Source organism: Odocoileus virginianus, chromosome 13, assembly GCF_023699985.2.
Source record: "Odocoileus virginianus isolate 20LAN1187 ecotype Illinois chromosome 13, Ovbor_1.2, whole genome shotgun sequence".
NCBI classification, from domain to species: domain Eukaryota; kingdom Metazoa; phylum Chordata; class Mammalia; order Artiodactyla; family Cervidae; genus Odocoileus; species Odocoileus virginianus.
The window spans coordinates 16,495,954-16,568,042 of record NC_069686.1 but is presented as its reverse complement, the minus strand read 5'-3'; the positions used below and the strand labels follow the sequence as shown (position 1 = coordinate 16,568,042).

General features: G+C 36.9%; 1 protein-coding gene across 1 annotated transcript; it reads right to left on the bottom strand.

Moving 5' to 3' along the window:
- Nucleotides 1-13,057: 13,057 nt before the first annotated feature.
- Nucleotides 13,058-67,978, bottom strand: SP3 (Sp3 transcription factor). Its single transcript, XM_070476005.1, has 7 exons — nt 67,891-67,978; nt 67,124-67,263; nt 66,502-66,627; nt 57,953-59,312; nt 22,593-22,785; nt 17,172-17,368; nt 13,058-14,824 (listed from the first exon to the last, which is right to left on the bottom strand). Exons 1-7 carry the CDS (start codon nt 67,895-67,897, stop codon nt 14,508-14,510), a joined length of 2,340 nt encoding a protein of 779 aa, XP_070332106.1. The 5' UTR covers nt 67,898-67,978; the 3' UTR covers nt 13,058-14,507.
- Between the last annotated feature and the right edge of the window lie 4,111 nt (nt 67,979-72,089).

Below are 72,089 nucleotides of genomic sequence, written 5' to 3'. Positions count from 1 at the left end.
TTTCACAAAATAATTCAAAGGGAGGAAAGGAAATGCACTAATTAATAACTGTCAAAATATACTAAGAGGTATCATGGCAAAAGTAAAGTTATTAATCTACAGAAACTTTGATTTCTCTGGATTCACCCCTCCAACAATCTTCTGTTCAATATTTCTCTGTTGACAATATCTTATAATGCCTAAGAATTGCTTTAAGATTTTTGAAACAGGAAGATCCTTAGCATCTATTTGTATAAAAGGTGTACAGACACGAATACTGTAGTTATATATCATAATAAAAGATATAATTCAATGTCCTACAAGACAGCTTGCCTGAAAACATGGAGGAGATGATTTGGGCATGTGTTCAGGGACGGAGCAATTTGGTAGTTAGAAAATAATTTAGGTGCAAGCAATGTGGTCTACTTTTCCAAACCACAGAGCAAGTGTAATTAAAAGGGGGAATGGAAAATATTGTGGTTTTGACTTTTTAAAAGTGGGTATGGACTTTTCCTGACTATAATCTTCTCTTGTTACAAATGTCAGCATAAGGAAGTATGGATGCAAAGAAGATGAAACGATGGCAGACCTGTGCAAACTCTCCCTTTTAACCACCTGGTATGCAGACAAATAGTGAGAAAGACAGACATAACTCTAAATGGTAAGGCTGGCAAATTCAGATACTTCATCCCCTTGATAAAAACCCTCTACCAGCCTCCTTTCAGTCTTTTAACTGAACTAACACGTAAGAGAAGAAAGAAGTCAAGAGAAGGAAAATAACAAAACTTGAGGTTAACAGAAAAAGAAAAGACGTGTTTCGATAAAACATGTCTATCCCCTCCCTCTTCTGCTGTCAACAAATTGCTGCAAAACTGCCAGAAGAGATATATGATACAGTGCTAGGGAAAGCACCATGATCTCTATTATATGTTATTCTACTTGGAATTTCTTTCTTCATAAAGTTCCAATTTTACTTGAGATTTTCCAATAAGCACAAGGTCTTGAAAAAATATTTAGGGCAGCATATCGTGGTTGTATTTTACTGTCTAACACCACCAGTGCCATCCTCAGGACTAGAGAGATTGGCCATGTTTCTCTTGTTGAGATCAGGTTCCTCAAGGTGTGATAGTGAAATAGGGCGAGAGCATGAGACCCAAGAGGAGCCTAGTGCCAGCGGCTGGGGGGATAGGGGATAGGCACCGGCTGAGGGAGCCGGATGGCAAGCTGATGATACAGATATGCAGAGATGCTCTTTGTTTTGAGCTCAGACTGACCATTGCCATCAATTCATATTTCTCCCCGGGATGGAAGCTGAGAATAAATCCACTCTCTGTCCTACTCAGCGGGCCCCATCTGCTCTACAAGGCATAGGAGATCTTCTCAATGACATTTCACAAGCTGGGGCTGCTCCCCTCCTGTTGCACTGAAGATGCAGTAGAAGCATCTCAGACAGAAGGGATAGAATACAGCATCCACTTAAGGCCAGGCACAGTAGGCGCAGTGCCTAGGCTCACAATATGTTTAGGGGTCCATGAAAATGTTTTCAATTTCTTTTAAAATCAGGAGAATAACAAATCTAGCAATTATGGCATATACCCACCCCCCAAATTGAAATGAGCATTCAAATAAATACTTGTGCACAAAAGTTCATAGTAACACTATTCACAGTAGTAGAAAGGTTAACAACTCAAATGCCCATCAGTGGATGAAAGGATAAATAAAATCTGGTAAATTGTGGTGAAGGATCCACGTGCCAATGCAGTAGACATAAGAGACCCAGGGTTCCATCCTGGGGTTGGGACGATCCCCTGGAGAAGGAAATTACAACCCATTCCAGTATTCTTGCCTGGGAAATCTCATGGACAGAGGAGTCTAGCAGGCTACAGTCCATGGGGTTGCAAAAGAGTCAGACACAACTTAGCAACTGAATAACAACAATAAAATCCACACAGTGGAATATTATTCAGCTGTGAAAAAGAATCAAGTTCTGATACGTACTACAATATAGTTGAACCTCCCAGACAATATCCATGGAAAAGAAAGCAGACACAAAAGGCCACATATGTATGATTCCACTTACATGAAACATCCACAATAGGTACATCCATGGAGACAGAAAGCTGAAGAGTGGTTCTCAGAGACTAGGAGGAAAGTAACTGCTTAATGGGTACAGGGTTTCTCTTTGTGGCAATGTTTGGAACTAGACAGAGGGAGTGGCTGAACAACACTGTGACTATATAAAATGCCACTGAATTGGACATTTTTAAATAGTTGTGTTAGGTGATTTTCTTCTCGATAGAAAGCAGAAAAAGAAAAAAAATCCAACCCGGATTATATTCATCTTGGTATCAATGTCGTCATCAAATACATGTTTTTTGGTTTTTTGGTTTTTTTACTATTTGTGAAGGAGCCTAAAAAGGCAAAAGTGCCTAGAACCTGCAAATGTCATAATGCATCCCTGACAGAAGGCATGAGCCCAGAGGCAAGCTGGAAGGAACATAAGGTGTCTAAGGAAGTGAGAGAACGGTTGTGGCTGGAACACCCAGCAAGAGAGGGACAGAAGCATCTGAGGAGGCCCAACCAGGCCAATGCAAAGATTCAGGTTGCTATCTGAAGTGCCAATAAACAGTTTTAAGGAGATATATATATATATATATATATATATATATATTTATATATATATATATATATATATATATAAAATCATTCTGGGATGCTATGTGGAGAGTAGATTAGTAAGGGTTCAAGAAGAGTAGTTAGAGGGAACCCAAATTAGAGGATATTGCCATAATCCAGGCAAGAATGATGGCCACTTGCCAGGATGCTGGCAGAGGAGATGTAGAGAGATCCATGCCTTTGAGACACCTGGACTATCAACAGAACTGATACAGGGGATGAGGAGGGGGCTGTCCAGGTTAACTTGCACTTTTCTGGCTGGCATAAACATCTAGATACATATGGTGATGCTGTTCATTCAGATAAATCCTAAAGGTCCAGGTGTAGGGGCAGCCATTCACAAATTGAGTTTTGAACACATAAATTTTGATTCCTGTGAGATTTCCAACAGAGGAACCTAACAGGTAGTTCAATATCTTAGCTACAGCTCAAGTGAGGAGGAGTAGAGACAGAATACTCGGGAGCTGGCCACGTCTGGAGTCAGAAGAAATCCCCAGAATATATGAGGTCATCCAGCAGAAGAGCGTAAAGTTAAAAGAGAGATTGGCTTAGGATCAAGATGTTGAGAAAACCCAACAGTTAAGTGTCAGGTACAAAAAGAAGAAAAGCCAGCAAAGAAGAGGTGACATAGAAGCTGAAGGAAACCCAGGAGGGCCACAGATGTCAAGGAAAGCAACTGTGTCAAGAAGTGGAGAACAGCGAACAGACATGAACACTCTTGGGGTCAAGTAGGATGTGAATGTTTGGTCTCAGGATTCAGCGACATGGAGGTCATTAGTGACCTCTTCAAGGGCATTTTCAGTGGAGTGATGGGGCAGAAACCAGCTGCAAGGGAACAGAGAAGAGTGAGAGGAGGGGAGGTCAAGAGGGGAGGGGAGGTCTTTCAAGAAGCTGACTTCAAAAAAAAAAAAAAGAAGAAGAAGCTGACTTCACTCATCCTCACTGCTTGCCCAACCAGCAAGAGAGAAATTAAGGCAGAAGAAACTTGGCCAAAACCAAAGGAGCTAGCAAACTGGTGCTGCCAATTCTTAGAGATCCAGGATAAGCCTGTCCAAAGCCCTTCTGCAGTTAAGAGGCCTGACTGTCTAGGAGCTTGAGAGAAGCCACCCAGGGATCCTACTAGTTTTATGACTGTTTGCAAAGGGACAGTTTTCTCTGTCCTCATAAAGCCAAACCAAAGAGGAATAAAAGTTTGCAGCTTATTCCCCATCAGCTCTCTCCAGTTGTGGGGGAAAGCCTCAGGAACAAAGCCTTGGTCTTCCCCCCCATGGCTCAGTGGTGGAGAGTCCACCTGTCAATGCAATCCCTGATCCAGGAGGATCCCACATGCCACCGAACAAATAAGCCCCTGGGCCACAATAGTGAGCCTGTGCGCAGAGCCCAGGAGCCACAACTCGTGAAGCTCACGTGCCCTGGGGCCTGTGCGCCACCACGAGAGAAGCTGTCACAATGAGAAGCCTGCGCGTGGCAGCTAGAGAGCAGCCCTCGTTCGCCACAACTAGAGAAAAGCGTGCACAGCAATGCAGATCCAGCACAGCCAAAAATAAACAAATAAACATATAAAAATTAAACAACAACAAAGACTCCAGGGGAGAGTCCCAAAAGCCACCTTCAAGTGCTGATAAAACTCCATACCAGCGCAAGGAAGCTGACTCCTGTGAAAATTCAGTTTCTTTCTGTACAGATGGTTCAGAGCACGCCTAGCACCAAGGCTGAAGGCCAAGTCCCGTCCTATGATTCTCCTGCACAAACCTCCACGCCAGTGACTCTTAACTGCTCACTTCCTTCCTCCAAGCCTCTCCTTCGTCCCAATCTTAAATTCTAGGACACAAACAATATCTCAAAGCTGTCCCCTTATCTCTTGGCAGTTGAGGAAGAAAGCAGGCCGGCCAAGAGGAGCCAGACATTACAAGCCCCCCGGCTTTGGGTGGCATTGACACCTACTGCCCCTTCCACATTGTGTCACCAAGCAATGATTTTACTGAGCAGGATTGTTAATTTTTCCTTTCATCCACTGTGAAGAGAAAGTTGGTTGAGTGCATTTACTGTTGTCTTGTAGTCTCTAATTTCCACTTCAGGGGTGACTCACTGTCTCCAGTAGTGGAATAAATTTGAAAAGACTCTGGCCAGAAAGACCCCCATAAGCAACTCTTTGCTTTTTCCCGACCCTGAATTTGGCCTATCAAGTAAGCCTTTAGCTTAACAGTAGAGCCTGAGTAAGTCAGCTGTTATGCTCTTTCTTTGAATGTCATAAAAGCTTTCTTAGGTGCCCTCATGTATATAACCCTGTGCCAAGCAGACAGAGGGCCCACATCAGGCTCTGGCATGCTTGGTGTGTGATGTTCCAGATGTCACATCTGTGGACAGTTAGCAGGGTTACGCTGTAGCTCTTAGAGGATCATGTGTTTAAAAAAAAACAAAAAGCCAATCTTCCCCTAACTTTGAAATAAAGGGACTACGTTGCTATACTGGAAAAAGTACATGAAACTAGAGAAACCAGATAGAATTTTTTTTTAAGTCAGAAAGGTAATTGTAGTCAGAATGTCATCAGCCTAACTACATCCTTCAGGACAGGAACTATGAATTGATCATTTTTTTTTTATCCTGAGTACCGGGTAGATAGCAGCAGCAGCAATACGGTTACGTGTGGGAAAGACAAGTATTAGAACAGAAATGCCTCTTACCACCAATTCTAGCTAGTATTAAGCTCCTAATGCAACAAGACACTTAAAAAAAGAAAAAAAAGAGAAAGAGAGGTATCAGAATTGGAATTGAAGAGACAAATCTTTCATTATTTGAGGTCAATGTGACTGTCTCCATAAAAAACATCTTAGGGCATCTGTAGGTAAACTATTAGAACTAGCAAAGGAATTATGTGGAATAGCCAGACAAAATCAATTTATAAAGATCATAGCATTTGTACAGATCAACACTGATCAATTTAAACAATAACTCTGAAAAAGTCTATTCCCCAGGGGAAAAAAAATTACATAGGAATAAATCTAAGAAAAGATGTGTTAAGATCTTTCAAAGAGAAAACCGTCACTTATAAAAAGGACATTAAAGTAGACTTGGATAACTGGAGATAAAGAATGTCCATGGATAGGAACAGTCAGAACAACTCTGAAGACACATTAACGGGTGGGCAGAGACAAGCCCTCTAAGACATCAAGATGTGAAGGCCATGGTATCGATGGTACGGTCTCAGCACAGGACAGGCAGAAAGAAATCAAGGAATAGACCCATACACAAATGAAAACTTGACAAATGAGAGATAACATTACAATTGTGCTGGGCAAAGCAAGCACAGCACAGCCATTACGATTAGTGGGGAAATGCTGGGTCATTCAATAACCTGTGCTAAGACAACTGGTAACCCACATGGACAATATTAGGAATTTCATACCAGAAACAAAAACAATTTCAAAGTGGACTAATGAGCCAAACCGAAAGGCAAAATAATGAAATTTTTAGAGAAAAATATTTTTATGACAACAGACAGAGAATTTACTGGGAAAGACAGAAAAGCTACAACTAGAGATTCAATCAAACTTTGGTAGAACACTACCACACATAAAAGACACCATAAACAAAGTTAGAAGATGCAGACTGGGAAAAGATATTATTTTCCCATATATATCTAAACTAATATGTATCTGGAATATTACTATCGTTAAGAATGCTCAAAAATCAATGCAAAATAAAAATCACCAAAAAAGCAAATTGGGAAAAATTCAGATAGATAATTTTCTTAAGAGGAAACATGGGTTAATAATAAAAATATGCTTGTTTAACCTCACCAGAATAGAGAGAAATCAGAATCAAAGTCATGATTTACTTGTCATTCATATAGGGATGGAGACATACATATGCATATATAATACATTTAAGTGGCAACACTAGGGTCTCTCCAAAAAAGGATTACCCCAGTGTGAAGCGGGCTTCTGTAGCTGGTAGGCTGATCTGACTAGTTTAATTTGAACAGGAGTAGAAAAGGAGGAGAAAGAATTGGAGAAAACAGGGCAAAGAGGCCACAGTGCAGCAGACTATACTCCCAGCCTCCCTCTGGGTGAAGCAAACACCCAGCTGGGCCTGAGCCTTCTTTTCAATATTCAATCCAAGAGGGTTGTGTACCGTGCGAAGAGATGCCTACAGTGAGAGGCCGTGGGGAGTGCCATAGCAAGGCAGGGGTTGAATGAGAGCTAGAAGCTGGAACCAGTGAGAAAAACGTGCATTATTTCTGCTATAGTTAACAGTATGTTTCGTGATGCCTATTAGTACTCGTATCTTTATAAACACATGACTGTTTTTCTGATTCCCTTTTAACTTCTTACACCTACTTGTTTTACCCCCAGATGGATTTTAAAGCACTCTGTCAGACTGCAAAATAAAATTGCGTTGTTTTTTTCAACTGGAAAGAAATATCTGCCGAGGCCAAGGATCTGGGAAGAGTGTGGGGAAATGTGAACTCCTAACCACTGCTACGAGGAATGGAATTTGGCACATACAGTGGAGATCAATTTGGCAGTATCTGGCAAATTTGAAGATAATAATATCTTACTGGCCAGTGACTGAACTTGTAGATACATATCTAAGAGAAACACTCACACACATGCACAAGGAAACATATCAAGTATTTCATTGCAGCATTGTTTATAATAGACAAATATTGGAAACAACTGAAATGTGCATCAACAAGAAAATGGATAAACTATGATATACAGCATTTAAAATGAGTAATTTAGAGAAACATGTAACACAAGTACATCTCAAAAACATGAGTGGGAAAAAACAAGTCCCTGAAGATTACGTACAGTAAAATACCATTTCATATAAAGTTTCAAAAACATAAAAATCACCCTATATATGCACACATACAGTAAGCATTTAAAATCATTCATGGTATCATTCTGGCAAACATCAAATTCAGAGCAGCAGTTACCCTTGGGGGTGAAGAGAGAGACGGAATGATATAGGACTACATAGATTTCAACTATAGCTATAATTGTTTCTCTCTAAAAGAAACAAGCAACTATGTGTAAAATGATTAAAACTGTGAAAGCTGGATACTGGATACACAGGTTATTTGTTATATGGTTTTCCGTATTTTTTCTATATACTTGAAATGTTTCACCAAAAAGGCACAATATAAATACTAGCAATTTTGTTAATGTTTGCTGACAACTAAGTGGATCTAAGTGAATGAACAAATTAATATACAAGATGGGGATAATTGTTTCCAAGTGTAGGAAGATTATTGATTTCTCTGAAGCTAACATTTACTAATACTTAACTATGTGCCAGGCACTGTGGGAAGTAGTTTTCATGCATTAACTTATTTAATGTCCTCCATTATCCTTATGAAGATGATACTATTACCCACACTTTACATTCTAAAAAACGGAGGCTAAAGGTGGAAAGGTAGAGTCCCTGGTCACACAGCTAGTAAGCAGCAGAGCCAGGACATAAAGCCACGTGTGCCCAAGTCCAAAATCTCTGCACTCTATTATACTGTGCAAGTTTTCACCTTCACTAAATGATTCAAGATGAAAAAGCTACACAAATTTATCAACAGTAAAAATGGGAAAGATGCAAATAACTAAGAATTTTTAGAGGATCTGCATGTGAGGAAGCTGAGTAAACACAATTAAAAGTGAATCAAACTGCACCTGAGTCCAAAGACATAATGAAAATATAGACCATGTGGTGAGAGATTCTACCAGAAAGTTAATATTGGCAAAAAATCAGTGACACTTATGACCAAAAACAGACACAACAAAGATACAGCCCTTTGATAAGAGTCCTCAGATTGCAGATGGACTTCTAGGTCTTTTCATCCGTTGTCCTGGGCACATCTTAGCTCTTCAAGACTCACCCTTTCTGACTCATTCAGGCTCTACACTGAGTTCTTCTTTGTCTAAATCTGACTGGTCTGGCACTAACCATGACTTTTTATTGGTATTTTCTACAGCACCGAGTCATCAACTATTTCAAGCAGTGTATTTTATTTAAGTAGAAATTGTATCTCAAGATGTTTTAGTTGGCACTATTTGTAAACCTCTTGAGTTTAAGAAATACCTAAGGTAAAAGTGAGGTCTCTGGAAGGTTTTGAGATTATCTCATGAGAACCCAGGAGCAGGAAATGAACAGGCATAAAAAATAGGAATAAAAGCACAAAGTATCATGAATCAAAGCAGCTGTTCTCTTCATCTTTTTCTTCTGGCATTGTACAGTCTCTCATCTTTTATTCCTTCTGCTTCACATGTAGGTTCCAAATGCAACTTCCCAAGACATTCGTTTTCCAATTCAAACTCTTGGGAGAAAACATCTAGTTGGCTCAAATTTGACCAGATATCCACTCCTTGTCCAATCATCTTAACAGCTCGCCCCTGAAGGTGGCAAAAAGTAGTATTCAGAAAATGGGACCTAAGTTGGGCAGATATCCTAAGAGCTATACCCTACTTTTGGAGAAATAATTTGTGCTTCATTCTTATTCCTTTCTGATGACGCAGTCACTTCAGACACATTGTTCACTATCAATTTCGATCCTATAGCGCTCTTCAGATCTTGGCACTGAAAACTTCCCCTCATTCTCAAGATGAGAATCAGTGCATGAGCCATGTTTAAACGACGGACACCCCTTCGCTACAGAAAAGTGAAATCCTCAGAGTTAAAGAACAGACGTCTGGGGGATGCAGGGAGGAGACGCCATTTATTCTCTGCTTACACTTTAACCCTCCCAACAATCCTACTGATACTACTGTTATCCCCTTTTTATGGGTGATGAAAATTAGGTGTTAAAGGCAAGAAACCTACCCAATATCACATCTAATATGCAGCTTAATATGGACTTAGGAGAGGCAATGTTGTTAAACAGCTCGGGGGTGGGGAGACGAAAGCCAAAAGAAATGGAGACTTCTTTTTCAGTTTATCATGTATCTTAAATTTATAATAAAATGGTATAAATGTCACATATCAGCAAATTATGCAGTTTTTTTCTAAATTTCAACTCCAATTTTGATATGCATTTTTCAAGGCAAATAAGTTACCTCTGAGTAACTCAGAGGCTAAATTCCTTTATACTCTTTATTTTCTTAATATTTATCAGGAACTTTTTCAACTATTTTGTTAATCCTGACTGAGCTGTACATCTGCCCATCTTTCTTCTTTTCACCACTAAACTTACAAATAGCCTATGCTGCTTGTCTCCATAGCCTCTTTTCCTGTGTCATCTTTGACCCAAATTACTCTAACCAAGATCAGTTGGCAACTCATTGCCAGGCCAAATCTTTTCTCTCTTCATCTGACTGAACCTCTCGACTGCCTCTGTCGTCCCCATCTTGACACTCAGTTTCTATGTCAGCCTCCTTGACAGCTCTTCTTCCTCCACCAATTCCCTAAGTGTGGCCATTTTCCAAGGTTCAGGGCCCAGTTCAAACAGATCACCAACGTAGAGTTTATATTGTTTAAACATTAGCCTACTATGAATTAAATGCAGATTTTCTAAGAAAGCCTGTGATCCCATAAACATTAGGAATCACTGGTAAAGATTAAACTCTGAACTCCTTCTCAATGTGACAGCCCCTCCTCCAATATATCCCCATGCTCTCTCTCACAATTCCCCGTCAGCCAAAGCAAATTGAATTGAGCCATTTCCTCTGCCTGAATTTTTCAGACTCCTCCATGCAGAATTCTCCCTCATTTATAGAGCACTTTGTATCTGCCACTAGCACATATTCACAATATATATGATTATATACAAATCTGTCTGAACAAGGGGGCAAATCAGTATTATCTGTCTCCCAACACAAAATAAAAAAGATGATTTTACTAAATATGTTCCCTGGTGGCTCAGGCGGTAAAGAATCTGTCTACAATGCGGGAGACCTGGGTTTGATCCCTGTGTCGGGAAGATTCCCTGGAGAAGGAAATGGCAACCCACTCCAGTACTCTTGCCTAGAAAATCCCATGGACAGAGGAGCCTGGTGTCCACGGGGTCGCAAAGAGTTGGACATGACTGAGCGAATTCACTAAATATCAAATTTTGTTTCCAAGGTATCAACCAATTTTGTTTTGTACTGATTATCAGACTATAAAAGACTTACTTCTTACTCACTCATGGCAAAAAGTTTTAAAAATACTATGTAGTGAAACAAATTGTTCTTACATTGAAAACAATTATCTACTTAATTAAAACTGAAAACCAAACTGCTTACTAGTAGGGTAGCATGACCAACACATATATTTTAAAACCAAATGTTAGTAATAATCTCACATTTTAAACAATACTGAGTGAAATTTTTAATAAGACAGATTATCTTCAAGTAATAGGATCCTAACTACAATTAAGATACAAGGGGACACTTGTTCTACTTAAGATTCTAACTCAGGAGTGTTTATTAGAGCTACTTGATGAGTTGTTAAAAATATAGTTGACCCTTGAACACGGGGGTTAATCCACGTTACTTACAACTGGCCCTCTCTCTGACTGATTTGTAACGTGTGGACTCGACCAACCAGACTGTAATATTTACAACTGAGAAATAGCCATTTATAAACAGACCCCTGCAGTTCAAACCCACCGCCATTCAATGGTCATGTGTATGTACTCTCCATCTCCAGATATGTAGATTTAGGTCAGGGATGAAGTTAGGCCTGTGGATTGTTAAATACTCCCAGCATTTTCTGATGAATACTATTTTCTATGAAATATGTTTGACATGCCTTCACCTTAAATGTATTTTTACTACTTAGAATGTCTTTTCACTATTCTGAAATAATTTAAGCATCTTCAATATTTTGCCTAAAGTTACTTACAGGGCACCTGACATTTTGCAATTGAGGTACTTTTCTAAAGCTTTATGTTAAGTGAATTACTTCTCAGTCATTAAGTATCAATCTACAGAAAATAAAATTTTCTCAAGTGATATTTTCTTTAAATTGAGGTATTGTGTATAGACACCTAGTCCACTAAATGAGTATGTTCTGATAAATAGGGATTATTTGCTATGTAAATATGAGTATGTACTAACTCTAGCCTTGACAAAAACAAAGCAATTGCTGAAAACACCTATTGAAGAACAAACTTACACTAAAACATTACACCCATACATAATACTAATAGATTTTATTTAACTAGAAAAAAAATTAGAGTAATTCTTCAAATATTAAGTTTCCAGAGTGTATTAAACATTTTTTCTATTAAAAAAAACAGAAATATTTAAAGCCACCCTGGCTGAGGTTGAATACTAACTTTCATTTCTTTGTTAGGCAAACACCCAAAACTTACTGGTATATTCCAGGCAGGTTCTCAAAAATAATCTAAAAATTTATTTAAATAATTTTTAAGACTACTTACATTGCATTCATGCTCTAAGAAGTGATAAATTTTGCTTGGAAACTCAGATTGAAAACTCTCTATAAACTTACTGTAAATTTTAAGTGTTAAAAACAGCCCCAGAAACACAACATTGTAAATTACCCTCCAATTAAAAAAAAAACAAAATCAACAACAGCTCTACCATCACCCTAAAAGTTTTTTAATCTCCTGATTTAATGGGTGTTTTTCACAAGTCAGCAACCTTCTCACATAATCCTCTTCACACTCAACATAATTTTTTAAATTCTAAAAATTATTAAAGGAGTTTAAAGATTCAAATTCTAACCATGTAACTTCAAAATAAATGTACATTAATTACCACTATTCCAAGTAATACTTCTTATACACATCACAAGCTTAAGTCTCACATTTAGAAAAACTTTTGTTGTTATGTGTGTCTAGTGTTGTCCTAAGCACTCAAAAATATTAGTATTACTGACAATATCAGATTGGGCCTGGAAAACAAACAATGGAGATCTTTAACCCTACTCTATACATGTAGAAAGTAACTGGATATTTTATTTTAAAATATCTAAAATATTCACATTAATATCCTGTTTTTCCTTCCCTCTTACCCTGCCTTTATGATTAAATATATATAAATTAAAAAACCTTTTCAAATAACTCTTGTCATGGTTACCAAAGCTGTTTTATGTTATCATTTTTAAGAATCTTCAAGTAAACTCAAATTTTTGATAAATCAAAACATTCTGCATTGCTTTAACAGGGGAAACAAAAAACAAGGTTTGCAAAATGGATTGATAAAATTCCTATGAATCAATGTGGGCTAAGAGTTAAAAGATTTTTCTCAGAAGTTCTATTTAAAAGCTTATTCTTGGATGAAAAAAGAAGTGATCTCCAGGAGCCTCTACTCTTCCCGTTTTAAGTAAATATATGTCTATAATAACTTCAGTGTGTCTGAAATCAAGAATCTGCAAATAAAATGCTAAGAAAAATAAACCACACCAATTTTCTCACCCCATACCACTGCAATTATTTTAAATGCACAGGAATACAACAAACTCAAAAGAAAAAAAAAATAGTGTTTTATTAACTACCACACTGTTATAATACACTTTAAACGTACAATAAGGTAGCCTTTAAATTTGAGGTGGTCTTAAGAATAACAAATGAACAGAATTCCAAATTTTTGAAATAGGTGAACTGCTGCAGTTATAGGTATACATTTAAGAAAATTGTATAGCTCTTACAAGACCAGCAATGAAACTTTATTTTGTACATTTTTAATAATTGAAAATATAAACAATAATTAAAAAATAAAAAGAAAATACAGCATAATAAAAAACATACATTTCTCAATTAAATGTACTGGATACATATAAATTTTAAGGGAAAAAGCAAAAAAAAGGAAAATGGTTTATATTTAAGTGCAGACTGACTACCTAGACCAAAAAAAAAAAAAAAAAAAAAAAAAAAGACTTAAAAAAATATCATAAAACCTCTAGTTCTCTATGACTAATATCCATATGGTTGGAGTATCGTCACTATGGAAGTGATTTTGTTATGTTTGCATATGTTATACTTTACTGGTAATTTACATGATGGCTTTTAAGGCCCTGGCAGACATGTGGTTTTTGGAAACAAGATTGGATTAAAAAAAAAAAAAAAAAAAAAATCACTGCTAAGACGCAATAAATCTTATTTTTTTGGTCCTCCAATATTCAAGAAAAGGGATAATTCACTATAACATTTTCTTACCACCCAAATGCCTCAACCTATACATTTTAAACCTTTTTAAACATTGGTTATATTGCCCAACTTCGTTATTGAAAGGATATTAACAAGACATTATTTTGGCAAATTAAATCTTAAACATGGCTTTTCAACAGGATTTAAAAGGTGACTATCCCTAGAGTTTCCATGTTAAAATGTATTTTTCAAAATCTTACAAGAGTAATGCTTAAAATATTGTACATAGTTAACCTAATTAAAATAATTAGCTTCAAAATGACAAATTGATAAGCTAAGTAAAGCCTACACTATAACATTTGCTTGGAAACTTGATTTGTCAGTTATGCATAATAAAAATTCCAGTCATCAAGAAAATTACAAAAATTTTTTTTATCATAACATGATTTCTTTCACCCACCAACTTTTTTATCTTACAATAGATAAATACCAACATGTTCTCATTTTTACACTAAACCACACAGGATTGGTGCATTTGGTTAGACTACCATTCGCATTGTTAAATTCAATTTTCTCTTTATATAACTTGGTAAAATTTCATTTCTTCTAGATTCCAAAAGTACCTACAAAATCCATGCAATTTTACCATTTTTAATATACTATGGAATATCATACAAAGTAAGGCATTTCAGTGTCATGTATAACCAAGTTACTGTCAATCCAAAAATTTTTGCACATCAATAAAAAGATATCTAAGAACTTAGGAACAATATTCTTCTCACTACTGTATAAAAATAACCACAATGAATAAGTATTTGTGTATTTACTCCATTGTCTCATTTCCAGAAACTGTGACAAGCTGTAAAGGTATTTCAGTGTTGGTAAGGATATCTTGATTGCTGGTGGTGGAAGTATTAACAGTTCCTATCCCTGAAACAGAACCTTGTTGAATATTTGCAAGGATAAGTGTTGTTCCTCCTGCAGTAATCAAAGTATCATCTCGTGCAGCTTCCACAGATGCCAGCACTGTACTGCTAGAGTGGATACCTTTTTTATTCTGATGTGTCTTAATATGTTTGGCAAGGTGATCACTTCTCATAAAGCGTTTTGAACATTCTGGACAAACAAACTTCTTCTCACCTGTTAAAGAAATTGAGTTACTTAGTTTTTTAAATTCAACATTAATAGACTCATTCTCTGAGAAAGAAAATAAGCCAAGACTGACAATTTTAGGGACAGGGAGCAGAATTCAATTAGAACTGTATTCGATTTATGAGCTGTCCCTGCAATACTTTTTCTTCAAAATAAATTTATCATCTTTATTTTTGGATGAAAAGCAATCTTCAAACTTATTAAACTATACACTGATATCAAATAAGAAACTAATACCTCAACTATGCCAACAGTTTGTTTTGAAACATGTTACAAGATACCAGCTTAAAAATGATGACCTGTAACATGTTCTTTAAAGAAAACTACAGTTTTAAGCTATACTTCAGATATTATTAACATGTCAGATCCTGATATTTAACCTTCCAACTCATAAATGCAAATTCAAGTAACTACACAAAGTACTTCAAGATTAAAGCCAAGACACAAGCTTGAAGTCTAATAAAGACTGGGTAGTCCCAAGAACTGGAGATGGTTACCTGATCTGATTTCAGTTGGAATAATCAAAAGCAAGCTTAATACATCATGATGTTAAAGTTAATAAGACTCTGATGCATAAATTTATTTTTCAGCATGAATAAAGAATATTTTTTAAAGTATTTTAAAACTACATTTTTCAAACACAAAAGACAGACAAAACTTCTATTATGCTAAAGACCCACTATGTGGGAGGATTACTAGAAGGTAAGGCAAAAGGCCAAACTAAAAGAAACACACAGAGAACTCACACAATAAACAAATCGAATACTTTTTTTCTTCAAAATGTCTTACCTATCTCATTTCAGCAACTTTCCTCTCAGCAGGTCCTCATCAGACCTCATGCCTGAACTATTACAGTGACATGCTAGGCTTTCCCTCTCTAATCCAACAGATCAATGCCAGAAAAATCTTCCTTAAATACCAAATTTTATTAGAGTTACAAAAATTTACCATTGTACTAACTGGTATGGGGATGTAGGAGTAATTGTAGATAACTAAATACTTTAAGGTCTCCACTACTTAACTTCCAAGGACTCTCTAACGTGGCTCAATACTACATAAAAGAAATGTATTAACAGAATCTCATCTTCACTCATGACAAATGGAGCTCTCACTTCTTCTATTTGCATACTATTCTATTCTTCCGGGAAGGTTATTTCCCAAAGTTTCCCTTGAAACATTAGTTCTGGGAGATGCTCAATGACAAAATGGCACAATGAGAGGCTGCCACTACCTCCCCTACCTGAAGATGTATAGTGCTCATTAACATATTACTAAAGGTGCTCCTTGAAGGTACTTGTATAGTAAACCTTTTTAACACAGTGCTTCCTACATTTTGATCATAGACCTCTCTTCCCTTCTACACTGTATCTTTTCATATCCTGCTGATCAAATTCCACTGGGGAAAATTCTAGTATAGGCCCATCTTAAGGTCTTAATACCCAAAAATGCCTTACTAGCCCAGTGATAATGATCTCTGCCTCTGGGCATACTTTATCTACTTTTTTATATTGTCAGTTACAGTTTCAAACAGGTTAAGTTCACCTGTCTAACTACCTGATGAGACAGAAATTAAAACAAGTAGAGCATAAAATACACTGCTACATATTTCATGGGTTACTTTATATATTTAGATCTAAGAGATTTCAAAGTTTCACCATAATTCTTCCTTCTAAGCTCTCTAGGCTTTGTAAATACATTATATATTTATCAATTCTTCAAATGTTGAGCACAGACTGAGATCATCTTGATCATTATATAGTAGTAACAGAAAACTATCTGTGTATGTTATATTAAGTTAGAATTCAACTTGGGTCATTCCTAGGTCCATTTCATAAACGACCATACAAACACTATGTAAACACAATTAAATGAAAATCCTGACATCAAAGATGCCATGGTTATTACCCCTCAAAGAAAACAGTTTTCTACTTATTTCACATATATTAAAACATGAGATCATCAGAGGAAAAGGAATTATTATTACAGTGTTAAGGAGGAAGAAAATAATGATCAAGAATAAAAGCATACAACTAATTTAGAACACTGACATAATTAATAAGATAAATGTGACTTAAGACATTGAATAAAATGAAAACAAAACAAAAAACTGATTGAAAAAGAAAACAACACTAACCAAAGTCTGCATAAGATAAAACATTATTTTATAAGGTAAGCCATATGGCTTGTTTAGAATTAAGTGTTTTTAAATTGATGTTGAAGATAGAAATGTGATGTAAACAAAAGATTCAGTTCAGTAAGCTATGCTTAAAAAAAATTTAAGGTAGTATGCAGCCCTGTAATTAATTTTTGTCTGTTAAAAGTAAAGATTAGTAACCTGTATGTGTTCTTCTGTGCCTCTGTAATTCATCACTTCGAGTAAATCTTTTACCACAGAACATCCAGTTACAAATAAATGGGCGCTCCCCAGAATGCCAGCGAAGATGAGCTCTCAGATGTGAGGTCTTCCCGTAGACTTTACCACATCCTGGTATATGACAAATGTGTTGCTTCTTTTTCCCAAGATTGGTACCTCTAAAAAGCACACACAGAATAATATATACTTAAATGAAAATATTCAAACAGGCAATACCACTCATCATATTCAACATGCTGAATTTCAATTAGAAGACATTATCACCATGCGGCCAATCAGAAACCAAAACCATTTAAAGGCAATTTAAATAAGAATTTGGAAGTTTTACATGTTCTTTTACTCCACAACTAATGTGAATGCTATCCAAATGTAAATATGTTCAAGAAATACATAATTTAAAAGGACATTTCATAGAGTGTATAATAAAGCTATTTATTATCTTGTCAGAACCATTCACAAATTCTATGCATAGACCCAATTCAATTAAATTAGCTGAACAGGAAAACTAAATGGTCTATTCAAAGTCATGATGTCAGCTAATTTAAAAAGTAAATAAATCAACAACAGATGCATTAACTCATCACAGGTACAATTAATTAGGTGCCTTAATCAGGCTTTAAATTAATATGATATATGCATTATTTACTCACATATTTGTATGGCTACACCCTGAATATACACTGACTTACAGAAAACCAGAGGAAAAAAAATCTAGACAAAGCTGTCATCTTAGATCCCTAGAATTGTATGAAATTAACTTACAGTCAAAATTCCCTTACTAATAACCATGCAGATACCCCAAATTATAAATCAGAGACATAAATAAAATGCAGTTTTTCCACACTGCATAGTTTTACATCTGTTACATTTCAGTACTTGATATCAAGAGCTTAGGAGATATGTGCTTAGATGGGTGAACATAGGTATCTTAGCCTAAGCAAGAAGGAAACTTTTTTGACTCCAGAAATTATATTCAAATTGTATTAAACACTATAGAAAATGTTATTACTCAACCTCGACAACAACAAAAAAGGCTAGTTACTGAATAAAGACAAATAAATGAGTTTATATTTTTAAAAAATGACATTTTAGACTCATCAATTGTCAAAATTTTATTATATAAACTTCGAAGTTTCTCCGAGATTAAAAAAAATACATTTAAGACCCCCACCCCTCCTCCCACAATCTCAGTCTAGGTATACAGCCTGTAAACCGTCCATAAGCCTGCAAATCCTCCTGTATGTAATATACCTATTGTTTCTCAAATTTTACTGGAAAAATGCATATTTCCCCACATTTATATTCAATGTACTCACACTCAGTAGCATGTGAAATTGCCATAGGACAAACAGTGCTAAACGGTGCAGTGCTGGCTGTTAGGTGCCATAGGTGTTCTGAACAGGGAGACATCAATGTGGGCTCCAGTAGTTAGAGAAGGCTTCGTGGAGAAGGTGGGTAGGATTTAGATAGAAAGGAGGGAAGGCATTCCAGGCAGAGGAATAGCATAAGTAAAGACAAGGAGGAGTCATGCTGTTGTCTCAAGGGCAAGGATGTCATAATCTAACACAATTCTAGTTTTAGCTCCAGTCCACCCCCAATTTCTACAACTCTCTTCAAAGAGCTGAGTTGAGTGAAATAGGTTTTGTTGGCTCACCTGCAATGCCAAAGTCTTAACCAAAGCCAACAGTATTTCCATTTAGTTTAGCTCTTTTAAATTTATTTTTGAATGACCCTAAGAAAAAGAGCAATGTCTGTGGCTATTGGTGTACAAACTGATTTTACATATTGTGTTCACCATAGCAATTTCACAGAGAACCCAATTCAGTTGATTCTATACTCTTAACTTCCTGCCTCTCTTCTAAGCCTACCACTCAGGTGAATCAGTGTCTTTTATAAATTCAAAAGCGCTACTGCACTAACTCTGCAAAATTCAGCCTGAGAGCAGGAACAACGCACAAGACTAAAATAAACTACTGTGACAAGTGAGTTTTCAAAGAACCAAAATGCCAGGAAAGATATTTTTTCATCAACTGAATTATAAGGAAACAAGACATATTTATTGTCTGAAAATGAGACAGGCATATAAGAAAGAAAAAAAATGAAGAAAAGGCACACAAAAATATACAATATAAGGGAAAAGCCCAATACCCATGTCCAAGTTTCTATTTAAAGAAAAATTTCACTCAAGATATAGATATGCTAGATATGGACTTATGGCATGTGATATGAAGAAAAAGAACTTAAGTAAATTTCTTAACAACCTTTAAGTAATAAAAGATTACCATTAAGTTTTCTTCTTGATTTATATATTTACACCACTATACCTATTACATGACCTAAAAAAACTAACAATTTTAAGTTCATGTTCTTGACTTCTTAAACTCACTCCCAAAATTTTAATAAAGCAAAGACAGACCAATACAATGAAGCAAGCTAAACTCTGAGTGGAAGGATTAAGAAAAGTAAATTGAGTCTTTTGCGTGGGACAGGAGAAACAAAACACAAACTGAAATGCTGACAGGAAAAATAACAGATTTTACAAAATAACTTATTTTTCAAAAAATGGGTTGAGGTCTAATTCACACAAAAACTATATAACAATAATGTCCTTAGAATTTATTTTACTATCGTCTCTTCTACCAGAGTATAGAGTTTCTGAAGGCTGGTTCTGCTTAATAAATACTGGCTAAATGCCCAAATGAATATAATTTTTAAATATTTAATTATACTTTACACCTTGGTCAAAAAGATAAAACAAAATTTAGGTCTTTAAAGATGCCACTTTACACACACTATAATATTCTTTTAAAGAATATTGCTGAAAGAAAAAGGTCAATATTCTAAAATGCTTAAAATGCCAACTATCTCACCTTTGCGGAATGGGATTTACTATATGTTATGCTTCTATTAACTGCATGTAGCAACTGCCAATGATGATTGTGCCTCTCATGAATATATTAGCTGAATTTTGTGCAAATGAGCTCTAAGAAACAATATAATTTCTTTCTTAAGAACTTCAATTTTAATTGCTCAGAATAAATTATTTTAAAATGAACTCACAGAAGTTCTAGAAAAATGAGTATTTTTAAAATCCTCAGTTTGAGGAAGACTTAACAGCATGATTAAAATGCATCTCAAGTAAAAATTTTGTGCTTAAAAGTTTGCAAACTGTTAAGTGAGAATTCTCCTTACTTGTATAAACTGTATAAACAATCACATTTTGCAAACCACTGAAAAAATTGAAAGGCAATGTAAAACTGGAAAAAAATATCTGCACATATGACACAGACAAACTAATAGATTCACAGAAGACAAAAATAATTACAAAATTTTTAAATGGTAAAATAACAAGTGTTCAATCTCACAAAGTAACAAAAATATACTATTAAGTAAAACAATAGTGAGGCATTACTTTTCATCTCTCAGACTTTAAAGGTTTTAAAAAATGATAAAATTCATTGTTGGCAAGGGTGTGGGCAAACAGACTCTCATACACCACCGATGGAATACAAATTGATGCAACTTTCTAGTAGACATTTCCCTTTGATCCAACAATTCCACCACTGCCAACTTACACTGATGAAATAATCAGACAAATGTGCAGAAGTATGTGTAAGAATTAATTGACAATAAACCCCCAAGAAGTTTTTAAATTCTTTTACATCCACACACTAGAATACTATAGTCATAAAAAATTCATCCAAGCTTTTTGTAGACGTGGAAGTATGATCACAAAAATATTCACAATAAGAAGAACAGACATGTAAAGCAGAGAAGGTGACTCTACTTTAAAATATATTTAAAGTCTGGAAAGATAAATACAAAAATGTTAACAACAGTCATCCGGAAGTAGGGTAGAAATCTGGTATTATTTTAATATTCTTCTATAAATTTATGAATTTTTTTAGCATGTTTTAGTTCAATAAATGTAAATTTGAAACTTTCAATTTAAAGGAAAAAAATAAGCAAAACACAGGCAAAGCCATGACCCTCAGATTTGACTTTCATGAACAATTTATCTTGAAAGTTCCTCTAAAAATGAGATAAACTTCAGAAAAGTTGTTGTCTAACCAAATTCCACACTAATTTATTTAAATTGACCAAAACATTGCAAAGAACAAATAAAACAAGTGAATAATTACTATTAGTAAATACAAATGCCTAAGGATCAGATGCAGAACCAAATTTACTCAGGAGGCAGTACAGTGGTTAAGATAGGTCCTAGAGTAAGAAACTGGGTCCAAATCCCAGTTGTACATGCTCTTAAAAACCATTCATCCTCTCCATGCCTCACATATATAAGACTATCTAGAACATAGTAAGCTCTCAGTATTAACAATTAGTCATTATTATTAATGTGAATGGGCTGCCCAGTGTACAAATCAACTTTTCAAAGGCAGGTAGGCTCTATTAGATCAAGTTCATTAACTCTATTAGTAGATTCCACCCCCACCCCATCCCTGGTCTATTTAAACAGCTCATTTCTGAGAGAGGTATATTAAGATATTTCACTATGACTGGAGGATTTGGTTAGTACGTCTTTAGAGTGCTATCAGTCTTTTCTCTATATACTTCAAAGTTATGGGGAAAAGGTACCATGGCTAGTAAATCTTATTGATGAAAACTTCATGTTATTAAGAAATATATCCCTATCTATCCATTTGATTAGGTGAAAATATCAAATAGATATCAAATGATACCATGTCTGCTATGCATATTTCCTTTTTGTTAACATCTGCCTAATAAATCTCTTTCATTCCTTTATTTTCAATATTTCTGTGCAAATTTAAGACGTTCTTTATTATCAATATAAGGCTGGAGTTTGTTTTTTAAGGATGACCGGAGACTCAATTTCTTAATTATTAAGCTTAATCCATCCACATTTAATGCAATTACTGATGTTTAGAGTTTGTCATTTTTTTCTTAATGTTTATTTTTAAAAACACTGAACAGAAATATTACAGTTTCACTTTTTTTAAAACTCCACCATTAATGCTTTTTATTTCTGTTGAAAATGGAAAATATACTTTATCACCAATTTCTAAACTTATTTTTATATAACAGTTAATCCAACTTTTTAATCAGTATTTAGTCAAATTTCATTGCTGGTATGCAAATTATCTGATATGGGCATGTTAAATGGCATCTTATACTTCTTTTTAAAGTAAACTAATTTTAGTTTTTTAAAAAAGGCATTCAGAACTAAAAATGTGACTTCACATATTTTGTTCACTAACTTTTTCTGCACACTCATACAGACAAACACACAAGATGATCATGTAGTGAATAATTTCCCTTAATTAGGTGACAGGGCATGCAGCATTTCAAAAATTAGGATGATATCAGCAGCCTAAAAAAAAAGTATGTTGCATGTGTGCATACCTCCCACCACCTTCTTTACAGTTGGGACAGGTGCAAGCTACCCTTCGAAGTCTTTTTCCTTCTTGATGTTGTTGGTCCCCTTCTTCATCTACCACCTGTACTCTTAAGTGTGTTAGATCATTGGTATTCAATGTAGAATCACCACTGAGCTGCCACTCTTCAGGATCAGGTTCTTCTTCCTTGATCCTAATATCTAAAGAAAAAAACAAATACAGATGAGAAGCAGCCCACTGGCCCAAAAAGATAGCAAGAGATCTGAGCTTCTCTAAAATAAAATGAGTAAATAGTATGTATACGTAAAAAAAATCATCTGTTGGTGGACCATAATCATTGCTCCCTGTTGTGGATTATTTTTTTAAAACAAATTGTTTTATTCTAAATATCAGATATTAAGCCAAAAAGAGAGCATGAAAGCTTTTTTAAAATTCAGTAAGAAAGCCAATTTTTTTTTTTTTTTGAGCAAGCTGTCATAAAACAACCTGAAACTTAATCATAACTGTTCAAATAGTCAATATATCTAATGGTCAACTCAGATTGGAACAAATTCTAATGCCTTAAACCTCTCTTGTACAGTATGTATCCATTATACCCATTTGTAGAAACTATGGGAATGGAAAATGTAGGTATTATGGGAATGCAATTATGTCTACCTGTATGTACTATGAAATTATTACTCATTAACCTAACCTTTAAAGTCAATCCTTGCTAAAATATCCATAATGGCCACGACCACAGTATCACTGTGGAAGGAGGTACCTATGTATAAGAGTTTTTATTTTCAAGGAATTTTATTATAAACCAGACTGAGAAACAAAATGAGCATGCAATGTTGAAGCAGAGTGGATATGGCAGGAAGCTACATCATTTTCTCAGCATAGCCAAACATCTTTCTTTATATCAATAATGTTATGATATCATTTTCTAAGTGAGTGAAGAGATTTTTTCAATTCAGAAAAAACAAATTCTTTTAAAAACCAATATATTATTTAGCATACTGAATAGAATCATCTTTGGCAAAACATAAATTTCTGCCCATTTTTATTTTGATTTATGTAAACTAAAAATCTTAATAGAAAATTATTTTAGATCTGTATTAGTCATTAATAATTGGAGCCAAAAGTAGCATGAAGAATAAAATATGCTTTATCTAATATCTCCTGAATTTATACTACTGAAAACTAGAATGTACAACCAAGAAAAATGCCTCAAATAGTTTAAATTTAGAATAACTACAACTAAAAATCAAGGAGGGAAATGGGAAGAGAGAGCACTCTGGCCTGGGCAACAGGCTATATTGTGGTGCTGCTCACTGCAACAGTAAACACTAGAAAAGGTTCAGGTGGGGGTAAAGAAGGACAGTTAATGAGTTCAGTGTTGCTGGTCATGGAGTTTGAACTGGTGTCATACAACCAGTAGGAAAAAAAAGTTGGACCTGCACAGATGGAGTCCATCCAAAGAAGTAGGTTAGAAAATTCAAAGGCTATGAGTAGAATGAGAACAGAATTAGCCTGTGAAGAACGCAGATATTTAAAGAACAGAGAGGAGGAACCTGTGAAAGAAGGAAATACCCAGGAAAATGTTCTATAATGAAAGAAAGGAAAGACAGAAGTGGTCAACATCAGATACTGTAGAAAAATAAAGACATCAAGACAGAAACTAAGAACATGGGCAATAAGCAAAAGAGTGTTTAATAACAAGTACAGGTAAGTTTTTCAAAACATCTGGCTTGAGAGGAAGACAGAAGCATGACAGTACAGGCTGCAGGGGACCAAAGAAGAGTCTGGGGAGGGAGTGTTTTGTTCAGTTTGTGAAGACAGGAAAGACTTGAACATGTGTACATGTTTATGAGAATGATCCATTACAGAGGGAGAGACCGAAAACACAGAAAAAAGTCTCTAAGAAGTCAGGAGGGGATGATGATCCATAGCACTTACAGGTTAACTGAGGGAGCACAGCCACCTCTTTTTCTATTACATGAGAGAAGAAAAGATATAAGCACATTCTTTCATTCATTCAATAAATAATCAGCTACTGTGTGCCATGAACTGTGTCAGACCTCAGAGGCAGAGAGAATTTGATGGCTGGAAGTTAAAGGGAAACTGGTTTCTATTTCCCCAGTGAAAAGATGAAGAATTAGATACATGTAAAATTCACCCAAACACACAACATAATGAGTACTGATCACTATAATCAGGTGTCCACCTGCATCATTATGACAAACATTTAAATACTTGCACAAACACTTCAGAGTATTAGCTTTTTTACAAGTTAATTAAAAGAGCATGCAAATAGCATGTATCCCATGTTGGGTAAATTTTAAGTCCATAAAATGAGGATTTTTTAATATTTCTAATTGGATTATAATTGCTTTACAATATTGTGTGGGTTTCTGCCATACATCAACATGAATCAGCTAAAGGTATACATATGTTCCCTCCATCCCACCCATATGGTAGTGTATATGTTTCCATGCTTCTCTCTCAATTCATCCCACCCTCTCCTTCCCCCACTGTGTCCACAAGTCTCTTCTCTATGTCTGTGCCTCCACTGCTGCCCTGCAAACAGGTTGATCAGTACCATCCTTCTAGATTTCACATACATGTGTTAATATATAGGATTTGCTTTTCTCTCTCAGATGGTTTTAAAGCTACTCATTTTACATTATTTGTGACAAGATAGCAAGGAAAAAGGAGGACAGAATGCTAAATATAGATAAAGGAGTCTAGAGAGACAGAAGAAAGATTTAAAGAAAACACACAGAACAAATAAAGCACCTGATGAGATCGGGCAAGAATGAAATACAACCTGACTGAGGGGATAATGATATTAAAAGGGCATTCCTACTCCAATTGCTAATTCTCTTAATGGAACCTATAAAATAATTTTAACATGACAGAGCAACTAACACTAACCTTTACTTATCCTTCAAGATTAGTTCAAATGCCACCTCCTTTATACATGCTTATGTTAGAATTAATTCTATTTACTGGTTCACACATCCCTTTAGATAATGCTTTACTCAAAAGTGCTCAGAAAATACAATCTGACTAAATAAACAAAACCTTCCTTAAGGAGGATTTCCAGTATAGCTAATAATCTACCTGGAAAGACTGTCCCCCTGGCTTCACTATGCTCCTTCTATCTATAGATAACACATATAGATAAGATTTTTTTTTAATAGATAACATTTTAAAATTTTCATTTTATCCCAAATGGATACTTCATTTTCTAGCATCACTTAGTGAAAAAAAGAAAAGTCAGTCCATATGAACAGGACCACTTAGTGCTCACTAAAGACAATAAATTAAACTGCCCAACAGGTGTTATAGCAGGTTTTTTTCATTTTACTTGATCATACACACACTGGGATATTATAGAATACTAATCATAAACTTACCTAATTCTAAATAACCCCTTTGCCAACCTGCATTATCAATTTAAGACAGACAAACCTTCAAACTATATCTTTAGTACCAGGCAGTCAAATTTGTATCTTCCTCAATATCTTAGTATAGATAATAGAAAAATATTTTTTACCAAGCTGTTATTAGAGCTCCACATGGATCCAGTTACTCTTAGAAATCTACTGTTTATAAAGCTCAGGAGAAGGGTAAGTAATACCCATTAAAATGGGCCACAGAAGTATGGAAAGGTATTCAATATTATTAGACACCAGAAAAATTTAAATCACACTGAAACACTCTACACATCCAAGATGGCTAAAACTTTTAAAAACAGACCAGGCCAACTGTTAGCAAAGCAGTACAGCAACTGAAACTCCCACACTGCAGGTGGGTGTGTAAATCCATAAGACGACTTTGGAAATCTTTCTCTCTCAAAACTGAACCTACGTACACCCTATAACCCACGTAATTTCACTCCAACAGATATGCATATACACATGACATGTATATACACATGACACTGAAAGTACAGAAATTTACCCTAAACTGGAAGTAACTCATACATGTTAGTGTTGGAATAGGGAGAAAAAAAAATCATGATATATTCATTCATACAGTGAATACGTCAACACAATGAAAATGAACTTACATGCAACAGGAACATCACCAACACCTAATTTTAAATAGAAGCAGACAAACACACAGACTCTCACATATAATGCCTATATCTATAGATAGATATGCCATTTAAATAAAGCTCACAAAGCTCAAAGCAACAGGAAATACTACTACACAATGACTGCCTACCTTTACAATGAATAATGACTGGGTACAGGGAGATTGCTGAATTGCTGGCAATATCTTATTTCTTGATCCAGGTGGTAATTTCTCCTATGTATTCGTTTTATAAAAATTCATCAAGTTATACACATATGATTTGTACATTTTTCTGAATGTATACTATACTTTGAAAGATTCTAAATACAAAAATTTAAAGTAACCTACAGGAGATTACTTAGGGAGTCTTAAAGACAGTCAATGTTTGTTGTGGTTTCATCTCTAGTTCCTATATAACCAATGACCCCCTTCTCCCACCACTGGAATTTATAAACAAAAAAACCTTAAGATGACTGTGCTCCAAAAATTAAGTCCTTAATTTGAAGTTCATAATATAATGTTATTCACTCTACAAATATGTGAGTGATTACAATATGCCAGTCACTGTTCTAGGTTTCAAGGATAAAAGTTAACAGGAGTTAAGCTCATACCCCTATCAAGTTTACTTTTTAGTGAGGGACAACAGGACAAATAAACGAGTTAATATGGCTGACTCTTGAACAATGCAGAGGTGTAACTTACAGTCCCTCTATACGCATCTGAGGGTTCAACGAACTGCAGATTGTGCAGTACTGTTGTATTTACTACTGAAAAAAACTGGGTGTTAATGGATTTGAGCAGTTCAAACCCATGTTCAAGGATCAAATACACAGTTTTGTTGACTGGGTTAAAAAGTACTTGGTTGATACATCTGTGGCTCGTGGGTTGTCCTTTTTTATTATTACACTTTGTGTGGTGGTGAATTGTTATGGTAAAAAAGTAGAGTAGGGGCAGACCGAAAGTCAAAGGAGTGAAGTACTTGTTTTAAACAGAGTGGCCAGAAAAGGTTTTGCTAACCCAGTAACATCTGACCCTGAAGGAGGACAAAGAGCACGAAGGTGGGGCAAGCATGCCATGTAACAGGAACAGCAAGCTGGATGTATGCTTGTTGTGTTCAGAGAAATACAAGGGGGCCTATGTGCTAGAATGAAATGAGTATGAAGGAAGAGTAGTAAATGATAAGACACCTGAGATAAATGTGGGATACGATAGATATGTTATACATTGTGTATTACCTCGTAGGTCACTAAAAGCTTACATTTTATTCAGTGAGTAAAGCCACCGAGAGTAGAGGGGTAATACAGTGGCCTAAAACTAGTTCATGAGGAAGCAGTAAGGAATGGTCAGTCAGGAAATAGTTTGTAGGTAGAGTCAAAGGTATTTGTGAACAGATTTGATAATTTTATGTGAGGTGTGAGAACAAGGAGTTAAATACAACTCCAAGGTTTTAGCCCTGTGCGACTAGAAAGATGGAGCTGCCATTAGCGGAAATAGAACAGAGCAGAGGTGGAAAAAGGGCTTCCCAGGTGGCAACAGTGGTAAAGAACCTGCCTGCCAATGCAGGAGACATACAAGATGCGGGCTCAATCCCCGGGCTGGGGAGACCCCCCGGAGGAGGGCATGGAAACACTCACGCCAGTATTCTTGTCTAAAGAATCCCCATGAACAGAGCAGTCTGGCGGGCTACAGTCCATAGGGTCCCAGAGAGTCAGACATGACTGAAAAAACTAAACGGCAGCAGCAGAGGTAAAAAAACCATGGAAAAGAGGGACCACTCAGGAGCCCATTTTTGGACATCAAAGTTTTGAGGTGCCTATAGAATATTCAAATGATCATGTTGATTAGGCAGCTAACAGATCTGGAGTTCAAACAGAACTATGGTCCACAGATAAAAATTTGGGCATCATCAACATAAACAGCTCGTTACATAGAGGCACATGGAATGGAGTATATACAGGTAAGAAGCCGGGGGCACTACGTGAACGGAGAGATTAAAAACAAGAACATGAGACAGGAGGAAACTGGTGTCCAAAAGCCGTGAGAAGAAATCTTTTCAAGAACAACATAATCCTAAGTTCTCAAGGACATTTGTGTACACATTTAAGAACTTTATAAACTTAACAGCACTGGTTTTTTATCATGCCTATTAATATTTTCTACCTCAAAATGCTTAACTTTCCTCTTCATCTGGCCTGATATATGATAGACTACTGTCGGTTTATAGTTTCAACTATAGCTCTGTCCCATAGATATAGCTGTTTTCAAAGTCTACCCAAGTAAAACAAGTTCGTACAAGAAATATATAAATGGGGGAAAAAAAAATTTTCCAGGGTGTCCCCTGTGGTCCAGTGGTCCAGAATCCATCTTGCAATGCAAGGGACACTGATTCAATCTCTATAGTCTGGGAAGATCCCACACAAGGGACAAGTAACCCCATGTGCCACCAACTACTGAGCCTGCACTCTGGAGCCCACAAGCCGCAACTGCTGAAGCCCACACACTCCAGGGCCCACGCTGTGCAAGAAAAGCTACTGCGAAGAACAACACTGAAAACAGAGCAGCCCCTACTCTCTACACAGAAGTAGAGAAAGCCCACAAGCAGCAATGAAGATCAACTGCAGCCAGAAATAAAGAAAACATTGGAAAAAAATTTTTTTCCAATTTCCTGCACACCTCAGTAAGAGCTGAAGTAAAAGAAAAAGAAACAGGGACATCAAATCATGAAAAACATATATGTATACACACACACACACACACACACACACACAAACACAAAGTATGGTTACAAAGATAGGACCAATTTTCTTGGATAGTCAATGGACAAACACAAAATTATAGAAAGATATATTTTAACACGTCATTAGTATACTTTTAAATAAAGAAAAAATAGAGGCTGTATAATCAATATTAGTTAAGCATTAATAACTCAGGGAATGTCTAGATTTCTATTAAAAATATTACCAGAAGAAATACTAAAAGCTTCTTCTGAAGACTATTTGCTAATTATTTGTCAATAGAGCTAACAGAATATTTATGATAAGTTCTTTGCTGGTTTATTAAGTCTGAAACACGCATATTTAATTTAAATAACACTAGATAAATATGAATTACAGTACTGTTGATAAAATGAGACATTCTCCTTTATCAATAGGATATCATTAGGACTTTGTTGTTCTTATCAAAGGCTTTCATGTTCTCTGCCTTCAATTTTTAAAGTACTGATGAAATTACTTCATTTGATTCTAAAAATTTATGTTTTCTCTTTAATCAGTTTCACCTGCTATAAAAATCACCTAAACAGAAATACAGGATAATCCTATAAGATCTCATGTATTATTTAATTAGACTTTCACATTCATAATTATCTAAATTCCTGTGAACATTTCAGGGCCACCATCTCTTTTCTAGTTTTTCTTTCAAGGGGATAGTTCTAAACTATAGACATGGATTCCTAAAAATATAACTTCTCTAATCTGATCAAAAGAATTAACACTTTAGTGGAAAGTTTTAAAGCCAAATTTTATTTCTTTACCAAATATAAACTTTACCAAATATATATGAAATCTCTACTTTAACATGAAGCAATCTCTTTCCCATAAACCCTATATTCTTAGCTTTGGATCACTACTCTTCTATGACTGCTCCCTTGCCCTCAAATTCAATCTTTAATTCATCTCTATTTATCTTTTTCAAATCCAACCCTCTTCTATTTTTTATAGTCTTTTCCCAAATTATTTTCAAAGCTTTTCTACCCAACTAAAGATTATACATTAACAAAATTATTCTTCTTAGTAAATCTAAACAAAAGCTTTTATAAGATACACACACATAGATGTAACTGGAAATGACTGATTTTCTAATATGCCTTATAGAAGACCTCATGTTATAGACATACCACAAATATATGAGAAGAAAAACTATGACCTGCAATCAATACACTGTAAACAGTGAAATATTTACTTTATTTAATCTGCAGTACTAAATATATGTTACTGTTAAAGAAACAGTGTTCTACTCTACCAGATGATAAAATGTAAGGTTTACTGTTTGCTGAACGCTATTACAAGTACTTAATATACATTAATTTACTTCATACTCCCAACTACCCTAAGGTTTTAGCAGTACTTTTTCCGTCCTATCTATGAGAAAACAAAGAGGTTAACTAGTTTGCCTTAAGTCACACAGCTGAAAATTGGTGAAGCAGGGACAAAAGACAATGAGTTATGCAAAACCACATTGCAGGGACTTCCCTAGTGGTCGTGTTTAAGAATCCACCCGCCAATGCAGGGGACACGAGTTCAATCCCTGGTCCAGTAAGATTCCACTCATGGAGGGGCAACTAAACTCTTGCACAACTACTGAAGCTGGTGATCTACAAGAAACGCCACTGCAATGAAAAGGCTGTGCACCACTAGAGGAGACTCCACTCGCCGCAACTAGAGAAAATCTGCACACAGCAATGAAGATGCAGCACAGCCAAAAATAAATTTAAGAAAAACATACTGCAAGTATTGCTAAAAATCAGTTCCCTCCCAGGGATAATGTCCAGGAATAGTAGTCTAGCCTTTTACATATGAATATGTAGTTATAATTTAGCTTGTTCAAATTAAATTAGTGACTTTAAAAAATCTATTGATAAAGAAAATGTTATATATACATACAATGAAATACTGTGCAGCCTTAAAAAAGGAAATCTTGTCATGTGCTACAACATGGATGAATCTTGATAACATTACACCAAGTGAAACAAGCCAGACACCAAAGGATTAAATGCTGCATGAGTCTACTAATATGAAGCATCAGAAGTACACAAAACCTCAGAAACAGAATACAGAACGGTGGTTGCCAATGGCTAGGATTACAGTCCATGAGGTCACAAAAGTCAAGATATGACTGAGCAACTGAACAGCAAAGGCTAGAGAAAGATGGAGAATGGGTACTGCTTCAGTTTCACAAGGTGAAAAGTTCTACAGCCTGTTGTACACTAGTGTGAATATATTTAACACTACTGAACAATACACTTAAAACAGTGAAAATAATATTTAATGTTATGTGGTTTTTACTAACAATTTTTAAAATCTGGGGAAATTTCCCTTGTTGCTTCCCACTCCCACAGATGACCTATTTTAGGAATCTTACTGACAAAATCTTCAGTATCACAGATAAAAAGTTCAAATTAACTATGAAGGATACACATCAATGAGCCTTTGCTAAGGCTCATCCCTTCCTCCATTAAGTTGAAGAGAGTCGTTTTCCTCTCTAATTTCAGATTGAAAAAGACTACTTTAAAGCTATTCCAAAGTTTCTTAAAAAAGAAAAAGATGTTTTCCTCCACCACTCCCTTAGGTTGAAATAATACCCAAAAGAGAGTTCCCAGCAAGTCCTGATGGCCGTCTAAGAAACAACAAGTAATTTGTTACAAGAGGTCTCACAATTGTCACTATTCAAATCCTAATAGTACCCACACATTCATCCTAAAAGTAGATTTAATTCTTAGAGACAAGATGATGATCAGAAGTCACATGTTATGAGTAATATTAGTATTTAAACTCTAAGATATAATTTTTGTTCTTCATTCAAAACAAACCATGATCATAATATAAACTGGATCCCTACATTAGTTTACCTCCCAAGCACCTAACAGTCATTGGAATAAGCAAAACACCTTCTTAGTCTAAGCAATTCAGGACTAAATACACTGTTTTGTTTTGTTTTGTTTTTAATCTTCTTTAGTAAGACTAAGAAAGGAAATATACAAAAACAGCAGTAAGTTACATATGATTTTTTGTATACTCACCTCTCACAATCTTAAGACTCTTCAGTTTTCATATCATCCTTCTAGTAGATATTAAACCTATCTTCTCCGATGATCACATATATATATTCTATGTTACTCACGAAGGGTGTAAAAGATAGCACTACATTAATTCTACCACTAATCCATTCTAATTTCACACAGCAAGTAAATTCTCTTCCAAACTGGTTTGCACTTAGGAATTCCCTGGTGGTCCAGTGGTTAGGACTTGGCCCTTTCACTGCTGGAGTGGGATTGGGGCTGGCTTCACTCCCTGACTAGGGAACTAAGATCCTGCAAGCCATGCAACATGGCCACCCCACCAAAAAAAAAAAAAAAACTGGTTTGCAGTTATCTCTTAAAATATTCTTTTAAAAAATAACTGGTAAGATAGATAATATATATTTGTATCATAATTTGTTGAAATAACAAAGGCAAGGGCATATAGCACATTACTATATGCTCATTTTCTCAAATTTAAACAACCGGGGCGTCCTTTAAAACAGTAAACATTAGAAGAGTGTGATCTACTTCAATGTTTTAATTATTTATCACTAAAAAAACATAGAAAACTTCTAAAATTCAAAATCTGCAGGGCATGAGTTGTTTAGGATGGTAATTTACCAGATAAACTACAGGTTACTATATTTTGAATGGAAATCTCTCCAGACTTAATCATACATTTACCTACTTTCTTTAGCAGGAAGTTAATGACTCAAATTCATTATTAAAAATAATTTATGGTATTAACATTGTACTAAAGACATACAGAATTGTTTTTACTATTAGTATTTCTTCTATATACTTGTGGGGTTTGTTTTTTGCCTTCTTCCCAACATTCACCATTCATTGCCCATTCTAATGTGTATCTTCCAAGCCAGTTTTAAACTGGGAAATTTGTCAGAATTGTTCAAACTGTATATAAAATATATTATGCCTAAAGAAAGAACTTAAGGCTTTTCCCAAGAAGCCCAAAACCCCCAAAATGAAGATGGCCACAGCAGCAATATGTGCTCCAGAATAGGGATTTTCTAATTATAGTTCCTTAAAGGATACTGTAAATGTCAGCAAAAAGATGACCATGTACAAGCCTCAGGCCCTTATATAAATCAGAGCAACCCCATAGGTCAGTTTTATACATTGGAGTTCTACCTAAGGCTTCATGAGCAAAGGTTCTACTTTAGCACTGACCTAAAACTGATGTTGCTGCCACTGACATTAGCATTAGAAAAAAACAGTGGTTTGGGGTTTTATCCCTACCACCTCATTTTAAAAAAATATTGCCTTTAAACAAGAGATTCCCTCAATCCTTGTTTAAAGTGCATATTACTTTCTTCCTAAGGTTTATTCACTCCACTTTCTACAGATTCAACAATCTTAATTTTAGCTGCTACCACCAGAAACAGAAAATAGTGCTTTAAATTGGGGGTCCCCAGGCCCTGGGTCATGGACCAGCAACTAGTCTGTGGCCTGCGAGCAACTGGGCCACACAGCAGGAGCCAAGTTTCATTTGCATTTATAGCCACTCCCTATTGCGAGCATTACCAAATTATTACAATGTAATAATAACAGTAATAAAGTGCACAGTAACTGTAATGTGTTTGAATAATCTTGAAACCACCACCTCACTCCAAGTCCATGGAAAAAATTGTCTTGCATGAAACTGGTCCCTGGTGCCAAAAAGGTGGGGACTGTAGACCCAGTAAACCATATATAGTTTAACCATTTTTTCTAGTTTTAATAATTATTTAACAATTATTTCTAGTTAAAATGTTACAAGTTTCACTGTTCTCTTATTTTTTCCTGTGTCTTCTACAATACATAATCTCTTTGCCATGTTACACGTAAGAGTCCGTGGGTGGGCTTGGCTTTGTAAGAAATACAAGCCAAAAAGCTGTATCTTGGCAGTTTTATAATTTGTACATTTTCTTATGCCCTCAAAGCTTCGTGTATTCACCATTTACTGAGCACCTACTATGACTAAAATGATAACATAATACATCAATAAGAATTAGTGAGGTGGTGCTATAGTTAACAAACAATCCAGAAATCTCAGTGGCTTGACACAACAAAAGTTTGTTTCCCATTAATTAACATGTCCAGCTCTGGCTGGCAGGGGAAAAAATCTGCTTATCACAGTCCCTCAGGACTCTACTTGACACATACTCCAAAACTGTCTTGCCAGGAAGGCAATGTGGTAAATCATCCCACTCTTAAAACTTCCATTCACATTTTACAGCCACAGTAAGTCAGATGGCTATGCTGATTTTAAAACTGACATGAAACAGCAATCCTATCATGTGCTTAGAAAGAAGTGATACATTTACTGAAGAATCATGACTCCCAAGTCCCCATGCTGGTCAAATATTCAATTTACTTTTCCTCCCACATTTGGATACATTTGTCCCTTTAGTTAAATCCCATGTAGTTAACAGTATCAAACTCAAAGCTCCTGGGTCCAGGTATGGCCCTTCTTTACAGAGACCTATTTTCTAAAACAAGTTATCTACCTGCTTTCACAGACACAATACACAATGACAGAGAAAGGCAAGCATAACCATAATATATATAAACATATATTCTTGTCCAAAAGAGGATGAAGAGGAGATAAAACAGTCAATAGTTAGGAGCAATTCATAAACCCTGCTGAACAGGTAGGATAAGTGTTCTCTGCTCTGGGGCAGAGGATTCTCTGATCACTGGGAGGAGTTTCTCTGTCCAGTTTTCTCTAAGTCTTTCAGCTCTATCTTCCAGGAGATGTATTTCCTTGCCTGCTATCCTCCTCCACAAGTGAAGTGGACACAGGGAGTGTGCATCTTTAGCTAAGCATCTTTAGCTAACTCTCAGCCTGCTGGCAGAAGATCAGTGGATGGCAATCACGTTGTGCAATTACACTTTGTTTCATACTTTCCATTCTTGTTTCTTGGGCTGTACAACGCTCCAAAAAACTTAGAGGCTTCCTTACCTGTTTGATTCTAGCCATTTTCACAACTTTTTGTCTAGACATGTCTTTTAGGCATTCTACATTTCTTTGCTTTCGTGTCCCATAAGACTGTATGGGGTCTATTCCTCTCTACTTAATTGTGGGTGCCTTGGAACTACTTGGCTTTAGTAGGGAAAAGACATACTTTTTTTAAAAGTCTCTTTTCCCTAACCCAACTGGAAGGTACCAGTCCCTTAAGCAGAGAGACCTCTATTCTGAAACACCCTAATCCATTCAGACTTTTTAACAGTCAGTAGCCTTGATTGCCATAAAAGTTTTTATTTTTTTATTTTTTTCATTTATTTTTATTAGTTGCCATAAAAGTTTTAATTATCTGCTCAAAAGATGTCTCAGTTTCATCTCTTACTGACAGTGAGAAACAACTGCTTTTTCCAACCCTACAATTCCCCAAATTTCTGGAGTCTCTTTACTGCTCTTCCTTTCTACTTACAAAGTAGCTAATAGTATGTTACAGCTCATTTCTTTCTTATATCTTTTCAGATGGAGCTAACAGCAGCAAAAATAGTTTGTTTTCCAACCTCATCTCCTAAAGCTATAAATGCATTAGGTACATTACTAGCCTTCCAAGTTATTGCAGGCAAGTTTTACCAAATGCTTCCCTAAACTGCATCTTCCCAGCCTCTAGTATTAGTTTCCTTGCTGTCCTGATCCTTGACCAATGCCACACTTGAGGGGCTTTGTTAGAGCACCCTACTGCTTATATCAACTTTGCTTTTAAGTCAAGATAGGTTACATGAATTTTGTTCAATAGAAATAGCTTTCAAGTCATATATACAATTTTAAAGTTTTCAGTAGCCACATTTAAAAGGCAAAATGAAACAGCGAAATTATTTATGTATTTCATTTAACACAATATATACAAAATAATTTACATTTTAACCTGCACACAATATAGAAATTGTGGAGATATTTTACATCCTTTTCACACCATATCTTTAAAATCCAATTGTATTTTTACATTTAATCACATCTTAAACCAGTGGAGCCACATTTCAAGTGCTTAACAGTATCATGGAGCTGGTGGCGACCATATGAGACCATGCAGGGCAAAATAAAACCGCAGTAGCAAGCAGCCCCTGAATCTCAGTGGCTTAAAACAAAGGCTTGTCTTTTATTCATGTCCACCATAATTTAGCCAAGAGTGTACTACATGCTTTCCTCACTTACGGATCAAGACTGGTAGAACAGTCAGTATGGCATATTTCATTGATGAAAGCAAACTACATAACTGCACCCAACTTGGTTGTGCCCAGAAAGAAAACCAGAAGTATTAGGTAGATATAGCTTTAATGACTATCATAACCAATTTTTACATCACAATTTAAAACTTTCAAATTATATCATCAAGGAATTATACTTTTAAATTTTCCTTTTTTCCCAATAGACACCTACTTCAAAAAGCAAATAAAGTAGTAAACTACTACTACTAGTTAGCTAGTTAAAATAGAACTCCAGGACAAATGCAATTTCTTTGCCATTAAACATAACTTTCTCAATAAAGTTTCTGGAGATTTGGTTAAAGCAATCAAAAAGATATGACTAGAGCTCAAATACTATTTCTTTTACTTCATTTTGGTAAACAAGCACTTCAAGTCCTCTTTAACTTCTCTTATCAATTCTTTTCAAGTGACTACTGCCACTGAAACAAGGTTGAAGAAAAATTAAATGGAAGAGAAAATGCCACATTTATTCCGCTACACTGGATAAAAGAGAGGAATATAATGTTAATCCAGACTAAAGATAATTTTAGTACTTTTTTCAAAAAGATTTCCTTGTCACCTTTAGAAGTTAACCTTCTGTCATTTAACACTATAACAATCAATTGCCTATTTATTCATCCAAAACTAAGGTATTATTTCAAAGCTTAAAGCTTTATTTTCACAGGTCTAAGGCTGAAACTCCCTTCTTCTAAAAATAAATGCTTACACTCTATTTTATCTTCACTTAAGCATCCAAAGAAAGAATTTTAGCCTATTAGAGGGCCCAGTATACTGGCTGGATTACATGAAGTTTTAGGAATTAAAGGGTATCCCAATGAGATAAAAATGGTAAGCAATAGAACATCACAAGGAAGGACTACTGTAAATAACACAGGAAATTTTGGTTAGGGGATAAATGTGTGCCAGTATGTATGTGGATTGGTTTCATATAACTATTAATAGCTCCCTACAAACTCTTTGAAGTTGGGTGTTCTTATTAATTGTGATTCAGGATAAAATAAGCATTTAAATAAAGCACAAATAATATCATCTCAAACCAATAATCAATGTAGATGATTTTCTAAGAGAAAATAGTAAGACAAAGCCAAGTCACAACCAACCAAACCAACCCAAAACTACACTAATTCCAAATTAAACTTTCTGATGACAGCCATCAGAAGATAGAAATATCTGTTTTCACGCTACTCAAAGAACTCTACTTCTGCACTAAAACTATTATCATAAAAGAATATCTTAGAATGGTACAAATTATACACATTCTTCTGCATTTTTTATTGATGCTAACAGAGCACTTTATTAATTTGTAGTCCCCATCCCCAAGTCTCCCACAGATCTTCTTTTGTAACTTTCTCATTCGTTTCTCCACTCATGACTTCATGTCCTCACCTCTGTTCGACAGAACTCCAGTCCTCTGTCCTGAGCTCAGTCCTCTCTCTCTACTACCAACAGTCTTTCCAACCTAGCACCACAAATTCAATCCATTAAAACTGGTATCCTTTTCTTCCCCCAGATCAGTTTCCCTTCCCAACTCTGCCAATGACATATTTTCAAAATTAAGGACTCATCTTTTATTCCCGCTAGTTTAACACTAAATCCTGTAGATTCGTCTTCTGTAATGTCTAGCATTTTTTACCTCATTACTTTATTCTCATGTAACTGAAATAGCTTCCTACTATTCCTATCATCTTCAGTGCCAGTTTCTTCCCATTCCAATCTATTCCTGAAGTATATTTTCCAAGGGCTGCATTTATTCATGTTGTTTAAAAACCTTCAAGGGCTTAAGTTGAAAATATTAAAATCCTCACCAACAGTACTCAGAGCTCTTACTCTTACCCAAATGAGCCCTATAGTTTCCAGTCCCCAACACCATCGAAGCCTTCTATCTACACTGTTACAGCGTTTCCCAAAGTGTTTCTCACAATCCACCTAATGAAACACTCAACTCTAGATATGTATAATCGAAAAAAGATGCTGCTTGCTTCCTTTCCTTAGACGGGTTTATTTTCCACTATGCTAATGAGAATTCTCATAACCTATTTAATAATACCCATTTAGTATCTTTTGTTGTTTAGTCACTAAGTTCATGTCTCTTTTGTGACCCTGTGGACTGAAGCCCTGCCCGGCTACTCTGTCCTCGAGATTTTCCAGGCAAAAATACAGGAGTGGGTTGCCATTTTCTTCTCCAGGGTATCTTTCCGACCCAGGGATTGAACCCACATCTCCTGCACTGGCAGGCAGATTCTTTACCGTTCAGCCACCAGGGAAGTCACCATTAATATCTTTTACAAGTCATTTTTTTGGGGGAAATGCTGGGTTATTAAATTGTCTTTTGGATAAGCTGAACTTTTTGACATATTCTCACTTATATGACTTTTTGCCTTGTAGAACACATCTTCCCCTCATTTTTCTACCTATACACATCTATATTCATCTACTGAAGTTCTCCCTTTTCCATAAAATCTTCCCTGTCAAAACCCTCTTTGATATTAGATTCCTCTGAACTTTTAATTCTTCTAAATTTCCTCATATACAGACAGGACTAAGTCAAAATTCCTTTTGCTTCTTTCCCCTCCCCCCAGTTTTATAGATTCATTTCTGAAACATAATTCTCAATGTCACGAGTCTTTAAAAAGCTACACATTTAACACAATTACACAGCTGGAAGTAGTATACAATAAACAAGTACCAGGTATTTCCCACAACTGAACAAAGTTAATTATTTCAGAAGCAAACAGGTAAAATTCACATCATGTTACCACACAAACCTATGTTTATTCTGTACCTATTATTCAGATTTCATTTATTTTCCAAAAAAAAAAGCACAGAGATTGAATAAGATGAATAATAACTGCTGAAGTCCAAAAGAAGACAAACGTTAACTACAAAACACAACAAAAGAAACACATGCTATTAAAAAAGTAGTAACTTACAGGAGTCAGGAAAGGCTATGGGATGAGGTGAAGATGTCAACTCAAAGGTTACTCTTCTTTGTTCCTAAATGTGGTTCAACATTAGTATACGATTTACCACATTACATTAGAATCTTCTACCTGACTGCCTAACCCAATGGTTCTCAAAGAAAAGAGAGGAAATTTTGTCCTGCGGAAGACATTTGGCAATGTCTGAAGTCATTTTTATTGTCACAAATGAAGGGTGAGGAGTGCAACTGGCATCAAAGTGAGAGATACTGCCAAACAGTCTACAATGGAGAGGACAACCCCCACAAGAAAGAATTATTAGGTCTAAAATATCAATAATGTGAAGTTTTGAGAATACCCAGGCTAATCTTTAGAGTATGAACAATTTTGGTGTAAGAAGTATCTTATTCATCCTCGCATGCCCACCACTGGACAGAGCAGGAAGTGATAGACACAATAAAGACGGTGATAGACACAATAAAGGCTTTCCCTGACAGCTCAGCTGGTCAAGAATCCACCTGCAACGCAGAGGACCCTGGTTCGATTCCTGGGTCAGAAAGATCCCCTGGAGAAGGGACAGGCTACCCACTCCAGTATTCTTGGGCTTCCCTGGTGGCTCAGCTGGTAAAGAATCCACCTGCAGTGTGGGAGACCTGGGTTCGACCCAGGTTCAACCCAGGTTCGACCCCTGGAGAAGGGAAAGGCTACCCACTCCAGTATTTCTGGCCTGGAGAATTCCACAGACTGTATATAGTCCATGGTGTTGCAGAGTCGGACACAACTGAGCAACTTTCACTCACTCACAGGCTCAATAAGCCTCATTTTAAAGGCAATGGAATATAATTTACATGTCAATTATACCTAAATATAGATGAAATAAAAAATAAACAAAGGCAATGGAAGAGTCAGTGAAGATTTTAGGGAAGGCAACAACATGACCTATGTTTAGGGAAGATAACTGATATAAAGGATATGCTGAAATGATTTCCAGTATCTTCCAAAGTTAAAAATGCACATAATCACCAAGTATGTATCTATTCTGCAGATACACATGCTTTCCCTAATTGGGGAAAAATATGTGTATAAGGATAATCACTGCAGTATAATTTGAAGTAAGATAGAAAATACACATCAGTAAGGATATTATTAAATGACAAGATACCTGTTCAACAGAATAGTGTTACTGCAATTGCCAAGAATGAGATAGCTCTATTCTTATAAAATTAATAGAGGCAACATAAAAATTTTTAATGCAGAAAAATGAGTACAACTTTAGGGAATGGCAGAAAATACATAGGTTTGGTAGTGTTTGTAAATGTATCCTTCCACCAGAGATATTCCATACAGTTAAACAAACAAACAAACCTGGTAACAATGGCTATCTCTAGGAAGAAGAACAGGAGGGTTAACATAAGGAGGGAAAGATCTTTAAATCGCCCTTTAATATATTTTCTGAATGTATGTCTTGTGCAGGTATTACTTATTATCCAAGAAATAAATTTTCCAAAAAGAATTTTGAATGTACTAGAGAGAGAAAAGATTAGAGGAATGAAAAACAAATTAACTATTTTAACAGCCCAGGAGAACAGTAAAAGCCAGACTAGTAAAATGAAAATGGACAGGAAGGAAAAAAATCACAAAAACATGGCAGAGAAAACCAAAAGGACTTGGAACTTTCTACCAGGAAACAGATAAGAGTTAACCCTGCACCTGCATGCAAGCAGCTAAAGGTAACAGGAGAAAGAAAACAATGGTACCAATTACTCAAGAGAGCACCCAGGAACCCCTTCTCTCAGATGACCATTTCATGCCTTTCTCCTTAAATTTGTAACACCTGTCCTCATCCATCTCATCTCATTACAAAAGGAAATTAGAAGCAATCCAACAAGAATTATCTTTCAAACAACTGTCCCATATGATTATTCCCAATCTTACATGTGGCCAATCTCTATACCTGTGTCCTGTATTTCATGTTGCTTGCCTTCTTAAATACTTTCCTCTATTACACCTTCTTCCTACATCATCAATTTCTTACTCTTTACTAAGACATTCCCAAAAAACCCACCCTGACCTCAAGCCTACCTCCAACTACTGTGTCCTATCTCAACATTTATCGTAACAGGAAAAACAAACCTTTAAAATATTTGTTTGTAATTACTGTTGCTACTCCCTCTTCCCTTCACTTCCTTTTTTAACTAATCACTCCATCCAGGCCTTTCTTCCTAACACTCCACTGAAACCACCTGTTACCAACAACTAGACTCCAATTCTTCCATCTTACCTCCACACTGCCTGAACGTTCAGAACTGCCCTTTGAGCGGCTGCTCGCCCGACGTCCAGCGCCCTGCCCCTGCCCCAGTGCCTCCTGCCTCCTGCTCGCCTGGCTGGTTCCTCCTCCATTTCCAATCCCCTCAATGTTGAGAACATCCTCAGATTCAGCCAGATTTCCGTCATTTCAAGTTTCATTTCCTAAATTTATGTTTGGTTCTTTTACAAATCTGCCATGTCATTTTCATTATAATCTCCCGCTCTGTGCTAAAACTTTTTAAGCTTGGCTTTTACCTTCTAGACCATAGTAAAAACAACTGTTTTAGTCTATGTTGGTTATCTGAAGGTCCAGGAAGTCTCATTTCTGTTGTGTGATGTTTCTGCTGATTCTCACTCCTGGCATGTCATCTCATATGCCTGATTACCTATGATTCTGTGCTAGACACGGCATTTAAAAATCAAGAAAATAATCTGAGACTCAAAATGACACCATTTTCCAACCTCTTCTTTGCCTGTATTCTTTCCCTAGTCCCACTTCAAAATCTCTTGGGGGCTTTTAATACATCTTTCCTAAGCCTAACACAGAGTAATTAAATTAGAATTGGGAGGAGGGTGAACACAAGTTGATTGCATTTTTAATTCCCTGTGAAGGTCTACTATGCAGCCAAATGTTAAAAATCTATGATCCCAATTTTTTCATCCAGTCACTTCTATCTACATTAATGGCTCCCCAAACTTATCTCCAGCTCAATCTGAGCTCCAGATTCTGATAAACAACTGCTTACTTGAACCAATCACTTGGAAATCTAATAGTTATTTTAAATCTAACAAAGCCACAACAGAACTCTTAATTCTCCCTTCACCCCACCCTGCTCCAGACTTTTCTTATTACTAGCCTAGACTAATTATCTCCTTTTGCCTATATTACTGCACTAGCCTTGTCCTTACTGTAGCCATTCCAACCTCAAACTACCATCCCCATTGGCCACAGGATCTGCCAGTGATCGTTTTAAAACATAAAACCATCCAATGTTTTCATGTTAAAAAAGAAGAATCTAAGTTCCTTACCATAGTCTTTATTATCTTGCCCCTGCCTACTTCCAATCTCATCTTCTGACTCCTCTCATTCACTAAACTCCAGTATATTTACTCATTGCTTTTCTTCCAGATGTCATTAAGACAGGTTTTTCAACGTTCAAACCTTAACTTCTATTAAAAAAAAAAAAAAACAAAACCTGAACTTCTATTTTGCCTACACACAGGGAGATATTTCCTAATCATCCTAGATAAAAAACAACCATTCTCCATGGTTTTTCCATATTCCCTACTATTCCATAACCCTACCTATATTTTCTTCAAATACTAATTATGTAAAATTACTGTGCATGCTTATTTGTCTTTTTCCACTGAAACACAAAATTTATGAAAGTAGGGACTTTGTCTCTTATACTGTTGCAAAGTATTGACTTCTCAAGTTGCTGGCAAGATGATGGTACTACTCATCAAAGGAGAATTTATGTATTTATTAAGTGTTACACATTATGTACCCTCACATAAAATAAAGTTAGATATAAAATTTGTGCCCCCAAACCACTAAAATGACCACGGAGTTTAAAGACTAGCTTTAATAAGCTATTCTCTTAATTAAAAATAATACTGAACTACAAAACAATGCATCAAAGAAACTATACAATGAAACTCATACATTAATTAGTGATTTACATGCTGTTGTGTCCATTAAGAACTCTAACTTACATTATCATTATATTATGTGGTAAATTTGGTTACTCATAAATTAAATACACTATTTCAGAAAGCAAAGAGAAAGGTATTTAAAAACAGACATGAGCAGCCATCTGTTGAAGATGCATCTAATGAGTTAAACTAGCTGATCTCTCTAAGATGCCATGGTTTCTATCATACAGATACATAATACTGTTATAAATACCATATAATAATGATACTGCTATTATATTTACCAATGTTAAAAAGATATGAGACTTTTGTAGGTATCACTGTCAAAGGATTACTCATGGATCTGTAAACACTAATTTTTCATAGAATACTAAGAAAAGAATAAGGGTGACCAAAAACTTACATTAAAATGACTTACTTTAAAAGTCACATAGTATAGTCTAGACATTTTTCTTGGCATAGGAATTATAATTTGAAATTTCCAATTTCTTGCACAAATTGTTGAATAGCATCAGATGACTTGCAAACAATCAAACTAAACTAAAAAATTATGATCAGAGTTTCTCAATTATTTTACTAAAAAAAAGTCTAGTTAAGACATTAGATTTAAAAAATAAATTTTTTAAAAAAGAAAAGAAAAACTTACCTGTAAAACTCACCAAAAACTTACATGTAAAACTCACCACTGACCAAACAACAGCAAAAAAAATGGGAGAAAATATCTCTGGTATGTGACAAGACTAAAGTCCTTAAGATATAAAGATGTCTTTTTAGAAGTGTCTTACAAATCAGTAGAGGGGGAAAAAGAAGCAAAAAAACATGAAAGAAAGGGAACTGACCAAACACAAATAGCCAATAAACATTCAAAGCTGATCAGATTCCCCAATAAAAAATGAATGTATTAGATTCTATTTATACCACCCCAAAACTCTGCCTCTGCCATTTGATAAAATGATATCCCAGTACAAAAAAAAACAAAAACAAACCCTATACTTGCATACAATGCTGGTGAAAAAGAATTTCTGCAGTATATATAAAAGCTTTAAATATTTCTGCATAAGGAAATAATCAGAAGTGTGAGCAAATTATTTCTATGTAACAGGAAAAAAATGAAAAATAGCCTAAACACCTAATAAGAGGATCATTTAAATCATGAAACATCTGCACAAAAATACTTAGTAATGAAATCAACTAATCATGTAGAAAACTAATGACATGGGGACATGTATACAACGTATTATTTGAAAAAAAAAATTATAAAGTTGCTGCGCACATGACCTGAATTTTATAAAGACATTTAAAGTATGAAATATGCACAGAGAAAAGATTCGAAGATTATATGGCAGAATACTAGCAGGTAATTAACCAACTTTACTAGCTGTAGGATTAATTTTTTTTCCTGTTTTCTCTTCAGAACTGTCCTGAATTTCTGTATGTGCTATTACTCTTTGTCTTTGCTACACTTCTCCTTTTCTATTTTCTGTTGCATTGATAATTTACTAACTCCTGCCCCAGTACAGAAGTTAAAAATTGCATCCTGGAACAGAGAGAGCACAGAGGATTTTCAAGGCAGTAAAAATACTCTTACAATACCATAATGATGGATATTATTATACATTTGTCCAAACTCCAAGACTGTACAACAAGAGTGAACCACTATATAAACTGTGGCCTTTGTGTGATTATGATGAATCAATGTAGGATCATCAGTTTTAACAAACATACCGCTACGGTGAAAGATGTCAATGATGGAGGAGGCTATGCATGTGTAGGAGCAGAAGGTATATGGAAAATCTCTGTACCTTCTCTTCAATGTTGCTATGAATCTAAAACTACTCTAAAAAAAAAGCCTTAATTTAGAAATATACATATATAATTGCATTTCTGTTCTCTTGATACTTATATCCAAATTATAAATAGATGTAAAAAGACTAAAATTATTCTCTATAAAGATGATCCTCCTAAAAATGACAAGAATCTTTAACCAGAAACCAACCCCTACCAGTCCCACACCCTTATTTTTGTTTTAGGATTAGCATTCCATTTCTTAACAATACAAATAAGCATTAACTACCAAGAATAATGAATACCATGTATTAAAATACAACTGATTAAAAAAATGAGTTCATAATGATATACTAAAAAAAATAAAGAGAACCTCTGATGGATGCTAAGACACCAACTCATTCTGAAAACAAATAAAAGGAATGGATTTAACAGCTTATCCTGCCTTTCTTGTACAAACTGTGCTTTGGGGGTAACCAAACAGCTAACAAGAGAAGACAGTTCAGAAAAAAGAATCACAGCTTAACACAAAAGTATTGAGAAAATTAGAAAAATCACTGTTTTGCAAATCTTAATGAATCCAAATGACAATGAGGAAAAGCTGAGACTTAAGAGGCATATGAACCAATTAAAGACACGGCCCTTGTTTGAATCCTAATTTGATCAATTCTAGGAAGATATTCTTAATCATTTTGGGGAAACTAAACATTGCAAGGATATTACCCAAATATTATTTATTTACTTAAATATTTAAAGGGTTACTATCAATTTAAGATACTGTATGTAATGGTACTATGGTTATGGTTCTTAAAATTCTTATTCATTAGCACAGCAGTTTCCAAACTTTAAGTCTTAAAAATTACTGAAAACTTTAAGGAGTTTTTGTTTCACCCTTTGCCAGAGGTGAAAGAGAATGACTGACTATGAAGTGGCATTCTGGAACGGGGAGGAGAGACAAAATGATACACCTTAATTATGGTGGTGGTTGTACAACCATGTACAGTTACTGAAATTGTGTAACTGTGCACTAAAATTTTACAGTGAGTCTTACTGTATGTAAACTATGTCTTTATAAAAATGGGATTCATTTTTTTAAAAACTTGAAGATTTCAAAGGGTCTTTGTTTATATATCAGTATTTACCATATTAGAAATCAGAACTAGGAATATTTAAAAGGTTTATTAATTAATTTTAAAGTAACAAACTCATTGGTGTTAGCATAAGTAACATCATCTTATGGGAAATATATTTTTTAAAAAATCAGAATAGGGTTTCCCTGGTGGCTCAGTGGTAAAGTATCCACCTGCCAATGCAGGAGACACAGGTTCGATCCCTGGTCCAGGAAGATCCTAAATGCCCCAGAGCAACTAAATTTGTGTGCTACAACTTCTGAGCCTCCGCTGTAGAGCCTGGGAGCCACAACCACTGAAGCCCGTGTGCCCTAGGGCCCACGCTCTGCAACAAGACAAGCCACCGCAATGAGAAGCCTATGCACTGCAATGAAGAGTGGCCCTCGCTCACCAGCCAGGCAGCAATGAAGACCCAGAACAGCCATAAATAAATAAATAAATAATTTTTAAAATTAGGCTAGTTTGCCTTTCTTGCAAATATCTTTAATATCTGGCTTTTAGAAAATAGCTAGATAATACTAAGTAAAATAAGTCAGAGAAAAACGAATATATATCACTGATACAAATTAATGTATTTACAAAACAAAAATAGACTCACAGACATAGAAAACAAATTTATGGTTACTACTTAATGGGAAATGAGAGGGAAGGGATGAATTAGAGTTTGGGATTAATAGATACACACTACTATATACAAAATAAACAAGGACCTACTGCATAGCACAGGAAACTATTTCATATCGTGTAATAACCTATAATGGAAAAGAATCTGAAAAAAGATGTATTCATGTGTGTGCATTGTTATGTATATTATGTAACTGAACTGCTTTGCTGTACACCTGAAACTAATATTGTAAACCAACTATACTTCAATTAAAAAAAAAAAAAACAGCTAGATCTTTATATCTGCTTCTGTGCTGAATCTGCTGTTATCACATATCATACAGCCTTTGAAATACTCCACTGTATATCACTTGTGAGATGAAAGTGAAATAAGCAAATAGCATCTTGCTATTATTAAGAAAGTAACTTTGACCTCACAGATACCTATGAAAAGTGTCTTGGGGACTCCAAGACCACACACTGCGATCATTTTATTAGTACTTTTGGCTAAAGTTATACATTGTCTGGAATTTACTTTAAGATACTGGAGCAAAAGTTTACACAGTGGGAATAGAGCAAAGAATGGCAGAATATTGATAACTGTTGAAGCTGGGAGGTAGTTACATTAAGGTTCATAATATATTTCTCTATTTTTATGTATCTTTGAAGTTTTCTGTAACTTTTAAAGTTACTAGTATTTTACAGTCATTATTAATTTTCTATCCACTTTAATCACTATTATGTCCTCATTTTCTCTGGATCCATTTTTCTACCTAATCCTTCAGTAGTTAGTTTTATGAGGGTCTTTGAATAATAAACTCTCAGTCCTTGATTATTTTAAACATCATTATATTCTAACTCTTAAGCAGGATTTTAACTGCATGTAGAATACTTGGCTGCCAGTTCTTTTTTCTCATACCATATTACTACACGATCTTCTGGTATGTGTGTGGCTGATGAAAGATTGTACATCTGTAACTTCTTTGATAGCAATCTGACTTCAGTTAAAATTGAAGATTATCTCTCCCCATAATTTCAACATACGGGTGAACTTATTTTTACCTTGCTTAATATTTGAAAAATTTTCATCTGTAAACTATCTCCAACACAAGAAGATTCTCAGCCACTGTCTTATCAAATATGGCTTCTCTTGTCATTCACTCGGTTCTCTTTTTCTGAAACTCCTATGTTGATGACTCTCAATCTTTCAATTCTCTTAACTACCTGTTCACTATCTCTAAGCTATATTCTGGGTAAGTGTCTTAGTACTCTGCTATTCACTCATTTTTCCCTATGTCCAGCCTCAAGATTCTCCTGTTTGTCTCCCCAAATTTTTCTATTTCATCTAGACAATGCTAATAAGCGTTGATTATGCTAAAGCCTTAACTGTGGATCACAACAATCTGAGGAAAATTCTTCAAGAGATGGTAATACCAGACCACCTGACCTGCCTAAGAAACCTGCATGTAAGCCAAGAAGCAACAGTTAGAACTGGACATGGAACAACAGACTGGTTCCAAATTGGGAAAGGAGTACGTCAAGGCTGTATATTGTCACTCTGCTTATTTAACTTATGTGCAGAGTGCATCATGAGAAATGCTGTTCTGGATGGAACACAAGCGGGAATCAAGACTGCCAGGAGAAGTATCAATAACCTCAGATACACAGATGACACCACCCTTATGGAAGAAAGCGAAAAAGAACTAAAGAGTCTCTTGATGAAAGTGAAAGAGGAGAGTGAAAAATCTGGCTTAAAACTCAACATTCAGAAAACTAAGATCACGGCATGGAGTCCCATCACTTCATGGCAAATAGATGGGGAAAACAATGGAAACAGTGACAGACTTTATTTTGGGGGCTCCAAAATCACTGCAGATGGTGACTACAGCCATGAAATTTTAAAGACGCTTGCTCCTTTGAAGAAAAGTTATGACCAACCTAGACAACATATTAAATAGCAGACACATTACTTTCCAAACAAAGGTCCGTCTAGTCAAGGCTATGGTTTCTCCAATAGTCATGTACAGAAGTGAGAGCTGGACCATAAAAAGAAGGCTGAGTGCCAAAGAATTGATGCTCTGAACTGCGGTGCTGGAGAAGACTCTTTTGAGAGGCCCTTGGACTGCATGGAAATCAAACCAGTCAATCCTAAAGGAAATCAGTCCTGAATATTCATTGGAAGGATTGATGCTGAAGCTCCAATACTTTGGCCACCTGATGTGAAGAGCCAATTCATTAGAAAAGACCCTGATGCTGGGGAAGATTGAAGGCAGGAGAAGGGGGCGACAAAGGACAAGATGGTTGGATGGTATCACCTACTCAATGGACATGAATTTGAGCAAGCTCTGGGAGATGGTGAAGGACAGGAAAGCCTAGTGTGCTGCAGTCCACGGGGTTGCAGAGTCTGACACAACTGAGCAACTTAACAACAAAGAACACATTTTACCACCAGTAAAAAATAAAAAGTACTATAAACACTGATGTGTCATGGTCTGTAAGATAAACTCAAGATCTCAGAAATGTTAAAATGTTAAATATCATGTGTCTTAGAATCAATGAAATGTGTTTCTCCTTTCTAGGATTACTGGCTTTTTCTTTTATATATCTACCTTCTGTGTTTCACAATTTTTTTCCTTAAGATGCTACAGCTTCCTTTATCTCACTGACATATTAGCTTTTCAGATTTTTAAATTATCTTTCTTCAGTTGGACATGAATTCATCTCTTAATGTTGATTTTACAGGCTGTCATAGATTCTGCCTTCATCACTTACTTTGGAATTTTGGTTTCAGACATTGAGTAAAATTCTTCTCTATGCATTACAACCCCATTTTTCCAAGTGTCTCTATCAAGTCCTTCGAGCTCTAGTGCAGACTTAGGTCTTTTATCGGCTTCAGAGATAGTACTGGATATCATAAACCTAGACACCCAGTTAATAGCTGAATGGTTCAGATTGGTTCAGAAACTGATTGTAAGACTGTGCTAGGGTCCTCCTATTTCCCATGTCCTCTTCTCATCTCTGATTTGCACAGCCTCATTTAGGCTAACAGACCTTCCCTGGTGGTTCAGAGGGTAAAGAATCCACCTGCAATGCAGGAGACGTGAGGGGTGCAGGTTCAGTCCCTGAGTTGGGAAGATCCCTGGAGGAGGGCATGGCAACCAACTCCAGTATTCCTGCCTGGAAAATCCCATGGAGAGAGAAGCCTGGCAGGCTATAGTCCATGGGGTCAAACACGACTAAGCCACTTTCACTTTTAGAGTAACAGCCTGCAACTTTGTTTTTAGCTCACTGCTACAAAAAGGAAGCCTACTCCAGCCACTGATTTTAAGCAATGAATTTGACTCTCAGCTTTTCCTCATGTGGGGTCTTTTTAACTGTACTCAATAGTATGAAAAGGCAGCAAAATGATATATAGCACCAGAAGATGAGCCCCCAGGTTGGCAGGTATCCAATATGCTACTGAGCAAGAGAAATGGCTCCAGAAAGAATGAAGATGCTGGGCCAAAATGGAAATGACACTTAAGTTGTGGATGTGTGTCTAGTGGTAAAAGTAAAGTCTAAAGCTGCAAAGAACAATATTGCATAGGCACCTGCAATATTACATCCATGAATCAAGAGTAAACTGGATGTGGTCAAGCAGGAAATGGCAAGAGTGAACATCAACATTTTAGGACTCAGTGAACTGAAATGGATGGGAAATAGGTGAATTTAATTCAGATGACCATTGTATCAAAACCACTGTGGGCAAGAATTCCATAGAAGAAATGGAGTAGCCCTCAGAGTGAAGAGAGTCCAAAATCCATAGTTGGGTGTAATCTCAAAAACAACAGAATGATCTCAGTTCCTCTCCAAGTCAACATCACAGTAATCCAAGTCTATGCCCCATCCATGAATGCTGAAGAAAGCTGAAACTGAACGGTTCTATGATGACCTACAAGACCTTCTAAAACTACACCAAAAAAAAGATGTCCTTTTCATAAGTGACTAATGCAAAAGTAGAAGTCAAGAGATACCTGGAATAACAGGCAAGTCTGTCCTTGGAGTACAAAATGAAGCAGGGCAAAGGCTAACAGAGTTTTGTCAAGAGAACACAGTGGTCATAGCAAACATCCCTCCTACAGCAACACAAGACACAACTCTATACATGGACATCACCAGATGGTCAATACCAAAATCAAACTGATTCCATTCTCTGCAGCCGAAGATGGAGAAGCTCTATATAGTCAGTAAAAACAAGACCTAAAGCTGTGGTTCATATCATGAGCTCTTTATTGCAAAATTCAGGCTTAAACTGAAGAAAGTTGGGAAAACCACTAGGCCATTCAGGTATGACCTAAATCAAATCCCTTATGATTATACAGTAGAGGTGATGAACAGATTCAAGGAATTAAATCTGGTAGACAGAGTGCATGAAGTACTATGGATGGAGGATAGTAACAGTGTACAGGAGATGGTGATCAAAAACATTCCAAAGAAAAAGAAATGAAAGGAAGCAAAATTATTTTCTGAGGTGGCCTCACAAATAGTTAAGAAGTGAAACGCAAAGGAGAAAGGGAAAGATATACTCCACTGAATACAGAATTCCAGAGACTAGCAAGAAGAAAGCCTTCCTCAGTGATCAGTGCAAACAGAAGAAAACAACAGAATGGGAAAGACTAGCGATCTCAAGAAAATTGGGGATATGAAAGGAAAATTTCACACAAGGATGGGCACAATAAAGGACAGAAATGGCAAGGACCTAAAAGAAGAGATTAAAAAGAGGTGGCAAGAATACACAGAAGAATTGTACAAGAAAGGTCTTAATGACCCATATAACCACGATGGTGTGGTCATTCACCTAGAGTCAGACATCCTGGAGTGTCAAGTGCCTTAGGAAGCATTACTACAAACGAAGCTAGTGGAGGTGATGGAATTCCAGCTGGGCTATTTAAAATCCTAAAAGATGAGGCTGTGAAAGTGCCGCACTCAGTATGTCAGCCAATTTGGAAAACTCAGTAGCAGCCACATGACTGGAAAAGGTCAGTTTTCATTCCAATTCCAAAGAACGTTAACGTCAAAGAATGTTCAAACTACCATACAATTGCGCTCATTTCATATGTTAGTAAAGTTATGCTCAAAATCCTTCAAGTTAGGCTTCAGCAGTATGTGAATCGAAAATTTCCAGATGTACAAGTGGGTTTAGCAAAGGCAGAGGAACCAGAGATCAAATTGACAACATTCGTTGGACCATAAAGAAAGCAAGAGAATTCCAGAAAAACATCTACATCTGCTTCACTGACTATGCCAAAGGCTTTGACAGTGTGGATCACACAAACTGTGGAAAATTCTGAGAGAGGAGTACCAGACCACCTTACCTGTCTCCTGAGAAATTTGTATGCAGGCCAAGAAGCAAGTTAAAACCAGATATGGAACAACGGACTGGTTCAAAATTGGCAAAGGAGTACATCAAGGCTGTATACTGACACCCTGCTTATTTAACTTATATGCAGAATACATCATGTGAGATGTCCAGCTGGATGAATCAAAAGCTAGAATCAAGACTGCTGGGGAAAATACCAACAACCTCAGATATGCAGATACCATTCTAAAGGCAGAAAGTGAAGAGGAACTAAAGAGCCTCTTGATGAGGGTGAAAGAGGAGTGAAAAAGCTGGCTTAAAACTCAACATTCAAAAAACTAAGATCATGGCAGCCAGTCCCATCACTTCATGGCAAACAGATGGGGAAAAAGTAGAAACGGTGACAGATTTTATTTTCTTGGGCTCCTAAATCACTGTAGATGGGGACTGCAGCCATGAAATTCAAAGAGACTTGATCCTTGGAATAAAAGCTATGACAAACCTAGACAACATATTAGAAAGCAGAAATACCACTTAGCCAAAAAATGTTGAGATGGCCAATCCATGGTTTTCTCAGTAGGCATGTACAGATGTGAGAGGTGGACCATAAAGAAGGCTGAGCACTCAAAACTCGATGCCTTTGAACTATGGTGCTGGAGAAGACTCTTGAGAGTTCCGTGGACAGCAAGGAGATCAAACCAGTTAATCCTAAAGGAAATCAACCCTGAGGATTCATTGGAAGGACTGATGCCGAAGCGCCAATACTTTGGCCACGTGATGTGAAAAGCAACTCATTAGAAAAGACCCTGATGTTGGGAAAGATCAAGAGTAGGAGGAGAAGGGGGCGGCAGAGGACAAAATGGTTGGATGGCATCACCAACTCAATGGACGAGAGTTTGAGCAAACTCTGGGAGATGGTAAAGGACAGGGAAGTCTGGTGTGCTGCAGTCCATGGGGTCGCAAAGAGTCAGACACGACTGAGCAACTAAACAACAAAAGATAATTAAACAGGATATAATTTCTGACATAAATACTTGATGGACATGTTCACTCTACCAAAAAATAATTAACCAAAAATTAAAGATAAAAAAACTGTACAAGCAGTGCAGTTATGTGACAATATTTTAAAATGTATATAACACTCAGTCTTAAAGGATAACTCAAAATCTGACAGGACTCAAATCTGAGAAACTGGATTAGGCCTTGGCTTAATTTCGGAGATATTTTCTGACTGGAAAAGATGTTGGAAGGTAATTTTCAAAAGTAAATTCATCCTCTGTCTCTTCTCACTTAGTTTCATACACATAAAAAATGGCAGGGTAAAAATTAAATTTCAAAAACAGCATGCATTTCTCAGTGGGCAAGGAATAGAAATAAAAGGAGTGACTGGGGTTGCAGCTTGGGGCCCACTGAGTTCTATGTTGCAAGGAAAATGGGGTTTGGTTTCTAAGGGGTAAAGAGCACTAAACATAGCCCTCATGAGGAGGGGCCCCGAATCAGATTCACACCTTAAAACAGGTCAGAATAGAAGTCATTTCTGTTAAAGGGGAGCTTTAAAAAAAAAAAAAAAGATGATGATTAAATTCCAGAACCCTGGTTTAAAAAAAAAAAACAAAACAGTGTGGTTTCCTTTATGTGGGAAATGTGTTTCATGGTTTCCATACTAAACAAAAATAAAATGCAAACAAATGGTATCAAGATTTAAGCAGTTCATCTGGCCATACTATGTTCTAACACTTTTTTTTTAAACTGATCATTCACATAAGAAAACACATCTTACAAGTTTTTTGTCAATTAAAAAGACAGTATACCAAGGAATAGTTTTATTACTAGATTATCCCCAAATTTCAATTTTTTGGTTTTTATTTTTAAATATGCTACAATGTACTATGCAGCATTTTCATTATCATTCTCTTTAACTTTTGTTTTCTCATTCCTTTATAATTGGGAGGAAATCCTAATTTAATGGCCTTCTGGAGTGCTTATTTTACTCTTCCTTCCCCAACATTCAATAAACTAAATTATCATCTTAAAAATTCAATTTTGCATTTAATTGAAACAGTGTTGCTATTTTGATACTATTTTGGAAATAAATTACTGAACACTTACTGCTTCGTATCAATCTAATTTCATGACCAATATAAATTCACAAAATCACAAATAAATTCTCTAGAGGTGTTCTAACACGTACAGATCTCCATAATTTTAATTTTGTGGAAGCTTTAAAAACTGGTTTTAAAAACTATCTATGTCTTCAGGAGTCTGTACTTTTTGGTCTCAGGACTCCTTCTAAACTCTTAAATATTACTGAGGTCCCTAAAAGGCTTTTGTTCATGTATGATACATTTTTTGATATTTACTGTAGTAGAAATTAAAAGAGAAAATCTTAATGTTTCAATTCATTTGAAAACAATAAACCCATTACATGTTAACACAAATTACTGTTTTGTGAAAAACAACTATTTTCCCAAAATATATATAGAAGTTAATGAAAGGCCATGTTTTATATTTTTGCAAATCCCCTTAATATCTAGGCTAAAAGAAGACAACTGGAGTTTCATATTTTCTTCTGCAGTCTGCAGCAGTATGTGGTTTGGGCTGAAGCATATGAAGAATATCTAGTCTCACAAAGATACATGGATGGAAAAGGAAGAAGTAATCTGTTAAGTCTTTCAGCCAAATGTGCCCCACGTATTCTTCTTTGATGCTATACCAAATTTGACTAGTGACCGTTTCTTAAACATCAGTTGTAGTGTAGAATCTGAAAACATATTGATAAACTTTCCACATGTTTATTGTTAGTCTATCTTTCACCCACGCATGATTTGTAAGATAAGTTGGTCATTTGAAAACCACTGATTCACTGAACTATCATAAAGATCTTGCAAATGTTGGCATATTTCATTACAATACAGTATTCAAAAAAACCCTATTTATTAATTTCACACTGTCTATCTCATCAGAAAAGAATGAAATTATTAATACATTATCAAGTTCATAGTAGTAGATTCAAGTTTTCCTAAATTCTTATTTTCACTGGAAAGTCCAAATTTTATCATTGGAAGCAAATAGATTTTTTTCCTTTGAAGGACAGGCTCACTTATTTTTTCAGAAAATATCTGTCACTTAAATACATGAGTCACTCAATAATCAGTCTGTCAGTCTTTCAAGTATTGTGTTTCCTGAAAAATAGCATCTAGCTCAGCTTGCAACTCACACAACTGCTCAAGTGAAAACAATATATATGTTTTTTAAAATATAATCATCTTATTTGGGGATGCAGCAGAAGTGCTTTATTACAGTACAGTTCCCATTTTATCACAAAGAATATTACAAAAACATGCAGCAGGAACTACAAACCAGAAACACAATGAGATACCACTTCACACCCATTGTCTAAAATCAAAAAGGAGGACAATGATGTGTTGATGGGGATGTAGAAAACTGGAACCCTTTTGTTGGTGAGAATGTAAAATGATAGCCACTTTGGAAAAACATTTTGGGAGTTCTTCAAAATGTTAAACATACAATCTAGCAATTCCACTCCTACGTATATATCCAAAAGAAACAAACACATGTCCACATCCAAAAACTGTACAGAAATGTTCACAGCAGCATTCTCTCGATAGCTAAAAAATGGCAATGCTGTCAATCAATGGATAAGTGAACAAAATGTGGTATATCCCTACAATGGAATATTATTCAACCACAAAAAGGAACAAAGTATTGGTAAAGACTACAACACAGATGAAGCCTGAAAATATGCAAACAGTCAGAAACAGAAAGCCATTTATTGTATGATTCTACTGATAAGATATAATAGGCAAATCCAAAGAGACAGAAAAGTAGATTAGTGGTTGCTGGGGGATAAGGGAATGGGGGAATGTAGAGTGTCTACTAATGGGTATAGGGTTTGGGGGTGGTGGTGAAAATGCTCTAAAATTATACACTGGTGATGGTTGGACAAGTCTGTCCCTGTATTAGAAACCACTAAATTGCATACTTTAGTGACTTTTATAATATATGAGTTATATTTCAATAAAGCTATTATTTTAAAAAGGACATGCAGCATTCAAGGGTCAAGATTTAGTGAAAATAACTCTTGATGTGTTCATCAAGGTTATTGTTCAGTGAAACTAGCATTTTTCGTTAACTGCACGTGGATGGTCATAAAGAATACTGCTACTATTACAGTTTATCATCACAGCTTTGATTTGTGCTAAGATACAGCAGTTTTAGCAACTATCAGTGAAAATGTCAACACAACAAAAAAGGCAAGTAATTTTACTATTATTATGAAAAGCAGTTTGACATCAAGGACTTCTGAGAGGGTCTCAGGAATCCTCAGTGGTCCACAGACCACACTTTGAGAATGCAGCTTTAAACCACAGCTTCAGAAGGCTCAAATGCAATTAAAGGCTTCCTAAGAACACATCGAGACTTCGTTGCTCAGTTGTGTCCAACTCTTTGCAACCCTATGCCTGTCAGGATCATCTCTGTCCGTGGGATTCTCCAGGCAAGAATACTGGAGTGGGCTGCCATTTCCTCCTCCAGGGGATCTTCCCAACCCAGGGATCAAACCCAGGTCTCCTGAATTGGAAGGTGGATTCTTTACTGCTGAGTCACCTGGGAAACCCAATTTTCTGTGTACATATCACAAATTTCTCTAAAGAAAGAGGGTAATACCATTATTCAATAAATTAAATACAAGTTCCCAGCTTGAGTTTGAAAGGGTCAAAACAACAAAATAAAAGAGTGAAAGAATTTAGTGTACAACAAAACATTCAATAAAATACTAAGTAAATAACATTACTAAAGTAATGACTACACTATCTCTTTTAAAATTGTATTATTTCATTCTTACAAAACAAAGAGGACACTTCTGAAATTTCTACCCATACTATCAATGATAACATATCTAGCACAACTATGTTTAGGACCTACTTCACACTTCTAAGAATAAATTATCACAGAATTGAAGAATTTTAGGTCTACAAGACCTAGACATAGTTATGTAGCCCAACAAGCACATTTTACACGCTGAGAAAACTGAGTTTGTAGGAGCAAAAGTAACCTAGCCACAACCACACAGCTAGCTAGTGAGTGAGACAGCATGAACACTACCTACTCCCAGTACCATACTTTCACTATGCCAGTCTGATTGCCCAACCAAATAAAATGCATAAAACATATAATTTACATCACACCAAAGACAGTCAAGACACCTTACCTGCCAAATAAAAATTCTGTGATGCTTGAGAGTACCGATCAGATGTTAAGAAAATACATAAAACGGAGTGACAAGAAACAACAAATGTAACTGGCATAACAGAAATCAATCCTTGACTTATAAAAACTATCATCTTTCAATGAAGAACAATTCAGAACACATTTTGATGTTGATTTTTTTATACAGACACAGTGAAATGTATCATCATCTTTAAAGATAGCCAGATTCTGATAAACACTTAGAGGGAAAAAATTCCCTACATATTAACATATCAGTGAACTTATCTATGGCATTACATGACTTAGAAGACTCACCTGCAGGACTGTCAGCATTCTCTCCTGGGTGTAGCTGTATACCAGTAGAATCTATAGAGTTTACTGTAACTGTCTGTAGATTTGGCAACTGACCAGTGCTTAGACTAACTGGAGTTGAAGTCAAGGCTCCACCTGCTGCAACTTGACCAAGCGTGAGTGTCTGAACAGGCGTCAAAGTTATCTGTTGGGCAGCAGTATTCTGTATTTGCAAATTCTGCAAGTTCTGAACCCCTTGTACTTGAAATGTTTGCCAAGTTATCTGTCCAGAAGGGGTCACTGTCTGTGCCTGAATTAAAAAGGTTCCAGGATTCAGCTGCAACTGAAGATTTTGCAAAGCCTGTTGAGATATATTCTGACCACTGGCTTGCACACCATGGATTGTCTGTGGTGTAATACCTTGCACAATTTGGGCTTGACTGGTTGGCTGCTGAGACTCTTGAAGTTGTAGATGTTGTACAACAGGCTGTGCTGTAGAAACCTGAATATTCTGAGCCTGTGTCTCTTCAGAAACAGGCGACTGGATATAATTTCCCTGAAGATCTGAAGAATGGACTTGCCCACTAGTAGTAGTCAAGCTGTTTGTATTTTGTTGTAATATACCTGTACTATCTATAGTAACAGGCAACTGTGATGAAGAGGATGTTGGCACAAATAAATCTGTATCAGCATTAGTCTCATTAATATCAGGAGAAACCCGCTCACCAGTCCTTTCTGAATTGTCTGAACTCTCCATAGCTTGTCCCGTGTTTATCAAATGTCCATCAGCATTAATGCCTGCAGTCATTGTCTGAGAACTGCCCGAGAGTCCCAAAGAATCTAGATCGACACTATTGATTGGTACAAAGGTAATATTTCCTGGAAGACCAAGAGGCACATTAGCAACTACTTGGGTTTGGCCAGGAAAAGATGAACCACCAATTGCAACTCCCTGAACCTGGACTTGACCAGTCTGTGGTATGAGATTCTGGATATTAGCAGGAGGTGTTCCAGAGGCAAGCAAGGTTTGATTAGAGCCAGGAATGATCTGAATTTGACCACTTTCTTGATTTATACCCCCATTATCTGAAGAGCCTGTGAAACCAATCTGAACCTGCTGACCATCTGATGACTGAATCTGTGGTATTACTTGATATTGAACATTGGACACTGTACCATTTGATGAATCTGATCCTGGTGCAACTGAAAATATTTGCTGATTCTGCAAATTCTGAAGGGGAAGGACATACTGCCCACTGGAAGTAGCAGCACTTGGAATCTGTACTAGATTGCCAGCTTCATCTTTTATAGTTGTAGGTGTGGCTGACAAAACCTCCCATCGGTTTGGTGCTCCTCCTAACTGTGCAGAAGCCAAATCACCTGTCTGGATGAAGAAAACAGAAAATGTTATGTGATATGTATTTGTGGTATATTTAATCCAATTCTCAAAAAACTTTAAAAACTGATAAAAATCCTTATCACCTGAAAATTCTCAGTAACACAACAGAGCTCAAATACAGCCAAGTACTGTATAAACTATGATAATCATCATTTTCTATTTTGCTAGTTATTGCTAAGATAAACCAGGATATTTGAGCAGGAAAAAGTTCAATTAGAATATTCTTTATTTTATGACTACAAACTGATTTTCCAATCCCTCATCTATGATCCCTCTGATGCTATACAGTTAAAAATAAAAGAAACAGGTAGAAAAGATTATGAACAGCTCAAACCAAATATGCCTCAAACACGGAAGAGAGTTCAAAAAGTATAAAACCCACTAAAAACATTATCATTAAATCAGGTGCATCATATTTGTGTACAAAAGAGAAACATTCTTAGAGCAGTGTCATCAGTTCCTAGAATCAGAAATAAGATTTGTATATTTTTGCTATCAACTTTAAATCACACAATTAAAGCTACTCTTTCATGGCATGTAGTAAAGTACTCTGGAGTAAATACAAGATGTGAGTGATTCCTTTAGTGAGCCATCAAATTCTTTACTTTTGCATGAACTACTAAAAAATATATGAGACCTTAAAAATGTTTAATGAGGAAAGATTATTGCCTTGTGACTACACTGCAAAGTCAGTCCATCTAAAAGGTTTTTCTAGAATCTAAAAGCTGGAGGAAGTAGATTGTTGCTTTACCTCCTATTTCTCTTTAAGTTTGCAGTAGGATATTAAACATTATATTTTGCAATTCTGTTATCTGCTAGAATTTCAGGTATCATCTCCATTATGGATTAGACAAGACTAGAAAAATATCACTGTAGGAAAGTACAAAGCAATAAAACCCAACATATCAATGTGAAAGGGTAAATTTTTTAAGGGAGTAATAACAAGTACCATGGTAGGGACTTGTAAGATTATATAATCTATTGCTTACAACTATTCTATGAGGTAGTATGATTATCCCCATATCACAGATGACAAAACTGAGAACACAATCAGACAGCTATCAAATGTCAAATGTCCAAAACAGGATTTAAAACTAAGTCAGTCTAACTCCAGAAGCCATGCCCTTAAATACTATACCATACTTGTCTCTCACTAAGACCAAGGGTAAACACACAGGGAATGAGATCTGTATGAATTGATCACCATCAAAATAACACCACCCCTACTCCATTTCCTTCTAGATCTGTATGTGATTTCCTGTAACTCCACACATCACTAGACAATGAGAACATGAAGATATCTAAACCAGAATTCTCAACGTACAATACATGCCTGAGGTGCAAAGGATCTCTGAATCCTCTAAAATAGCATATCAACTTTTTGAGAAAGTTCAATTGGAAGGATGGGGCTGGGGGGACTGTGACCATTAAAAACAGGCGAAGACAAATAGTATTCTCTCAAAATGAACCATCCCACAAAATTTAATACAAATATTATAGAACCAGAGGAACTTTTGATTTTTTATGGAGACTCACTATCTAATTTTCATGTGCACACGCAGCTGAATGTATATTTCAATGAAGGAACCACAGTTTAATGACTCAATTCAAAATATTTGAGCATATCTGCCAAGAGCAAATAACCATTAGTAAGCCCATGAGATACAATTTTTATCTTCAATTGGTTCACTATCTATTCAACCAGACATACACATACATGTTACTACTATGTGAACAGTGGTGTACACTATGCATAGGATCAAAATACTTTGGGGAAATAGAAAAATGAAAAAAGACAAGACTTCACAGAAGAGATTTTTTAGGTAATCATGAATAAAATCTAAGATTTCACTGCAGGCAGTGAGGAAGCAGAGCTATAGGCATTAAGGTATAGAAATAATTAACTCACAGACAAAAAGAAACTTAAAAAAAAAAAAAAGGATAGTTTGGAGTTGAAGAGAGAATCCAGAAAAGACTCATATTCATAGAACAAAATAATGGGGAAGAGGACTAGACATTTTTATCAGGTCCTGTAGTAAATGGCTCCATAGATCATACTAAGGAGGTTGGACTTTATCCTACAGATAGTGAATGAAAGCTATAAAAGCTTTTGAGGCGAGTGAGTGGTGCAATCAGATCTGTGTTTTATAAAAGTAAACTAAGACCTAGTGAAGGAGACTGAAAGGCTGAAGACAAAAAAGTCACAGAAACTGTGGGACCAAGTACAAATGTCCAGGCTTGAACTAGAATAATGATCTATCTTTTAAACACAAACATTTAAACTTATCAAACTTAAATTGTTAAAATGAAGCAGTGGACATTAAAGTCATGTATCATTCTTCAAATTCTACCTGGTATAGAAATTACAAGTTTAAGTCATCTTTCCCAGGATTAGAGTAACATATTTACATTTCATTTCAGTCTCTTAGCATTTTAAACTAAAGACATTCATACTGAAATCTAAAGTATAGTGTTTCAAATCCAACTCTTATTTTCTTAAGGTTATTCTTTAGGGAATCGAACTTGAATTTTTTCTGACCAGCATTATATATACCATCTTTCAACTTACATCAAAGAAGATACCTCATATACAAGTTAATTTTACAATACTGCTAACCCTAGGTATCCACAGGGGATTGGCTCCAGGACCCTGTGGATACCAAAATCCCCACGCTCAATTCCCTTACATAAACTGAGGTGTAACAGGCAGGCCTCCAAGGATTCAGAGCCCACAAATACAGAGGGACAACTGTACTGGCATGCTGTCCCTTTTCTTCCTTAGAATTTATGGCATCTGAGTACTTCTTTTAACAACATCTTTATAAGAACAGGTATTAAACCATCAGTGAACAGCTTTCTAGTTCAAGAAATTCTTGAAAATAAATACAACTATTCAGATGACATACTACGCAATCACCCCCTTCTCCAGAAGCTAAGTAAACTACAGTACTCTTTCCAATAACACAGGCCATTAATCAAAGGGAAGTCCCCAAACCTAGGCTAAAATGATGTACTTGAACTTTTGGGTAAACCTAAGGTTAAAACATATATAACAAATATTTATGAACACTGAAACAGAAAAATACTAGACTTTCACGATTTAAGCTAAGACAGTAAATGCTTAGAGGAAAGGAGTATATTGCACTAGGAAAGAAAAAATTCAAAACTGGGTTCTAGCCCTAGCTATTCTATAATCACCTAGAATTATAGGTGATTTAGATCAGGACTCAATTTCCTTAGGGGAAAAATATTACCTTGCAGGGTCATAAGAGCCTAAACAAAGTGTTAAGCTTTATAAACTGTAAAGCACTATATAATCCTACAGTGTCCTTACAATGACTACGATTACGGGACAGATTTGAAAAACATCCAACTGTGCCTAGCAGAAAGATCAATAAATATTTTTTAAGTAAATAAAAATATCTTATTTAAAAATTGCAAAGAAAATGATAGGAAAAAATGGGATCAATAAAACTGATCTTGAGATATTAGTGTCTTCAATGAAAAACTCTGTACCAGTTTTAAATCAACTCCACAAAAAAAATATGCCCCAAAAGCTTCAAAACTACAAAGCCTACAAAAATGATTTCTTTTAACAGAAATTTCATCAGTAGTATACTAGTAAAATAAACTAGAACATTTGAGACCAAAAAAAAAGTTGTAAGAATGTTTGATGTTGGGCTACTAGAAACAGTATAGACAGAGAGACATAAAAAACACATAACCCAGGCAAGAATTAGTATTTGGTTTGGGTTCAAGGTAACCCTCCACATTAAGCTTACATACTAAGAGAAAAATCGTGTTTCTCTCAGTAATTCTAATATTCTGACAAAACACCAATTAACATGGACACTGGCATTATTTAAAACCTTGTAATTGAAGGTAGTCCAAGTTTCCCTCTGTACACAAACACATAATCACATGGTTTAAAAAAAAAGACCACAACCAAGAGCAGCCCTGGGACATTACTACAACAAATTCATTACAAGGGTATTCTCCACTGCAACCAGGCATAAAATGGGGAGACAGGGGAGAAGGGGGAAATCCAAGAATTTATCTTTTCAGATAATAACTGTGTAAAGGAAAAAAGAACAAATTCATACCAACTTATTACATCTCATTTGGAAAGGATTAATAACCCCTCAGTTCCCACAAATGGCTTTACAAAAGCCAGAAATAGGCAAGAAAAGAGTAACTGGAAACAAGTGTGAAGCTAAGGTGGAAAAAAAACAAGCAGCATTCTAGGGCAAGTACTGAAGTTTCTTAAAATCTTCAAAGGGAACAGTAAAGAACATAGACTACAAATATAAAAACAATTACCCAATGAATTCCTTACAATGATAGTGTAAGTCTTATCTGAAGAGTCAAAATAATTTTTATATAGTAAGTTATTATTCACTTTGCAGTTCACAAACATTTATGTAATAAATGAAACATTACAAGTTAAACTAAAATTTAGGCAATGTCTTTCATAACACTTACTTATACAGATTAATAATTAAGTGCAAATGAGTAATTCACAGGTTCACACAAATGTAGACTGGATGAGTTAATACCTCAAAGTTCTTCCATTTCTATTTCTTGATTTACTACTAAAACTAACTACACAACTTAATAATAAAACATAAAAATCTTTCCATCAAATCAATTTTGAGAGTCTATGCTGTGGGACATTACAGGTGAGGCTGCTTTGTGATTAGACCTATTCAACACTATAATGAAGGTGCCAAAAATTCTTGGCCAGGATCCAGGATGAACACAAATCATAACAAATTCTAAACTGAAAATATGTAAAGCAAGTCTGTAGTTCAGCTATTGGCTTTTCAATGCCCCTTTAATCCTAAAATATCAAATTAGTATAAAGTTGCATTTTAAAAAGTTTTAAGTAGAACGTTGTATATTTCAACTTGATCTTAAACATAATAATACCATATGCAATGTGGTATCCTGAGTTGGATCCTAGAACAGAAAATGGAGTGATATCAGAACAAAGTCTATAGTTAATAACACTACCAATGTTAATTTTCTAGTTTTGACAAATGAATCATGGTTAGTTATATCAATATTAGAGGAAGCTAGGTGAAGGATAAAAGGTAATTTTCAGTTCTATCTTTGCAACTTTTCCGTAAATACAAAATAAACCCAAAATAAAACTTTTAGAGAGCACACCTACAAAAGCTCTCCATAAACCTCTCATAATTCCTAGTTGAGGAAAGTCACATTATCCAAGCACATTTTTCAAGTGGGGAAAACTCCTATGAAATCACTTAAATTCTCTCCTATCTACTGAGATGTCCACATCTACAATTCATTTTTGAACTGGGAAAATAATTTTCCCATTTGGTAACGCAAACACGCTCAAGACAGTCATACTATTTTTTACTCAGTGAAAAATATTATGCACAAATACCAAACATACAAAGAAAAAGTGCTTACAGTGATTGTGGTTCATGTTAATCTGGCGGGAAATGTGATTTCAGTAGAGATCTGGTAGTTCAGAGGAGGAGCTGAAGAGGCAGGGAAACAACTTCCCTACAAGTTTATGGCCACAGTAGGCTAAGGTTGGAAACAGTATCCTATTCCTCCCGTTAGACTTACATATACATCTATATATACATATATTCTACTCCTAACTTCTTCCTTCACTTCTCTCCTCCCCCAATCACTGTGCTGATACCTAAACTTGGTTAAGTTGCAGTTACAAAAAGTTCTTATTTGAAAAACTTAAAAAGATAAGTAGACACAAACTGCCTTGCAATTTTACTCATGTAGTGTTCAACTTTTTTTTTCCTTTGGCACTGTGGGCCTAAAGGAACATAGTTCATAAAAGAGGTTTACCAGTTCATAAATTTGTTTGAAAGTAACAAAGCATCTCACATACATAATTTTATGCCTTTACATTTCAACCTGGTTACAAAAGAACAAAATCTAGAATCATACTTTTAAGTCAGTAAATCTATTCACATCCCTCTACAGTGTAATTTCAAGTATTAAAATTACAAATACAATATTTAACAGTAATTATTCAGCTGAACAACAGCTTCACTTTTAAGTCTTGGAACACTAAGAATTTCCTGCGGACTACAACAAACTTTTTCGTCTACAGTGACAATTCAAAATACTACAACACAGACCAATTCCTATAAACCACATTAAAAAAAAACACAATAATGTAAGCGGTTTCAATTATTTTAATAAGTGAACACATCTACATGTTAAATTAATGCAACAACAAAGATTCAAACGAATGTAAACTTCACAATAACCTTAAAAAACTGTTTCTAGCTAATTTGTATTAAGCCCTCCTCTAACACTGGCCAGCTCCTCCCCCTGCCCCAGACAAACTAAAAACCCAAAAAGAAGAATCCCACCACATTCCATCAGACTAGCAACCACAATAAATGAAAATATAGCTTTGTCAACCAAATTCAACTGTAAGCATGGTATGCATTAGCATTCACGTAAATATAATTCCTTACACGTACTTGTTTCTTCTTATTCAACTTCAAAAGCCAAAATATTATCTAAATAACTTCACCGATTCCAACGATCACTTAAACTCCATTTAAGAACAGTTACTGCAAATTTAAGTAGCCTGCAAAAACTAAAATTCTATCATTTGGAATGGCCATTAAAAAAGCACTCAAAAGGTGTTCATTCCTGTATACAAAAGAGTAGTTCAAAGAGTAAACCTTCATTCCTTCAAAAAAAAAACGATTTAACATTTAAGTCAGTAAGATCTAGTAACTCCCAGCAGAAAAAGCTCCGAGTCCAAAAAACACTAGAAGCTAAAGACACTGGCTCTGTAGTTGATACTATCTATGGCCGATAGGCTGTGCTTGAAATTTTTGTAGCGTTCGGAGAAGGAGTTTTCAGCACTGATATGAATTTGCTCAAACATCCATTTTGGAGGCCTCTACCCCCACCCTCTCAGACTTCATTTTGTAGTGAATGTGGATGGAGGTGCTGCAGTGACAATTTAGAGAAAGCCTAGGCTGGCTTCTGATCCAAACCAAGCACGCCAAAGAGCAGGAAAGGGTGCCCCGGCCGCGCGGCCGTCCTTGTCGCGGCAGGCGCGGGCGCCGGGGAGGCCTGCAGGCGGGCGGGAGCGCCGCGGGCCCGGGATGGCGGGCGCTGGGCCTCGGCGGAGGCGGGCCGCGCGCGCGAGACTTACCGCTCCGGCGGCGGCGGCGGGGGCCCCGGCTGCGGCGGCCGCCTCCTCCTCGTCGTCGCCTGGCGATGGCGGCCCTATCTTGCTGCAGGTAGCGGCCAGCAGAGCAAGCGGTGACGGCTGAGTGTCCTACCCCCGATGGGCGGGTTCAGAGAGGGAGACAGGGGGAGGGGGTGGCGGTTAGGGCCGGGCCGCCGCTCACACAGGAAGTGCGACTGTGGCCTCGCAGGCAGCGCCCGGGCGAGCGCCAGCCCGCGCTCTCCTCCTCCTCCTCCTCGACTCCGGCTCGCGCCCTCCCGCTCGCACGCACACCGGCCCCACCGTCCGCGGGAAGGCGGGCGGCGGACTGCGCGCCGGGCCTCCACCTTCCGCCCGGAACCCACCCCCGGGAGGGCGCACACTCTCTCACAACCGCGCGCACACACACACACACACACACACTCAGTCTCTCACACAAAAAGGCGGCGGGCGGGGGAGCGCGGGCGGGGTCGGAGCGTTGGCGCCTCGGGCGGGCAGCTCCCGGGGCGGGGGGAGGGGAGGAGAGAGGCGCGGAGGGAGGGGAGAGGCGAGGGGAGGAGAAAGCGGCGCGAGGGGGGAGCCGGGCCGGGGCTCAGCCGCTCCTCACCTGGGCCGCCGCCGCCGCCGCCGCCACCGCGCCGTTTCCGTGCTGCTGCTGCTGCTGCAGATACTCGCCGTGGCCGCCGCCGCCGCCGCTGTCCACGTCCAAGGCAGCCATTTCCTCTTGTTTCACGGGCTTTTCGGGAGCTGCAGGCACAGCGCGGGGGGGTGGGGGTGGGGAGGAAGGCGGGTGGAGGAGAGGGAGGGGGCCCGCGGGCCGAGGCGAAATTACTCCGAAAGCCCGGACCGAGTCCCCTTCCCCTCCCCCACCCGCCCCCCGGCGGCGGCGGCGGCGGCGGCTCCCTCCTCCCCTCCTGCTGCTGCCCCCGCCCGCCGCTGCCTGTAACCCTCCTCCTCCTCCTCTTTCCCTCCTCCTCCTCCTCCCCGCACTGCCCCTGCCCCCTCTCCTCTCCTCTCCTCCCCTTTCCCTTCGCGCCGCTCGCTCTCACTCGCGCTCGCTCCTCTCGCACCGTCAGTCACTCACACGCCCGCCCGACCGCCGCCCGCGCCCGCACACGGGGGGATGCGCTCCCGGCGGACCGGGCCGCCCGCCCCGGGCCCGGCGGGGACACTGCGTTGCTGGGGCTTGAAGGGTGGACGGTAGCTGGCGGGGAGGGGAGGGAGGCGGAGGGGATTGCGGCTTTCTGCCTCTCACAGACACTCGGTCGCACACAGGGGGCCGGGAGCCGGCGGCGGCAGCCCCCGGCTGGCTGTTGGCGACGGCAGCGGCGGCGGCGGCAGCAGCAAGGGTTGCTCTCTCTCGGTTTTACGTACCGGTCATAGTGTGTTTAGGGCACCTCAGGCGGGGCTCCCCGCCGCCTTACACATGGTGAGGAGCGAAGGCGGCGGCGGCGGGAGAGGATGCGGGAAGCGGCGGCGGACACGGCCGGAGCGGTCCGGGGATTTTTTTTTCCTATTTTGATTGACTGTGCGGGAAACACAAAAGGTGGAGCCTCCAGCCCAAAAGGGGGGAAGAGGGTGACAGCCCGCCCGGAAGTTCCGCCCCTCTTCTCCGCGCTCATTTGCCATCACGGTCTTCGTCGCGAGCTCTCATTGGCCCAGACGCCCGTCCGTCACTTGGCCTGGCGGCACGCTTCCTGTTTGCCCCCCGGGTGGAAGGGGAGAGACAATGAGCGGCCGTGGCGGCGTAGGTTCCCGAGAGCGGCCAAGGCTAGCCTGTTACCCCGCTGTGCCCGCCTCGTTCGTCGGCTGCCGCTGCCAGGGCGAAACGCAGGCCTCCTCCACCTTGTAGGCGCTTGGAGCACGCCCCGGCAAGCCGTGAGGGAGCTGAGCTGGGGAGGAGATCCCGTCCCCGAAGGCTCGGGCTCCACTCGGCGCTTCCTCCATCCTGGCAGTAGCCGGATCTCCCCAGGGCCTCTCGCTCTCCGAGCCGCCGGTTTCCTTCGCTGCCGGGAGGCCGCTGCCGTTCAGCCCCGGGGCTGCTGCTGCGGCCGCTGCTGCTACTGAGCAAACCAGGCCCGCCCCGCGAGCCCGGGGGGAGGGAGCTGGTATTGGGGGAGACACCCCCTCCGAGGCTGGAGGAGGATTTTCTCTCACACACGTTCAGCTCTTAGATTCGGTCTGAGCCACCTCGTTCCCATCGCCCTTTGCCCCTGGTTTCCAAACTGTCTTCCAATTATACGTACCCTGGAAGCAGGCATTTTAAACAGGAATCTCAGTTCACCTCACAGATAGGAGAGCTTTCATTCTGGCCAGTGGCACCGAAACAGACAAGTATATTTCATTTAACATACAGTGTATATATTCAAAAGGACAGAATCCTTAAAAAAAAAAATTCAGTCACATAATCATTTTGTTGCACAAACATGTTATTTAATCGCCTTGGTAGCAAGTGAAATATCTGAAAAAACCCAGCAGTAATTGCCAACGTTTTAAAAATAGTGAATCTCAGTGAAGTATCTTTTTTTCTTGGACCATTCATTGAAAATCTCGTTTCACTTACTGGCTAGGTTAACACACCTTTGCTGTTTTGCATCCATGATATCTTGATATCATCCTGGGTGGGAGAAATTCTCAGTTTTATCTGTGTGTTTTGCCAAGAGACATCCCTGCCTATTACACACTGAATCTAATTGCCAAGAAAGAGGTTAAGCTCAAAGAAGTGGATATGCTGTCCACAGTACACTTTTTATTAGAACTCTGGCTCCAAAAATTAACGTTCCAGTTGTGATTGTTTGGTAAATAAAGTTGTACTGGGGGCAGGAGTTGTAAAGTCCAAACATTTCAACAGGGTTTTGTGTGCACTGACAAGAATTTAAGAATCCTTATTTGAAAGACGGAGTTTGCATCTCATTTCTTCTATTTCCATCTTCTGCTCATTGAATCAAAAACATGGTATGATTAATGGGCACTTAATTGTGCAAAAGATAGAATTCCCAGGGAATTGACTTAAAAACCACAAACAGGCAAAAACAAAGTTTAGAATTTTGGGTCTCATATATAAGCAGAAGAATCACTTTTTAAAGCAAATGGTATAAACTGTACCATTTTACACTTAAATTCTGAAGGAAAAGTGTTGTAGAATAAGCTGATAATTGAGAAAAAAAAAGGGATGGGAAGCTTGAGGGAGGACAAGTGAAAACTAGTGGAGTGGGAGAGAGGGAGGGAAGTCACAGCATTGTCACTTTCTACTTAACATGGATGTATTGGATAGACAATAGTTCTTTGCCTAGTAGAGTTATTTCAGACATTTTCAGGTGCTTTTCTGGGAATGGGGATGTGGTTTATGAGTCGAAGCATACGATTTCCATGCCCCTTTCATAAAGCGTTGTCTAGCTACCCATAGAAAGCAAAGTACTTGGCCACAGAAGTTCGTTCGTTTCCTCACTGATACCAATTAACAAATGGAAATGAAAAAAAAATCATTTTCAAACATTTTTGAAATGTTTGGTCCATAAACCATTCTGACAAAATGCAGAGACACTTCATGTAATCTAACTGAAAAAACAGTAATAACCTACCAGAGCTAACTATTCTACTTTTATAACTTCAGTGCTTTTAAGAGACACAACTACCAAAAGTATCACTACTACATAAGCAGATTCAGAGGACCTGCTCAGACTACACTGAAAAGAGTCACTGTCATGGAATATCTTAGGAAAGCTGGAAATGAAGGTAGTCTCTGAAAAGAACAGGTTCTCTTAGCTATTTCAGTACTTTAGCCAAAACTTGAAATGCGGTTTGTGTTAATTAAAAGGTATTTTCTCTGTGGAAGATAGCCTCTCAGTGGCACCCACTGTCATGTTACATAGGAACTCAGAAATTGCACTTGCTTATCAAGAAGGGATCACTGTGCTAGGTATTATTTATACTGTCTTCTTTCCAAAGATGATTGGAGGAACCCCTTGCTGGCCACTGTTTACATCACAGCAGGAGATCTGAATGTCACTTTATTTTCCCTTTTTCTCAGTTTCCTCATTTTTTAAAATCTTACATGTGTTTTTATAAGTTAAATCCTTTGGAAACTGGTGAATGTCAAAGGGCCTCAAAGACTTCTATAAACCCACTGGCACAAACCCTTTCACCCATCTTCAGTACCCTTTTTCTTTCCAAAGATAAGAAGCCATTAAATAATACTTGATTCACATCTGTAAGAGCCTAGCCATTCTGTATTAAAAACAGTGACAGCCTGGTTAACTGCACCACACCTAAAGGACTCCCCTTTCCTTCACAATCCCTACTACCTTGCTTCCCTTCTGAACATCTATTAAGTGAACAATATAAAATTACCAGTATTCACCCATTGTTGTCTAAAAAGGTGGCAGTTTTGTATAGTTGCACCTAAATCAATGTCTACTTAACGTAACCTTTGTTCCTGTGATCCTGATCCACCTTTTGCCTACCTCTGAATCTCTTTAACCTGTGCACACTGGATTTCAAGAATCTTCAACTTGTTCGCCTTAGGTAATCACTAATATATTTCAGGAATATTCTAGTTGAGATTGACTAGGTGTACTTAACCCCTTTCATATTTCATATCTTCCCTGCTTTCTCAAAAATACGCCTCAAAAGCTATATCCCTTGGAACTAACACTTTTGAGCTTTTGCTGTGTGCCAACTCCTTTGCATCTTTAACCATCACAACCCTAAGAATCATGAGTATCATAAGAATCATGGGTTCATCATTTTATAGATGAGGAAACTGAGGCTAGCAAGGTTTTTAGACTCAGTGTCATTTTCAAATAAATAGCGGAGTCAGGCTTTAAATCCACATGTCAGTCTCACAAATCAACATATCAAGTCTTAAATGATCAGCTTAAGAGACTTACCCATTATGTAAAAAATAAAGAGATGAGAAAAAAATAAAACAATAAAGTAGATAAAAACAATACATATTTATAATGGAGATCATTTTTAAAGCAAATCTTAGAATGTGAACTACTTGTGTTAGGGGTCATATATTTTGAATGCTCTAACCAATACTGAACATGCTATGGATGTTTAATTAATACTAAACCAAAAAACTGTCAGGACTATTATCTTGTGGAAAAATGAATGATGAATTAAAAAATTACAATTAACCAATACATACTATATGATAAAATTTCTTTGACCTAATGATAGCTCACCTCTTTCAAGATCACCTTTTCCAACTGAGTTAGACCCTCATTTTCATTCAAGCTCCATACCAATGATATCACTGTGGTGCAAAAGGACAGATATTTTTATAATTCATGAAACCCCATTCTCTTTATCCAGGCTATTGACATCCCTGGATATTCTAAATTTTCTAAATTATTTGCAACACTTCTAAAGTCATCTTCATGTCAGTCCAGGAAGCTTAGTCCACTGACATATTTCTAAGTTCTTGCAATTTTCGAAGAAAAGATGGATTATGTGTTTCAACCTTTTTAATAATCTGTGTTAGAAGAATATAAAGTACAGGGAAGTATCTTGTCAGTTATCTTAGGGTAATATAAAATGCTAGAAATTCTCTTGGTTGTACTTAGGAA

Coding starts and splice junctions, on each gene's coding strand:
- SP3 (XM_070476005.1), bottom strand. Junction 17,369..22,592: donor TGTAAAGAAGGTGGTGGGAG/GTATGCACACAT, acceptor TGTGCTTTTTAG/AGGTACCAATCTTGGGAAAA. Junction 14,825..17,171: donor GCACAGAAGAACACATACAG/GTTACTAATCTT, acceptor TTTCTTTAACAG/GTGAGAAGAAGTTTGTTTGT.